Source organism: Gossypium hirsutum, chromosome D11, assembly GCF_007990345.1.
Source record: "Gossypium hirsutum isolate 1008001.06 chromosome D11, Gossypium_hirsutum_v2.1, whole genome shotgun sequence".
NCBI lineage: Eukaryota > Viridiplantae > Streptophyta > Magnoliopsida > Malvales > Malvaceae > Gossypium > Gossypium hirsutum.
The window spans coordinates 27,612,431-27,684,519 of NC_053447.1; the positions used below are offsets into that span (position 1 = coordinate 27,612,431).

Consider the following 72,089-nt stretch of genomic DNA (forward strand, 5'->3'; position numbering starts at 1 on the left):
TCTGTACTGAGCGAATCATCAAATTTGACAATGCCCATATTGATAAACCTTTCAACCAACTTTTTAAAGGCAGTGTAGTTTTCTATAGAATGCCCCGGGATTCCCGCATGGTAGTTGCATTGTGCGTTCGCATCATACCATTTGGGATACGGAGGTTGTAAGGGCTTTAAGTAGAAAGGGGAAACAACGTGTGCATCAAATAAATTCTTATACAGCTCTTGGTACGACATTGGGATTGACACAAACTGGAGCTTCTCAATGTTTTGCTTTGTGTCAGATTCTTGCCTTGGGGGAATCTGATGGCTAGTAGTAACCGTCCTTGGCTGGCCTGCGGTAATCAGCTTTGACTAACCCTTGTTATACCTACTCGCATCATTCACCTCATTTTTCTCTCCCTCGAGGCCTTTGAAGTATTGATTTGAGAGTTCCACTCTTGCCATTTCCGTTTGTACCGATTTTTAAATTATTTTAGGAACTCCACTCTCACCTGTTTTGTTTCCACTAGATCATTAAGGACAACAGAATTAGTTAGATTGCTCCTCAGGTTGGAACCTGAGCCTGTCAAAAAATTCACCGGTGTCGAGGTACTAGTCTGGTATTGGGGTCTGATGTTAATAGGCACCTTTTGTGGATACGCGCTTGGTTGTGCCGGGTGATTATTGGTGTAGAGCCTGGAAAATAAGCAGGGTCTTCATTATCATGCCCAAAGTGGACCGCTGAGTTTTTTCCTTTTTCTAACCCTCTATCCAATAACTAGGTTAACTGGCTCATCAGATCTCTTTTTAATCTAGCATATGATCCTTCATCTCTTGTTGAAATTTGGTCAATTGCTCTAGCATCTGTATTTGCATCTGCTCTAATCTCTCCAACATTTGGTCCATCTTTTTAGTTTCTATTCAGGCACCGTAAGGGTGCTGGTTTTCCAGATTAGCTGAAATAATTTTACTCAATTAAGGCCTTTTAATGGTCTTTAATGTATATGATGCCATGTAATGCAAATGCGTGAAATGAATGCAAAAAGACATTGACTCTGATTCAATTCCATTTAGAAAACTTTACTAGAAAACAAATTTCTTTACATAAAGCGGATGCATGTACGGCCTTGCCTTCACACTCCAAGAAATAATATCGATCTTCCCCTTTATCCGGATGTTTAAGATAAATCTCGCAAATTTCTAATGGATGCCACTACTAGCTCTTTCTTGCTTGATCCTGGTCGCGATCCATCATCTGCCCATCCTCGTAATGCTTATCAGCTTCTTTAAGGAAGTCGAAACGTCGACGACTCTCAAATAATTAGCTTGAATCCTCGGGCTGCAAAGTAAAGTCATGTACTCTTCCATAACCCTTCTCTTGTTATGTTTCTTGGAATATATTCTGGTGACTGTATTGTCTCCCACTTTATCAAGAAATTCATTTTCTTATGACAATCTCTCTATTTAGCAACTGAACGTGAATCAACACATTTTTCCTATTTGATGAAAAATGCAATGCAATCATAACCGAAACAAAATGGAACAGGTTAGTACAAAGCAAAAGTAAGCAAAAAAGAAACAAATAGAGCACCTATTCGGGTGACCACTAGCGGTTTGGAGTGGCTCTACCTAGGGTGGGCTCCTAAGGTCTTTTACATGTGGCTTGGTTCTAAAGCAAAGGTACCCGAACCAGCAGATTCCTCGATCCTCACCAATTATAGACTCATACGGATCGAGTTCGGTTTAGGGGAATACATTTCCCTATGGCTGCACGGAGATGAAAATCTCACGAAGACATAGGTACGGATGTATTCCGAAAGCGATCCACTATCCTGCACGGAGGTGAAAACCTCACGAAGGAATAGCTTCTCACTCCCACTTAAAAGGGTGTGACCAATGGTCATGCAATACAATGTGTAGAAAGATACCAAAATTTAAACCAACACAGCAATTATAAACCACAACGATGAAAATTGTAATAAAGACGAATAAAATGCAACGAAAGGATCGTATATTTAAATCAAGTTTTCAATTTTCAACAAAAAGACAAAACGTCATCAACTCGTGGCTCGACTCACTTATTTTGGTTCCCTAGTGGAGTCGCCAAGCTATTGACACCATTTTTTTGATAAAAAATGGGGTCGACTTGGATTTTGAAAACGAAAATTAAAATGGGAGTCGCCACCAATATTTTTTGATGAGTGTGATCGGGTCACCTTGAAAAGTGGTTGTTTTTAATAAACAATTTAATTTTATTAAAACAACGATTTTGGTTCACGAAATTCAGAAAAACGGGTTCGGGAGTCGATTACGTACGAGGAAGGATTAGCACCCTCGTAACGCCCAAAATTGGTACCTAGTTGATTAATTAATGCCTTAATGTCGAAGATTGAAAACTTTAAAGAGATTTAAAGTACGATCCTTAAAAAAACTTGAATGACATGGATTGAGATTTAAGAGGATATTTGGCTATTTGGTCAAACGAGAAGTCGAAACCCAGCACGTTAGGGCACGTTTTCTCGAATTTCCAAACGCAAAATATTGTCTTATTTTGAAATTTTAAAAAGATATTTGACTATTTGGTCGAATGAAAAAATCGAAACCCAGCACATTAGGGCACGTTTCCTCAAATTTCCAAATGCAAAATATTGTCTTTATTATTTTTTTTAGAAATCCTCATATCGAGAAAACAACATGTCATATCCAATACGTTAGGACACAACGTATCAAATTCCCGATATGAGAATACATGCTGAAAAGTTACTTACTTAAAAAGATATTTAACTATCTCAGGTTTAGAAAAGGGATCATGCCCAGTAAGTTAGGACACGATCTTTTCTTAATTCCCGAGATCGTTTAAAAATTTGAGGAAAAAAGGGATAATGCCCAGTAAGTTAGGACACGATCTCTTCTTAATTTCCGAGATCGTTTAAAACTTGAATTTGAAAAGATTCGTGTATTTAGATTTATTCTGAAAATCGAAACCCAGTAAGTTAGGGTACGACCTTCTCGAATCTAAACACGAGGTTTTGCTTATTCAAAAATCATGATTCATCGAATTAATCTAACTCGAAATGGTAGAAATGAAACTCGATGTTAATTTCCGTACAAAACAATATTGGATACGATGGTGTAAAAGAAATACGAGCAATAGAAACAAAAATGAGATAAATAAAAGGACAAAACAATAACATACAAGAATACAAGCATATAAGCAAATAAAATTAAAACATTCTTTTAAAATAATAATGTAAACGTAAATAAATAAATAAATAGAGAAAATGAATAAAATTATAGAAATATAAAAAGATATATATGAATATATATGTATATAAAAATTATAAAATATAAAAAATATATATATAAGTATGTATATATATTCGTGAGAAAAAAATATGTGTATAGATATATATATGTATACAAATTATAAAATATAAAAAAAATATGAGTATGTATGCATATATTAAATAAGTTATAAAAAAAATATGTATACGTGTATACACATATGTGAGGAAAATGTATGTATATATATAGGTATAAATATAAAAAAGAATTTACAATAAATGAAAACTGTATTAAAATGAAGTTAAAATAAAATTGAGAGCCCAAATTAAAAATAAAACGCGAAAGGGACTAGATTGAGAAAAAAATTGAAGATCCGAATTTAAAAATAAAAAACGAATTAGGGCCCCAATGTAACGCGTGTAAAAATGGAGGGACCAAAATGGGAAATATTCCCGCTCTCCAAAACACTGCGTTTCAATATGGACCAGATTGTAACTCAAAATAAATTACAGGGCGAATTTAAAAATAAAAAGAACTTGATTGCAAAATTATTTAAAAGCAGAAGGGCTGAAAGCGCAATTAGCCCTTTCGTTTTAAAAAACACGCGGATCCTGGAGTAGACGGGTCGGGTAATCGGGTTAAGCCAAAACGACGCAGTTTTGGTGCCTAAGAGGCCTGCCCAAAACGACGGCGTTTAGGGGGTCCTATAAAAGTCAAGTTTTTTTAATAAAAAATTCATTTTTCTTCTTTCTCTTCAAAAAAACCAAAAAAAAAACTCTCAAATTTCCTCTCCCCCCATCCGGCCACCGGCCTCAGGTTCGGCCATCGGCTACCGTGCCGGCCGCCGGTCGCCGGCGCCGGCGCCGCCGTGGGGGTCAAAAATTTTTTTTCCTTTTCTTGACGCAGCTCCTCAGCCCTCCGAACACCCCTCCGACGACGGCGAAAAGAGGTAAAAAACTTTTTTTTTGCTATTTGCTATTACGATATAAAATAAAAAAATAGAAATAGAAATGCAAAAATATCATATCGGAGAAAAAAAATCTTTTATTGTTCTTTTTTGAATCTTTGTTTTTTCTTCTTTTTTTTATAGATTTTTTTTCAAGAACCCCCTCATTTCCTTTACAATATTCGGCTTTATAGCCGAAAGCAAAGAGAAAGAAAAAAAATCCCAAATTGCTACTTTTGATTTTGTCTTGCTACTTTTGATTTTGTCTTTCTTTATTGTTTGCAGGTGAAGCAGGTGGCGATGGGACAGTGGCAGTGCGCGGCGGCCAGCAAGTGGACGACGAACCTAGGGTTAGGGTTACTTTTTTTTTGTTGTTTTCTAATTTGGGCCATTTGGGTAGTTGGGCTTTAGATTTTGGGCTTGAGATAGTTGGGTATGTGATTGGGGTATTGGACTAATGTTTTGGGTTTGGGCCCCGGGTAAATTTGGGCTGTACAAAAGGCAAAGAGAAGAAGTTAATATTTTCTCGCTTGTAATTTTAAAAAGTAATCAAACTCAATAATATTTAAAAAGTAATGTGGGATCACTCTCTAAAAAGGTTGGCCTAAGGCTCTAAGAAGTCAAAAGAAAACTCAACTCTAAAAGAAGTAAGTTGCACAGAGAAAGGAGAGACAACTCTTTTAGTCTCTATTGACACAAGTGAAAATGTGTTAGAATGCATAATATAATAAGAAAAGCTAAAAAAACAAAAGGAAACCTAAGGCTAGAATCATAGAAAATAAACTACCAGTAAAAAAAAACTCAAAATAATGGAAAACAACTTGAATTTTCGTTCAAGGTGTTCCTGATGTGCTAAAATCACGAAGATTAAACCGGAGTCTCTTTATATGATAAATAAAAAACTAATCTGGAAATTTTTGGCACAAAATTCACCCACGAAATATTTTTCAATTTTTTGTCTGATTTGGTGACACTTTATTTAACATAAGGAAACAACTCAAAATGCCCAATTTGATACCAAATGATGAGGAATGCAACGAAAGAATAACATATTCAAGTTTTTCGACTCGAGAAAGAAAGATTCGGATCTGACTTAGAAAGAAGAAACCAAACATATTTAGAAAAAAAAGAAAAACAAATAAAATAACAAAAATAAGAAATTTAAGAATAAAGAATAAATATTCAAAAAAATAACTAAATAAAGAAACAATAGAATAAAAATTGGAAGATGGATCAAATAAACTTATGGATATGATGGATAGATGGATAAGTGTCCAATTAAACCCTTTGAGATATAAACCCCAACAAATTCAATTAATGACTAATCAATTCTCCAAGAAACAATACTTGGCAAATTGAAGAATGAAGAATGAATTTCCTTTTAAGCGTTCATATATTTTCATTCTTTCTTGTGGTTTAAACTTGTATAGATTATTTATCACGAAATGAAATTATATTGTTTTTTTTTATAAAGTAGTGAATCTCAAACTCAAACACCCATACACGAACTCATTTAAACCATTAGTATACAAAAATTAAGTGATTCAAAGTGCATTGTGAAGATAAGATATGGATCTTTGAACATTATGAAAACATCTCAACCCAAAATGTCTGGATCTCATCCAAAAAGTCATCGCAAGTTGGTTGATTTTCCAAGCTTGGAAATTAGTAGCTTCGATGAATGAAATTTAATAAATTTACCTAATCCGTGCATGTATCACATTGTATTCAACTTATATAGTGATTGTTTTATAGTTATTCATATAGATCTTCTTATGTAAACAAGTCTCAAAATATGATATATATATATATATATCATATTTCGAGACTTGTTTGGGTTATTGGATTGAGAGATTGAGCCCTTAATATGTTCTAATGAGGAACTTTACTTTGTGATTGTATACTAATAGTAAAACCTTTTGTGTTGTGATTTTACTTGATGAATCTATAGTGTGAATTTAATGGTGAGAATTTCATCCTTCAAGGTACAAAGGTGAGGAAATTGTCAGGGATGAATAATACATTAGAATCAAATGTTGTAAGTGTTGAAGATAGTAAATATTTCTCACTAAGTTAGGCTTTATAGACGTAGAAAAATCAACTTGTATAAATAAACCTTGTGTAACCTGTTTGTTTTCAATTTCACAGTGTTTGAAGGAATGCCTGCTCCTTTAGTCACTTCTTCCAAACGCATAGCTTATTAATTGGGTTTTATTATTATATTAATTGGGTTATTGATAAAATTTTGACCAAATAACATAATTTTTTAGCGCAATTCATAAACTCAAAAATCATGTCCAATGAAAAATGACCCAACATAATAAAAAAATAAAATGTATTAAAAAAGGGTTAGTATTTGGTATAATATCAGTGATTTTTTTTTATTTCACAAGTAACCTTAAGAAATTGTTATGTGTTTTTTTTAAATATATATATTTTTATATTTTACTATGGGAAATATTTTGTTTGTTACCAATAGAGTTTTTAAAATCCACAACCAAAGTTAAGGAGGTTGACAAGTGTTGTATATAGATATAGTAAAATATTAGAAAAATGATTTTTTTTCAAAGAGACACAAGTCAAATTCTCAAAACAGCTTTTGAAAGAGACACAAGTCAAATAGCTTTTAAAAATATGGGTTTTTCATTTTTTCCATTGCACCTTTTTTTGGTAAAATTAAGAGTATATACAGATTTTAGGAAAAAATTTGGGATATAAGGTGGGCAAACATGTGTCCTGATAAAAGTGCTTTCTGACAAAAGTCTCCTACAAAAAGCGATTTTTTAAATATCTTAGCTTCTTTGTTCAAACGGTCAAGTATTATTTCTTTCATCTTCAAGTCCCAAGTTCAATTCATATCACAAGCAAATTTGTTTATTATTATTATTATTATTATTATTATTATTATTTCATGTTGTTTCAAAATTTTTGTTAAATTTTAATATTTAGTTATTTTTTAATTAATAAACTTACTATTTTTTTAAAAAAATATTTTATTTTTAATTTATCTTTTTAATTGATAATTTTTTATTTATATAAATAAAATAATAATATGTAATTATATAATAAAAAGATATTTAATATATTTCATTATGTTTAAAATATTTTTAATTAATAGCTCTTTTATTTATATAAAAATAATAATAAATATCTAATCATGTAATATGTTAAAAATATTTTATTTTTTTGAAGAGTATTAATTAATTTTATGCATTTATTTTTTCTTTTATATAATTTTTATACGTAAAGTATTCTTTTTCCACCTACATTGTGATATTAGTAAATTCTAATATTATAAAATCAAATAATTATTTCAAACACAAATATTATTTTTATATGTAAAATATTTTAAATAACTATTTCAAATATCATTATTTTTATATGTGAAGTATTTCAAATAATTATTTCAAATACACATACAAAATATATAATACTAAAATTTACCACACCAATGGTACGGAATGAAAAATAAATATTTCACATATAAGAATTATATTAACTAAAAATAATGATATTTGAAATAATTGATTGATTTTATAATACTAGAATTTACCATACCCATATTGTAGATGAAAAAATAATGACATTTGAAATATTTTACATTTAAAAATAATAATGATATTTGAAATAATTATTTGATTTTATAATATTAGAAATCCCTATACCCACCATGTGGGTAGAGAAAATAAATATTTGAAATATAAAAATTATATATAAAGAAAATATATCAAAAAATTAGTTGATTTTTTTTAAAAAATAAAATATATTTAACACAATGATAAATATCAAATATATATTCATTATATAATTACATATTTATTAATCTATTTATATAAATAAAAGAAGGGTAAACTATAAAAATAGTTACTTTTGTTTGTCTCAGATTACATTTTAGTCACTTATATTTGAAATGTTACGTTTTAGTCAGTTACGTTATTGTTTTGTTACGAAGCGGTCACTCTATTGTTAAGCTCCGTTACTTCCCTAATGGCGGTCCTACATGGCAGCCCATATGGGTTTTAAATGCCGACTTGGATGTCCTACGTGGCAATCCAAATTAAATTTATTTAATTAAAAATCTATTTTCATCCCAAAAATTGGACATTCAAGTTGGCATTTAAAACTCATTTGGATTGCCACATAGGACTGTCGTTAGGGAGGTAACGGAGTTTAACGATAGAGTGAACATAAATGTGATTAGGAAAGAAATCAAATTTGGGAGGTGATGATGAAACACTAACATTTAACCATGAGTTGATGCGTTAAAAAAAACACATTTTGTTAGGTCCACGATATACAACTATTTTTCTAAATACTCAAAATTTCGGCCTATGTCCTTTTGAATTTTTCTTGAAATTGGCTTGCTAATTTTGCCCACCTTTTTTTCAATTTTGCTAAGTTAAATGCGAATGTTTTTTAGGCATGTACAATACCAATTTTGCTAAGAAAATAATATCTTACTAAGCTATTCATAGTTTTAATCTTAATATAGGTTAATTCATTTGGTCAAACCATTCTATTTTCTATTAATTGTTTTAGTAGATTGATTTACTGGTTCATTAACATCAAACATTTCATTTATTTAGTTTAAAATTTTAGGTTACTTTCAACTATAAAAATTTTCATTTTAAACATCTAAAATAAAATGTTTGCAATTTAAGCACTCATATTATATAGTTCGGTCATTTTAGTCACTCCCATTAAAAGTACAAACAACAAGTTGGTGTGACAGCTAAAAATTAAAATAAAAATAAATTTAGCCCTAAACTTCTACATATTATATCGATTTAGTCAAATTTTTAAAAAATTAGCTCCAAAATTTACAAATATTCTCAACTTGAAAAACGGGTTATACGGGTTGTATTTTTATTTTTGGTGCCACCTACCAGTTACCCTCCTTCCTTTAAAAATTATTATTATTATTTTTTAATAACAAAAACCTTACACTGTCAGAAAAAGAATAGTGGTGCCGCCTATCTACCACCCTCCTCCAGCTTACCATTGCCCTAAATAATTTGGGAAAATCTATTTAGATATTTTTTTTATTTTTTTATATTAAATAGGTAAAAAAAGCCTGTATATGCAGCTTGGCTTCTTTCATTTTTAGGATATTGAATTTGTTTACCTTTAAATTTTGCAGCTGTTAGGCATTTTGTTTGTTTTTTGAAATCCGATGTCTCCGCCACTTTTTGGCGTGGAGGATGTAACTTTCCTGGGACGAAACGGTGGTGGGGGAGGGGAAGAGGAAATTTTAAAATTAAGATCAAATTGAGAGTATTTATAATTTTAAGGGTTAATTTTTTAAAATTATGATATAATATATAAAAATTGAAAGCTAAATTTATTATTATTTAATTACCATAGTAGGTTACCGTTTGTGATTTTAATAAGTGATCAAAATGATTGAATTATATAATATATGTGTTTAAATTATAAAGTTTTTATTTTAATGCCTAAAATGAAAAAAATAATCATTAAGTGACTACCTATATAATTTACCCAAAATTTTATGAAGGTTATATGCTGAAATTATCAAACTGATATTTGGGTGAATCCTTCTTTGCTATGCTTGTGATTTAAATTTTAGTATTTGAAAATATGATTGTTTTTTAAAATGTATTAAATTAAAGAGATGAAATTGGACTTTGTACATATCTTGACTCCGCTCCTAAACTTTGTTAAGTTATTTATCTGAATTATATTATTAATATTTGTTTTGATCGTTAATTATGATTTAGGAATGATAATGTTAATATTTGGGCAAATTACATATAAAAGTCTTATTTTTTAAAAATTTATCGAAATAAGCCCGGTATTTTATTATTTACCGGAATAGGTCATTTTCCCCGAAATCGCGTCCACGTCAGCGCGATTACTTACGTGGCAACAAATCGCGTCCACGTAAGCGCGATTTGCTGACGTGGAAGCAATAATTCATGAACAATTTATGTTTTTTAGCTTGGAAAACTTTGAAAGGCCATAACTTTTGGCTCGGTTGTCCGATTGAAAAGATTTTGTGTTTGATTTCAAATAACTTTTCGAGATCTATGCACTGACAAACGGCTGAAGGCGGTTTGCCGCAGTTTTGGTCGAAAAAGATCCTTTTTTGCCCCTAAATTTCAAATTTTTCAGTTTAAAATTGAATTTTGAAACATTCAAATCATTATTTTCCTTATTTATTTGAAGTAAACAGCGGATTTTTTTTTACAGAATTGTTGTATTATTTTTTCTGATTTGACACGTGTATGGAATAGGTCCGATAAATTGTTAGAACGTAAGATTAAGATAATAACAACATTTTTATAATGTGTCAATTAATTAGTTTAGTTTAGTTGGTTAAAATGCTTGCTCTTTTCCCTTAGTACCTTGGTTCAAATCTTGTTGGTAGTAATTTTGAATCTTTTTTGTACTTGTTGCATTTATTTTTTTAATCAATTAACTCTTCAATATTACATTAATATATATTATTAGTACAATAGTATAGACGGATTGACAATTTGAGCTACAATATTATGAATATTAACTACAATACATAATTTGAGCTACATATTATAGTAATACATTAATATGTATTATTAGGGGCAAAATACCAAAAAAGGGGCAAATTACACATAAAAGCCCTATTTTTTAAAATTTATCGAAATAGGCCCGATATTTTATTATTTACCGGAATGGGTCATTTTCCCCAAAATCGTGTCCACGTCAGCGCGATGTCAGGGGACGTGTCAGCAAATCGCGTGGACGTCAGCGCGTTTTGCTTATATGTCAGAAAATCGCGTCCTCGTAGGCGCGATTTGCTTACACGTCCCTAACATTGCACTGACGTGGACGCGATTTTGGGGAAAACGACCCATTCCGGTAAATAATAAAATACCGGGCCCATTTCGATAAATTTTAAAAAAATGGGGCTTTTTTGGTAATTTACCCTTAATATTTCTTAATTATAAATATTGGCGGATATGATCAAAACTGAAAACACACTACTAACTTGACGTGACTTTCTGCATATAGCTGGTGGGATTTTTAGGGTCTTACAAACCAACCAACAACAAAGATATATAAGAGGCCCTGCTCGCATGAAACCCAATTCTAATCCATGATTTTAGATGGGTCTATTACTTGCTCGACATTCAGTTTTAGAAAACAAGTTGGTCCATAATAACATTGAGTTCTTTTCGCATTATTCATCTTCACCTGCATCCAAAACAACTGCTTTTCTCTTTCGGATTTAGGATAATCAAATAGGGTATTATCTTTACATGTCACCCCCTTTTTTTGTCTGTCCTCATCTTCGCCTATATTTGGATGTCGGATAATCAACTAGGGTATTATCTTAAATTATATATATATTTGGAGGACCCGCATGTCAAATATAAATGTGTAACGTAGCCCCTTAAAATAAAAAAGAATTCGGATAACATAGATTGTCACGGCATGAATGGTGAGTTTCAAATACAGTGAAAACAACCATTTCTATCTTGATGGTGAGCTTTAAGCCTTGGTCATACATGCAGGCATTTAACGCAGATAAAGCTATAGGAGAGGTGGAGAATTAAAGCTGCCAGTGGAGCCTATGAAGCTATTTTTAAAGCACCCAGTTCAAGACTTGCCGGTGCAGTCTTAATTCCAAATTATTTTGCCCAAACCAACCTATTAATTATGTACTGGAACCCCTTCACATGGTTTGGGGGTTCACCATTGTTTTCTATGGCTGAAACTTGAAGGAATCAAAGTGAAAATGGAGACAAACGCTGGCTTGAGGTGACGGGTCCCAAATCAACATGTGCAGGGACGATGGGTGCTTCGCATAGACAAACACTGCTACAAATTTAGAGGTTTCTGAAATCAATGGATACCAACTCAGCAGGAAAGGAATCCCAGTTTTCGACGGTATTCCAAGACTATTGCTTTGATTGTGGGCCTACTATAACATATATCACATTATGTAAAGTACCCTCTGCAGAATTACCCCCCCCCCCCAATGATTTTAGTTTTACATCCCTTTAAACACTACTACAATAATGAAGTAACCTTTTCTTTGGACTTTTCCTTACTGTACCACAAAGAATAAAAAATGCCCATGAAGCACTTTGATGGGGTCTAATCTATAACCCTAGGAATTTTGCTTGAATGATGGAGATTGATATGTTATAATAGCAGCCCTACAACGCCCAAATAGTTTATCTTCTGTTTCTTTGTTCTTTTTTCCCCTCAGGTTTTGTCAAAACTCGCTTGAAAATGTTTACGAGCAGTACCAATGGACATACCCGACAATTTCCTGCAGCTAAAAAACAATACCCCTTCCCTTTTAATATGAACTCATGACCCCATGGATGTGAAATCTTGCAATGGATTGGGGATCACAGAGATTAAATTTTCCTTGCAATCAACCATCAACGTTTAGGAAAGGGCCCCTAAATTGCGTAACAGAGAAGAAGATTGAGATTATTGATGGGTACAAACAAGAGCCAGTTGTTTTCGTTGATTTTAAGGACCTCATTTATTGCACAAGAGAAATGCTGTTGAACCCCAAACATCTTTTCTCTTTGGGTGGATAATTTTGGTATCCATTTACAACCTCAGAACAATTAATAAGCACCTAATCTGCAATCACAACCGACTTTTCATATGGTGAAACAACACAAGTTGTCACTCACATGTGTACAGATGTGTTCCTCAAATTACCAAAGTGCTTAAGACTGGAACCGTTGTCCTGTCCATAATGTTCATATTATTACACCGTAAAGGAGCATGTGAAGGCAGAAAGTTCCAACATAAAATTTCATGATAACTACTTTTCGAGTGATAACATTAAAAACCCACGATTGGTCATAATTATGAATGCCATCCAACTTAGAAATCAAGACCTGGTTAACCAAAATCCCATGAATCCTGAAATTTATAAATGTCCAATGAAAATGGACAGGAAACTGAAGATGGGAACTTTAGTGGATGGGACTATTACCCACGTGGAAACTTTCGACCTTTAGCCGCCAAACAACATGAAAACATCTAATCTTTCCACCAAAAACCCACACCACACAGTATATTTTCTTCATCTATCTTCATCCTTTAATACCCAAAATACCACTTGCTTGAAATGTTGTACTCCTCACAGCTTTCCCCTCTAGTTTTGTTTGGAGGCCTAGTTTTGGGAATCCACCTACTCAAAGTTGGATAATACAGTTATTAAGGACATGATTTTGAGCTTATATTGCTTCTCATTCAAACATTTGAATAAATAAATAACAAAACAGTACAGCAAATTGCTTATTCTGTTGGCTCCACCACAATCTTGTAAATGATAAACACCCTGTTTAACAGGCTCTGGTTATCTATGATTTGATGGAGATGCAGGCATGATCTTAGTAAAACTCCTTCATTTGCTGCCATGGTGGATCTTGATCAGGAGGACACTGCACCCACCACTCTTAACATGTCTGCTAAAAAGAAGGAGCTTATGTCCACAGCCATGAAGAGAACCAGCGAGTGGTATCATTACTATATAAGCATGAAATTCATAAATTGCTTTTCAGATAGGAAAAAAATGGTAAGAGAACTGATGTATATAATTTGATTCTTCTTTGTTTTTTGTCAGGATTTTCTCTCAGGAGATACCCAGTGATGTCACGGTTCAAGTTGCTGGAGTTTCATTTTCACTTCACAAGGTAGAATCCAAGTACTTTAATTCTCATACAAACAGCCATAGCATGTATATCATAATCATTTCTACCTTTTTGTTTGCATGTCCTGCTTCAATTGCAGTTTCCATTAGTCTCTAAGTGTGGATACATAAGGAAAGTGGTATCAGAATCCAATGATGCTGATGTTTCAGTCATAGTAATTCCTGATGTTCCGGGCGGAGCGGAATCCTTCGAACTTGCGGCTAAATTCTGTTACGGGATAAATTTTGAGATAAACACCGAGAATATTGCGGCGCTACGTTGCGTGGCCGAGTACCTTGAGATGACCGAGGACTATGCGGTCGGAAGCCTTGTGGAAAGAACTGAAGCCTTCTTGAATGAAGTGGCACTTCAGAGCCTAGCAGGAGCAATTTCTGTGTTACATGCTTCCGAGAACCTACTCCCCATTGCAGAGGAAGTTAAACTGGTTGGCCGGTGCATCGATGCCATAGCATATTTAGCTTGCAAAGAGAGTGGCAATGATATTGCAATGTCTTCAACAATCTCTAACTCGAAAACGGTGGTTGATTGGTGGGCTGAGGATTTGGCTGTTCTTCGAATTGACATATTCCAACGGGTTCTGATTGCAATGATAGCGAGGGGATTTAAACCATATGCTCTTGGTCCTGTGCTTATGCTCTATGCTCAGAAAGCTCTTAGAGGTTTGGTGAGACCCCCATGCCTACATAATTCAGTTGTTTACCTGATATGCTTCAAAATGTAAAGTTGAAGCTGAAGCTCCTTCTTCGTGCAGGAAATATTTGGAAAGGGGAGGAAGAAAATCGAGCCACGACAAGAACACGAGAAGAGGGTCGTCTTGGAAACCATAGTGAGCCTTCTGCCAAAGGAGAAAAATGCAATGTCTGTAAGCTTCCTAACCGTGCTGCTTCGAGCAGCAATTTATCTCGAAACAACCATTGCTTGTCGACTCGATTTAGAAAAAAGGATGGCCTTGCAATTAGGACAGGCTGTTTTGGATGATCTCTTGATTCCTGCCTATTCTTTTACTGGGGATACATTGTTTGATGTGGACACAGTACAGCGGATCATGATGAATTACCTTGAATATGAAACTGATGGTTCTCATTTTGGCTACAAAGAAGAAGATGGCTATATTTCTCCCCCACTAAGTGACATGGAAAGGGTGGGAAAGCTAATGGAGAGCTACCTAGCCGAAATAGCATCTGATCGTAATCTCCCCGTCTCGAAATTCATCGGTCTCGCTGAACTCATTCCCGAACAATCGAGGATAACAGAGGATGGGATGTACAGAGCCATAGATATCTACCTCAAGGTACAGTCTTTTATGTAATTACCCTCATCTTAACATTCTGCTGCAACTTTTTACTCAATTCAATAATTATATATACTCTAATCCTATATGAGTACAGAAAACAACACCATTTGTTCATTATGAATTAAGTTTGAACACATTGCAATGCAAAGGTGATTTTGAAGCAATCTCATATAAAGTGAATCTGCTTTGTAACAGGACTGTTGGAACTATCATATAGAACCCTTTTAGCTTTCATTGATTTGAGAGAATAGTATCTTAGTCTTATCCACCTTTTCATAATAATTGACACTTGACAGGCTCACCCCACTATAACTGACTTGGAGAGGAAGAAAGTTTGCAGCCTAATGGATTGCCAGAAACTCTCTCGGGAGGCCTGCGCTCACGCTGCGCAAAATGACCGTCTTCCTGTCCAGACCGTGGTTCAAGTTCTTTACTACGAACAACAACGCCTTCGAGACGTCATGAACGGAAGCATGTCAAGTGGAACTTCCCCTTCCATATCTTCCAGAGTGAATTTATACCCTCCAACAGATATCCACCCAGTTTCGAATGAACTTTCGAGCTTGAAACGAGAGAACGAGGACTTGAAACTAGAGCTAGTAAAAATGAAAATGAGATTGAAAGAAATAGAAAGACCATCATCCGCTGTTCCGTCAGCAGCAAGCAGTCCTATGGGAATTATTGTGCCATCATCTGATAAGCCTCCTTTGCCAAGAAAATCATTCATGAATTCAGTTTCTAAGAAACTTGGACGCCTTTATCCTTTCGGAGTTCCGCCTTCCGGTGCCAAAGCTCGAACAAGACCTAGCAAAGATAGGAGGCACTCCATTTCTTGACACATTGTTTGGTTTGCCACTATCTGTACTTTTCCAAAGTGTTCCTATGTCTGGTGTTTTCCCTCTCTTTTTTTTTTTTGTTCTTTTTTCTTCTGGGGTGCTATCTATCATATTCATGTTTGATAAATACATTATTAAAAGCATGGTGGTATGAATCTCAGCATTTGGCTGTTTTTAGTTTCACCAAAACAGGATAATATATCCATTCAGAGTATATTTCAGGACAAATCCTAATGTTTTAATCATAAGGGAACAGCTAAAAGAGAAGACGTGGGGAAATGTGAAATTGTAATTGTAAATCTGAGTTCAGGTTTAAAATTAAGAGTACATCGTATCTGACAAGTCTGTTGGAAAAAAGATAAGAAAAGAAATACTGAATGCAGGGTGTGGGGTCTTTATTTGAATTATTGACAGCTTTAGGATAAATGAACTTGGGGAAAGAAATTGTATAGCTTATGGGGCAGGCTACCAAGTGGTACCACGTTTTGTCCGAGGCAAAACCATCAATGATGTTTAAAAGATGGGCTCCCTAAATATTCAAGTTTCATTGGTCTCAGACTTTTTCAACCAGCATTACACATGCTCTTCAAGGTAACCAAAATGGCTTCATTTGCAGGTTCTTTGTTTGACCCTTGATGGCATGTTGCCACTTGCCAGGGCAAACCATGTACGGAAACTCTGTTTCCAAGCATCATTCAACATATATTCAATTTGAGAAACTTTTGTACATGTGAATATTCCTGTTATAAGCCCTAAAAGGTGCTTTGCAAATACAATAGAGTTGAAACTATAACACCGGCTAATATAGCAAAGGTTGATCAAATTAAAGAGAATTAATAAAAAGGTGTGCTGTGTACTCAAAAGTCTTCCCCAAGTGGAACTCGGAAATGGACTGATTTGAAAGTGGAGCTCAACAAATTAGAGGGTTTTTTTGCAAGTCAAGGAAACAAGTGATCTTTACAAAATACTCCATTGCTAAAAAAGAAACTAAGAAGAAACTTCCACACAAACATCAATCACAGGAAATTAGTCGATAAGAAAAATCTAATCATATCGACTTGGATGATAGTTTCTTTTTCTTTTTTGTTTAAGTCATATTCATGCTTAGAACTTGGAAAAGCCAAGGTGGCTGTTTTAATCTCTCCTGTCTCAACTGTTCTTCAAGATCAGTGTTGTTTTTACTCCCATTTGGGTACCCAAATGTCATATCAGTGACCTTGAAAAGTCCCATCTGCTCCTTTCCAGTGAAATCTTCCCCTGTTGTGCTTGTCTTCTTCACATGACTGGATTCGGTGGAAGAAGAAGAGAAGCTCGGACCGGAATCCGAAGTTCGAGGAGTCCCATGTTTCTTCCTCGGCACGTACCTTGTGGGGCCTAAAGTAAGCTCAATCTCGCTCTCATCTATGGATTCTAATATTGTGTTACGACCATAGTCTGGTTCTGCAACAACATTGTTTGACAGATGATCACCCTCAGCCGCCGGATGTTCCAAGTCAAGTCTGGTTCTTGTATTTTGATGCATATTGATATTTCCATGGTGATAATTATTCTTCAAGCTAAAGTTTCCTTTAGGCCGGCTGCTTTCCATGCTTTTCATCAATGTCTTCTGGATTCGATATAGACGATGCAGTTCGTACACCTGAAAAACAGAACATTGCTTCAAGCTTAGAACAACAAATACAGTTTTTTTAAAAAAACAAAATATATATATACCTGTTCTTTGAAAGTTTCTTCATGTTTTAAGATAGCCATCCTCATATACTCCTTATCGTACGGCCTAAGAAGATTCCCCATTGGAGTTTAATGTTGCTTGAAGAATACCCCGAATATGTAGGATGAATAGATTTGGATTTGGATTTGGGAAATGAATAAAATGATCCCTTCTTTCCCAAGAAATTTGATAAGAAAGTAGATCACATAACAATTCTGATAATCAAATCACCTTTTTACTATTCCCACCTGTTAAAGTGAGCCCCCAAAAAAAAAGCTGAGAATAAGGTTGTTGATTGGTAATGGATTGTTTATTATTGAGAGGAGAGAAGGGGGATGAATGGCATGAATTAATGTTTTTCCAGCACTAAAAATGAAAGTATGATAAACATCAACCACTTTTAGTTCTAGTATAATTTGTCTTCTTCTTCACATGTTCTTTGGGCCACCATTGATAAATCTTCCATACAAAATATCTTCCATTATGCAGCCTTGTCTATAGGTACATTATATATCACATGTGGTTTCAATGCCCTTCTTGGTTTCTTCTTATGTCTATTACTTTTTCTTTCACACATATACTAACCTTTATATAACCGCATTTACAAAATAATAATAATCCACTATAAAACAATCCATCTAAATGGATTTTCGGTACCTAATTATTATGAGTATACGAAATTAATAGGAGTGCAACACAGTTAGATGAGTATGTATGTATGTATGTTTTAAAATATTCATTTCATAGATTTAGATGTATTAAACTACACTAGCATCCATGAAAGAGTTGATGTTTAAATGAAATTACATACATTTTGTATGTGTGTATATATGAATTTCGTTTAATTAAGAGGAAAAAAATCATTACTTTCATGGATCTTCTTAAAGTGATTGTTTAAGAAGGAAAAATATGAAAGCCGGTGATAACAAAGTTTAACAGTAGGATCATCATATTCACCATGTTAAAGAGCAACTCCAAAAAGAAAATAATAAAAACCAAATGGCATATATATCAAACACACAATTGAACATCCAAATTCCTTGCTTCCGAAAGTCAAACTCAACCTAATATTTTATGATTCTTATCTCTTTTATCCTCTTCTTGTTGCAATGAAATCATGCATCAGAAAAGAGAAAAAAAAAGGGGAGGGTTGTAGAGAATTGAAGTGCATATTCTGACCTGATACAAATTCTTGAAGAGGCTACCAAATTATGAAGAATCACAGCAGCTAAACCAGTTGAAGTTGAAGAAGATGAAGTAGAGAGAAATTGAGTTTTGCAAGGAGAAAGAGAAATCTCGAAACCTTAAGTTGAGCCAAATCTAGGTTTTGAGAGAGAAAGAGGATGAGCTTGCTCTCTCACAATATTCCCCATCAGTATATACTGCAAACAAGGTCCAAATAAACTATAATATTTTGATATAAAGAGAGAGAGAGAGAGGAATTTAAGAATCTGGGGTGCATTCTTGGGTTTCAGGCATGCCAAACAAATGAGAGTGTTAATAGCCAATGCAATTCAAGTTTTGTGGAAGATGCCTAAGACAGGTCCAGCAATGCACTTCATTTATAAATTATTTTTATTAACATGTAACAGGATTTGCACATATCTATTATCTATATTTCTATATTAGGGTTTTTGGGGACAATCATCATAAAATAGTTGAGCTGCGTTTGCTATGGTGTGTGATTCACATGCACCCAAGAATTCTATATCCCTTCTAACAGTTGTCTCCTCCATTTTATAATTTTTTAAGAAGAAGAAGAAGAAGAAGAAAAAAAGGTTAGTGGAAACTGATATGATGAGGGAGGTGTTCATGGCCCCTCCAACAATTACATCCCTGCCGTACGATAAGGGTGGTTACCCTTAACAAAACCATCATAAATTATTCATCACACCCATAGCCACAGGATCAAAAAGATCTTGTTTATTTAGTATCAGATACAGATATCACAATTAACAAAAATAGCATGCAACCCAGATGATGATGGATCATTTGGATCTGAGTTGTTGGATTCGATTTTCAACCCCACATTCAAACAATGATTATAGCCGTTAATTAGCCATGTGAGGAAGGTTGTTGCCAAAATCAATCAAACATATCCGACGGTCCACATAACTGGATGAAATATGGTACACATTAAATGTACTTATATATGTATAACCTTTTATTATTATTATTATCATTATTGCATATGCAGCAGGTTTCTGGATATATAGAAGTATTTTATAGATCTCTCTCTCTCTCTCGTCATTCTTTTATTTGGGAAATTGCTTAATAAATAATTTATGTATTTGATTATTTGTCACTGTTGTGCTATAGCTGTACATGGTACAGACTGGAAGATGATCCCTTGAGGGGACCATATAAATGAAAAGATTAAATGGATTTTGTTTCTAGGAATATTTATCAATATAATAAAAATGAAATCTTATCAACAGCAAAGGATTAATGTGTTTATATTAATCATAAATTTAAAAATATTCATTATAATCAACCTGGTTTAATATAAATAATTTGAACAGTCAACTAAATTTGAAATTTGTCAGAATTTAACAAAAGTAAAATCCCATTCTTATCTTGAAAAGGAATCATAATTGGTGAAATTGTGTTTATTTATAGGAAGAAAAAGGGTGAGAATGGGGAAGCACGCGTTGCTGGTAAGGAGAGGTGCAACCGTATGGGGTGGTGGGTCCATTGCTGAAAAGGCTGAAGCAAGGGGCCACCCCAGAGGCTTATGTTCTTCTGTTGTCATTTAGGTCCCACCACCCACCATTTAAATAAAGAAATTAATTACTCTTTATGATAGATAACAACAAAAGAATTGTCAAAAATTTCAGGCTTCAACAGTATTCAGAAGGTGCAGATTTTTTAGTCAGCAAAATAGGGGTACATTTACATTTACAAGATGCTATCTCTCTGTTACCCCCACCCATTTGTGTTTCACCTTCTCACAAAGCAATCATCATTGATCCAAAGAACATCAGCATTTTTGCAGAATAACATATTCTTCAACTTAATCTCTGCTTCTGAGGATTATCAAATGATGGAACCTAAATTTAATTAAAGATTTGAAATATAAATAACTTTTCTGCACTTAATTGGGTGGGCTTTGTGGACAAAATCTTGCACCAAAGTTATAACACATGTGTCTGTTTGCTTTGATTCGGACATTCTATTTGATTTGATCTGATGAGTGTGAAACAACATGACTGATCAGTTTCCCCAATCAACTCTATCTTGTCGGATGAATTTTATCTCCATTTAACATGATGTAAAAATAATTTATATTTTTAATATTTAAATTTAAAACTTTTAACTATTTTTTTGTGTACAAAAAATTAACTGTTGGATATATATATATTAAATATATAGAGTATTTTAAATTGGTATGGTCGGTTTGAAAATTTACATGCATGACAAGACAATTGGATTATTAAAATATTAATTATTTAAATAATTAAGGAAGTGTGTAAAATTACTTTGTATATATATATATATTCTAATTAAAACTATATCTATCTTTACAAAACAAAAGATTAAATTACTCTTTTTTTTTTAAAATCATTTAAAAGATGGTCACAAATATAGTAAGAACTTTTAAAATGAGAACCATGAGAATTATTTTGTTTTTAACCCTTAGATCAAAATAAATTAATCTAAGCCTTAAATTTAATATTTAATCTACATTAAAATAAAGAGCACAACAACCAACCTTTTCCTTTTTTTTTCTTTTGGAAAAAAATTAGAAGTAGCCTTACAATGGGATTGAAAGTAAGAAATTAATGTTATCAAGATTAAGCAATTTGGGTATTCGATATTTACTTTTTTTGATATTTAAGATGTTTTTTTCTTGGTTGATGAAAAACACTCAAAGAATTTCATAAAATACAAATGAATACCGAATACCCAAAATTTTAAAGTGAAATTCTCTATAATTTTTTTAGGAAAGAAAAACAAATACCAAACACCCAAATTGCTTAATATTGGCAACCCTAATCTCTTACTTCCTTTTCATTGTAAATTTGCTTTCAATTTTTTTTCTTCAAAAAAAATTAAATGTGAAAGTAAGAGATTATCGAAATCCTTTTGTTCTTAAAACTTATATTACATGGAGAAAAAAAAAGTAGGGATTGTGCTCTTTATTTTAGTGAGTAGATTAAATCTTAAATCTAAGACTTAAATTTATTCATTTTGATCTAAAAAATTGAAAACAATTTGATTATCATGATTCTCATTTTAAGAATTCCTACACCTTAAAAGATTTTATTCAATAATTAGTACTAATCTCGAATCTTGAATTCAATCTTTGAATGATTTTTTTCCTATTCTTCTTATAAAAATGGTTAAATGATGATCTAAATCTAAAAACTAAGTGTAATACTAAATTAACTTGTATTAAACTTAGCAATATTTTATTTATTAAAAATAAAGAAGATTACATTGGTAATCACTCAACTATAAATAATTTTTTAATTACTCAATTATGAAAAATTATATAATAGTTGCTCAATTATTTAACTTTCTTTTTTCTTTTTTGGTTACCAGCAATTATCTTCTAATTTAACTGTTGTAATTTGGCAGGTTTAAAATTTGACATAGTAGCAATTTTAACTCTCAATATTTACATAATGTGAAATTTGATCTTTTTTATAGTTTTGCTTTTCTTTATGACATTGAGGGTTAATTTTAAAAGAATAAAAAAAATAAAATTGTTATGTTGGATTTTTAGGTGTTTTTATTTTTTATATATATATTTTCAATCAAATTTAGCTCAAAGGTAAGGCCAAAAATTTTCTTTGGACGAGCCGAGATAAAATTATAAAATATTGGAGGAGTCAAGGTTGTGTTAAGATGCTTCCATTACATTATTAAATTTTTGAGAGTGCCAAAAAATGTAAAATTTTCATTTATTCAAAAACTAAAGGATATAATTTGAATGATTTATATAATGGGATGGGCTAAATGGATATTTTCCCATTTAATCAAGGGGCCCTTGCCTACTCCCTTGGCTTTGCCATTGATTTAGTTGATAAATTTATTTAGCTTTTTAGGTGAAAATGTCATAAAGAAAATTAAAATTCTAAAAAAGACCAAATTACACAATATGTAAATGTTGTGTATTAAATTTGTTAGGACTAAATTGACACAATATATAAATGTTAAGGGTTAAAATAGTTATATGCTCGTTTTAAAAGATGTCATGTCACCTTTCCGTTAATGATTTAATAGCTAATGACCAAAAATAAACAAAATCGAATAATTGTGTGATCATTTTGTAACTTTTTTATAATTGACTGACCAAAACAAAAATTTACCCATAATTAAGTGATTGAAAGTGTAATTTACGTGGGAAGAAAGAGTTATAAAACAAATAAATAATGATTTAATGTATAAGAAGACATGGAAACTGCATAAATTGTGATTTATTGGAACATGTTAAACATGAATTATTGGGTAGAAAAGATAAAAACTAAGTATTAATGAATGATTAGGCATTAATTAATATATTAAGATAGATAATGATGAATGATGGTGGAATCTAACCATTATTTTATGGTTGCATATCAGTCGGTGGAACAACACGCCATGTTCCTTTCTTTTCATTAACGCTTAATACTTTACGGATCTACTTCAATTATTGTCTTACACAAACAAATGAAGCACCTATTGTCTTTTGAGACCAACAATTAGGATTAACAACATTTATTTTCAAAATTTTATGCGATATCATTATATATATGTAATATTATATCAACTTTCTGTTTCTACATAATATTAATAAAAAAATTATGTCATTTTAAATAATGCATTTAACGAATATTGTTTAAAATTAAAATTTCAAATTTTGAAAAAAGATATGGACTTAAATATAAATTAAATCACAAGTTATACATAGTATGATACTAACAACGAAAATTAACTCAATACATTTAACTGCTATTATTTGGGTCAGTACTTTAATTTCAAATTTTGAAAATTAGAACGATAAACATTGATAAAATTAGAATACGAAGACTAAATCTGACATTTATTTTAAACGTAGAGCATAATAGTATATTATTGAAATAGTTATTTTAAAGAAATCAATGTAAGTAGTAATAATGATGATGAAAAAGAGAAGCTTTTGTTGTTTTCAGCCTCAACAACCAAAAATTTCAAACAAGTCTTAAAAATATTGCTGAATTCAAGAAAAAGAAATAAAACAAAATAAAATTATGTGTGCAAGAAAAATGGGATACTAAAAAGGGGCATGAAACATTGAAGAACCGAACCAATTAGGGAAACAACATGATGTGGATTAGACAACAGCTTAGGGTTAGGAGTCAGATCTCTCTCTTTTTAATTTTTGTATTTAGATAATGGGGGCTGGCTGATGTTATGATTTTGGATACATTGTCCGATCCAGCCACTACTTGCTGTCATGTTGAGCTTAGCCACACAAACTCATCGTGTCTCTTTGTGCCTTTATTTTAACATTTTGCCTTTTCTTCTTTCTCTATTTTTAGATTCGATTGTATGTAGGTCCCCATCCTTTTAAGCCTATGGAAAATTGATTTCTTAATCTTGTAAGTCAAGGAGAGAAAATTACAAGACACCTACAACAAGAAGAGTTCAACTATTCTTTGCTTTTATAAACAGGCATCAATGCTCAGCTCAGCTCATCAAATCAGAATCTGCATAAGTTTCAATCCATAAAATGATCTTCCCACTCACTGCAAGTGTTGGTTAAGTTTAGCTGTTTATTTAGCTCACTTTTAAGCATCGGAACTGTAACATTAATAGGCAAGATTCGGTTTGGTATTTCTCTCGATCCGATCCTGCATACAATGAGGGAAACATAACAAGTGCATGACAGGAGCAAGTACCATTGGACCACCTCGATTGAGATATCAGCCTTGGGGTTGGTCATCAAGACAATGTTCCACCTCCTTAACCGCTTTTTGTTCCTCCTACAAGAGCAAATGGCTTCTATAAAACCATCTTCTCTATTATTTGCGCTATATGCCCAAACAATATCCAACTAGAAATGCAGAAAACACGAAAGGTTCGAGTTCTGCACTGGCATGCCATAAAAAGGAGAGCAGACTGATCTCATAAAGGTACGAATGACGACTTTTGCAATGATATGATTCAAAAAGTCCACAGGTATAGGCGTAATGAGAAATAAACACAAAAAGTGAAAAACATCCATCTCATGTAAGGATATACAGAGCTTCGCACAACGAATTATTTTCAGCATTCAAATGCACTGCTCTCGATATAAGTTCATTTATGCTGGCAGGGCAATTAACTACCGCATAGATGCATTTATCAATGTAAAACAATGACAAACCACATCAGAGGGAAGGAAATAGTAGATAATGAAAGGTCATATAACAAATTCAACAAGATCAAGCTGAAAGCTAAAATATATGCTTTATTATTACGAAAATATGTCTTCACTTAACTACAGCAACTATAGGTAACAGGTGGAGATAATTGCTAACCTATTTCTAACAGGTAGATTTCTACAAAGTGTCAATATAATTGGATTTCTCCATGTTAAGCTGTCAAACCTCGAGGATAAATCAGAGCCATGACCTGTATACAACCTAATTGGCTTGATCCAAAACCCCCTTTCGCCTTCTTTATACTTATTTACTTCATCCGTTCTAAAAAATGGAATAATCAAGATCAATGTTAGAGCATACTTCGTAACTGAAATAACTCAAAAATTGCTCTAGCACCGGAACCTGGTTCAACTCAGAACCAATGGATAGTGAGTTCCGGCTCACTCTTCTGAAGCATGCAGGCACACCTTCTCAAGTTTTGTTGGCCAGTCCACCCCAAGGAGAGGGGAGTTTATTTCCATTGCAACTCGAAAGTCTAACATTGATGCAGAAATGGACCCATTCTGTTTTTGAGCATATCCCAAAGGCCGCATCCCGTTCAAAGAGACTGTGGACCAATTGTGACCTTGGTCAATAAGTTTCTGTCCGGACCTTGAACCAGCCAATTCCAAACAGGGTTTTATCAATCTCTTCATGGAAACATCAAGGCTACTGTTCAACAAATTGGCACAATCTACTGACATGTTTAATCCCTCCATCTCTAACTTCTTTTCCAACCTTTTTCTCAAAGAACCTGTGTCAGGTAGTTCACCTTTGCAATGACATGTCTCAGAAGCGGATGCTAATCTGTTCCATGGCACTTTTCGCATTCCTTTAGCATTCAAAGATATGCCAAGCGGAGCTCTAACAGGACTCCTACTGTGAATGCTTGGGCTTCCTGCAACTTGATCAACTTCCTCTCCTTCTTCGAAGGACATAGGTGGTCTGCTACCCAGAGAAAGCAACTCGGTAGCACTTTGCTGTTCTTGAACTCTCGGAACTGCATCTTCACAAACAGTACCACGGCTCTTCCCATGAGGCCCTAAAGGACTTGGATGGTTCTGATCACGGAGATTTGTAGTCCTTCCCTTACGAGGGGATTGAGGAAAGTCTTTGCACATTGACTTAAGATTACTTCTTTGATACCCATTCGCCGCTTTAACACTTAAAGCACCTTCCAATTTGTTCCCTGTTGATGGATGATTCTTCGAAAGAGAAGCATTTCTAATAATCGATCTGAGGAGATGATTATGAAGACGAACATTTTCTCTCCCAATTATACCAATGCAGAGCCTATCAAACTCGGGTTTCCCAATCTTAAGACTCAAAAATCTAGTGAGCAGATTAAAGTACTTCTCAGCTTTTATAGGCCCAATCTTCCTTTCAATCTGAGATTTCAGCGCTAAAGTATCTACTAGAGAAAAATGCCGTCGACCCGGCATTTCAGTTTCCAAGTTCATCACTATCATCCAAAATCTAAAATTTCAGCCAAAAAACAAAAAAATCAACTTCCAAATAAAAATCCTACTTAATTATCAATCAAAACCACCACCAAAACCCCCATGTCATCCTCTAAGATAGCAAGACGGGACCAAAAAATACTAAAATTCAAACAAAACAAACAAAACCCAGATGAAAAACTGCATTAAGAATAAGTAACTTCATTTAACTAATAAATCATTCAAAAACCACAAATCAAAGAGAAATCCAGAAAGATAAATCTACAAAATTTGAAACTACCAGTCTCAAACAAAGAAACAGTAAAGCAGTAATGGTAAGCAACGGAAAAAGAAAATGTAAAATAGAAACAAAGCAAAACCCACCTGAATTAAGGAACTATATAACTGAATTCAAAGAAGTTGAACTGAATTTGCAGCAAAAAAAGAAAAGCATTATTAATCAATCAGAAGCTTGTGAAAGTAGAGAGCAAAGAGATTAGGGCAAGAAGCTTTGAAAGCTTCTATTGGAGTGATCATGGTCAAAGAAACATGCGCGTTTTGAAAACGAGTGTAAACTATGCTAAGTGCTAAGCTGGTTAGCTTTGGGTCGAATGTTGGATTGTCCAATCAGCGTCTCAGTTTTTGAGTAATTTAGAATTAAGCCTTCCGAATTTAATGCAGTTTCCGAGAGGAAAAGTAAAATATCTATCAACAAAGGTCAAAGCTCCATCTATTTTCAATAAATCCAATTTTGACGAAAAATATTTTAACTAAAAGAAAAAAAAAAAGTGCAGTATCGAAGCAGCATGAACAACTAACTTTTTATTTTTATTTTAAATTATCTATTTATTAATCAATACAATATCTAATAAGAAACAAGTTATTAAATATAAGGAATTTAAGAAAATTTATTTGATGTAATTTTTAGACAGTTAAGTAAAAAAAAGTGTTATTTTTAATTTTATTTTGGAGTTAAAAAAATTATTTTCATTAATAATACTTTGACTTAATGGTAAGATTTAGGTTTTGGAAATTTGGAGTTTTATTATGGGTAGATTTTTACTTCAAATTTTATTATGTTTTAAATTTCATCACGTATAAATCATGTTTAAATTTATTCTAATCATGATCTAAATATATTTTAATCTAGAGATATTCATAAGTTGATTAACCTGTCCGATTCAATCGACTCAACTAATTTTTGGCCATGCTTAAGTTTAATTTTTTTAACCTCATGTTAACCCTACCCAACTTAATTCACTCTTCCAACATAATCATGAACATGAACAACAAGGGCATAAGTTTCATTGACACCTATCAATAAAGGCTTATAAACATTATTCTCTAAAAAGAATGTTCTATCAACATAATAATTTTTGTTGTGAAGTATTCGAAACCAAAGAATGTTCTTATATTGCACAATAATATAATAATTAAGATACTCGAAAATATATAAACAATTAATGTGAGTTATTAAACAATTAAAAATATGAAAAAAAGACATACAATAGACATTATAAACGATGAAAATAATGTCAATATAAGAACATTTTCAATTATACAATTATACAATTATGAAAATATATAAATAATTAAAAATATGAAAAAAAAATACAATTATGAAAATATCAAAACATTTTCAATTCATAATCATAATCATGTACAATAGATATTTAAAAGGCCCCCAATTACATGTGTCAAATACAGAGTTAAGATTTGAATCCAATTTTGATGGTTACACGACCTAAGATGATCCACACGACCTAGCGACACGGCTGTGTCCAAGGCCGCGTGAACACTGGAATTAATTTTTCAAATTTAATTGCAAGTCAGAGAGTTACACAGGCCATAAACACGGCCGTGTGCGAGACACAACCTGTCACACGGGCGTGTGTGAGATCTGTGCCCCGCATGGCCTCGCACATGGGCATGAAAGAAGCGAAAGAAAATCACACACGACTTGGCACACGAGCATGTCCGAGGCCGTGTGACCACTAGGCTTTGAGTTTTAAATCACACACGGCCTGAAGGAGTGGCACACGAGTGTGTGACACAGCTGTGTGGCCCAACATGAGCCTAAACATGATTGTGCCCATTTAAAACCCTAATTTTTCCTTTTCTTTTTGTTTTGTCTTCTTCTTCCCTCACTTCTTTCCCCTAGCCACCACTCTGCCTTTACCCACTTCGACCCCCCATTCTGGCCACAATCGTCCTTGCCCTTTTTTTCTCTCACTCCCATCCGCACCTCCCACCGTCGCCCAAGTTCTTCCCTTTCTCATCCTAACCGCTCCTTTCTCTTTCCCTCTCCCTCGCAATTCCCCCTTTCCCCATTTCCCCTAATTTTCTTTTTTCCCTTCCCCAGCCACTCCTAACTGAAACCCTCCTCTCTTATCCCTCTCATCGCATCCTTCCCTCTCATCGCATCCTTCCCTCTCCATTATCCGCCACTTGCCTTCCCCTTTCCCATCCCTCTCATCGCATCCTTCCCTACCAACTCAAAACTTTATCATCGCCGTCCCTAACCACCGCGCAAACACCCCGTCGTTGGCCCACCTTCGACCACAACAACGCACTACCCCGTCGACCACCACCAACGTTTGCCACCATCGCCTATCGATTCCCTACTATCTATTCTTTTTCCTTTTGTTATTATTATTATTATTATTTTATTTTCATTTTTATTTATTGTTATTATATTTATTTGTTTTACTATTCCTACATTTTTAGTGTTATTTTCATTATTATTTTCATTGTTCTTATTTTTAGTTTTAGTTTTAGTAGGATCTGTTTAATCAAAATTTTTAATTGTTATTTTTATTCTTGTTTTTTATTATTTATTTTCTTTAGTTTTTCCTGCTATTATGTTTAGTCTTATTTCTTTTATCATTAGTTTTAGCTTTAGTTTCTCCTGATTTATTTTCGTTCCATGCTTGTGTTATTCTTCGTGTGTTGGTATGCCTACTTAGGAAATTTAGTAATTAGTTTTTGCATGGTTAGGTATTAGTACATATTATTTTAGGAGTATATTTTCTATTTAGGTAGCTTGGATTTTGATGTTCGTCACGAGAGGATTGTTAGTAACGTATTTTAATTTGCATGTTGATTCGTCGCCTCTCTGTTTGTTTAATTGGTGATACTTAATTTATTACTTTTCTGATATTAGACTATTTTATTTTTTTCAGGCACACCATAATAAACACACGCGGAAAATCTAAGGTCGTAATCCCCGCTTCAAAAAAGTGGAAGACTCCGGGCGCGACCTCGTCTTTGGGGGCTTCCACCAATGCATGCCATCCATGTTTACGATTTTCACAAGGTCCTCAAGATGACCTTTATCAACATCTTCGACAGTGGCCACTGGGATTAGGCGGTTGTATTGATTGGGCGACTTTGGAGCAGGTTCAGTTAGCTGATAGAGTCCGCGTACTGATAGTTACAGCTCCATGAGACTGATTTTTCTCCATTGTTGAGCCCGCCTACTCGGAGCTTATCCTCGAGTTTTGTTTGACATTCGTCCTTCAGCACGTGATGTCGAGGCACGATGAGCCAGGCACTGTTACTTTTAGACTCGACGGCACGACGTGTCATTTGAGCGTCCATGACTTCGGCGCTACTCTAAGACACTATACTGAGGAGTTCATGAGTGCCAAGGGATTTCTTACTTTATACTGACACATCCATTCACCGTCTCTATGTTGGATAGAGCTTACAGCGAGTACGACGTTGTATGACCTAAGTTAGTCAAAGGTGACTTCCCTTCCTCCGGCCTTGCGTTATATCAATGCCATATTGGCCCACACATTGACCGATCGGAGAGAGAACACCAGAGTCATCGGTACATTTGACGCTTATTTTTTATAAAGCATGGTCACGGGGTGCACCTTTGATCTTGCCTACTTCATTGTCCTAGCTTGCCACCATCAAACAGAACACAGTAGGAAGGGTCCTATTTACTTAGGCCCTTATGTGACTCGCCTCGCACGACACTTCAATATCCTTGACACTCCAGAGTAGTCCTCTTCCTTTACACTAGTTGGATAGATATCCCGACAGGGGTTATCGAGTATGAGTCACATGAGAATGATTGAGCGACTGCATGGAGTGGATCCTCCTCGATACTGATTATCTCATTTCGACCCTTAAGATGAACATGAGGACTTCACTGATGATGTCCTTTTCTACCACGAGGATCTATCTCATCATCCACCTCCGAGTCACCCTTCTTTTACTTCTGTTGCTACCCTCGTGGACCTCTCCGAGCGGTTCACTCATTTTGAGCGGCACTATTTTGAGCGGTTCGACAGTATTGATGTGACTTTGCAGTAGATTTGTCAGCACCTCCACATATCTTCTTCAGCATCAGTGTCTCACGATCCCGATGCCTCTAATGATGAAGATCATTGATTTTATTTCTCTTTTTTTTTTCAATTTTATTTTTATCTTTATTTTATTTTTGTTTTTAGTTGTTTCATTTTTATTTCTTAGACTTCTTCAGTTTATTTTTCTTTCGAACTATGTTTTTATTTTTATGGTTGTTTCTAATTGAGTTTGTAACCTCTTAATCTTCTTCATTATTTGTGTTTATTTTCTTATTACCATGCACTACATTTAGATTTGCCTACAATTTCAGTTTTCACTATTTTGACGATTTCATCCATATTTAAGGAAATTTTAGTTTTCTCCCTCTCTTGTGATATTATGCTTATTCTGTGTTTATATCTGTTTGTACATTGAGGAAAATGTACATCTTAAATATGGGGAGGTTATTTATATAATTATTAGAAAATCCCTAAATTATTTCTTGTGTCTAAGTAATTTTCTCATACTTCCATTAGAATGAATTTTTGTCGATTGGAGATTTTTATTAAATTTTTTTAGATTGATTTGTAGATATTTGTGCATTGGTTAAGTTAAACTTTAAGACATGAGAGAGTCAAGTATGATAAGTTGTTTTTCAGAAATAAAAATTTTAGGTTGTTTCCTTAAATTGAGGCATCATCTTGAAGTTCTGAATTTGTAAGTTTGACATCAAAACCATGATTTTTTGTGAGCTTTTGAGCTTATAGAGCATATATTTTTCATGCTCATTCTATTATTGGTTATGACTATGTCAACTTGATTTGTTATTCTAGAACTTGCTTTGATTATGCATGTTGAGACCACACATTTGATTTGATATACTGAGATGATAAAGGCATTTAGGTTTAACCTACTTATCCTATAAAAAACCTATCTATTAAATTAACCCTTAGTGAACCCTATTGAGCCTAACACACCTTTTCTTGATTAACCCGTGAATGTTAACCCATAACCCATTTTTTTCATTGTGACTCTTTCTTGTTTAATTGACTCCCTTTTTGTCGAGATTTGATTTGGTTAGTTGCCTAACTATGCTCTTTTGTTTGAATTACTAAATTAATTCTTTTTGTTCTGGTAAAAGAAAAAACTCGAAAAAAAATATTGATTAAATTTTTGTTGATTGAGCTTGAACAATTAATTTCCTATTTTGTCGAGAAGCTTGTTCTTTTTCTTGAATAATTATTGATTGATGTGCTTGCTTTCAGTTCAGCATTTGTTTATTTTTTTTATACTTTGGTAATTTATCAACTCGATCTCGATTATAACCAAATTTTCTGGCCTTTTTCCACACCCTTTAACCTAAGCCCCATTACAACCTCTAAAACCTCTTGATTGGTGTGTCATATCATTTTATAGTGGTGGAAATTTGATTTTCAAGCAAGTTTATGGTAATGACATTTCTTGTTAGACCGTTGAGTGCATATTTATTGAACCTTAAACACTTTGAGTGCTTTGAGTGAATCTTTAGTGAAGATGTCAATTCTTATTGATTTTGAATTAAATGTAATTACTTAAATAAGGGGAGATACCTATGTTTTCGTGCTTAAAAATTTTCGACTTGGATTGTTTGAATCTGTAGTACCCTTTTAGTTGAATTGCCAATGCATGATTATGTGTGAATTATTTTGAGACATTATTGATGAGAATTACAAGTTGAGAAAGATTAACTTTAATATGAGTTGAGGATTTTGCTTGAGGACAAGCAAGCGTTTAAGTGTGGAGATATTTGATAAGTGATAAAAGTAACATATTTTAATCCTATTCTTGATGCATTTTTGGATGATTATTTATGCAAAATGGTGAATTTTATACTCCTAATCCCTTGAATTCATGTTTCTATACTTAGGAGAGCATTTGGGAGCAATAAACAAGCGAAAATTGGACAAAAAGAGCAAATTTTAGGAGCTACACATGCTGGACCATCCCACACGGGCTGAACACATGGCCGTGTGAGCCACACGGGTTGGACACACGACCATGTGCTAGATGTCACGGGGCTAGACCTTTTGTCTCGCAATCCGTGCGGCCTTAGGCGATTCGTTCGTCTAAACTCGCCTAAGTCAGCCTTAACTCAAGTGAGGATTCTTTTAGAACTCCTTCAAGGTACCAAATTGAAGAGCGGAAGCGATTTATGCCAAAAGAAGCTAACCAAAGAACAACAGAAAGCCACAGAAAAGAATGCACACAAGGTGTTTGAGTAAATGCTCTCAGAATTCTATTACTCTTAAGAATTCAGAATACAATAGAATGAGTACAAATGACGGGGAGGCTCTCTATTTATAGTTGAGGTCCACCAAAACCGACGGTCAAGATATATTTACATCGACGGACGAGATTAACCATATCCCTTTATTTTAGGGATTTACAAGATAAAGCCATATCAAATCTAATCTAATCTTTACAAGATATGATTCCCTCTATCTTCTAAGATTAGTTATCATATTAGCCTAAGTTGCCATCTCTTCATTATCGGGCGAACCAGACTTCAATCTGACAGGCTTGTCCAATAGCTCTTTGAATCGGGCCAGTTCTTATGGGCCAAATGATCCCCATCTGAGCAATAGACCTCCATTGGATGCATTTCGTGCGATGGTCACGGGCTTTGAACTTTGGCCCGTGACTTTCTCCCCCACTCATTCTCGCAACGCCCTTGTTGCGACTTCTGAATGGCACTGACATGATTCGTCTTTGAAATTTCTCGTTGCCTTGGCTTCTCCCTGACTTGCCTTGCGATCAGGTTGTCTCTTCTTTTGGAACTTTTTCCTCGGCTTCCGTCGCGTCTTCCCTTGAACCGTAGCACTCATTGGTACATCTTGTTGGCAAGAAGTCTCTGCTCCAACTTGCCTAAACTTTGACTTGTTCTCTCTTGAATCATCTTGATTCTTAGATCTTGGCTTCGTATTACCCACATCCCTTGGCCTCCTTGCTCATGAACTTTGAAAGGGCCCCTACGACCTTGCCAAGCCAACAAGTCAGAATTTAAAACACTATCAAAGTGTTCATAATGTACCTTACTCGCAGCATTTACTCGTCTCGACTGTTTTCGCATCGCTCATCATTTCTCTTGATAGCCGAAACTGAAGATACCTTTGGGCAATCCCTCTTCATGTGTGGTCCCTTACAAAAGTAGCATCGTAACTTTCCCCTCTTTTCTTTCGGGCTATTAGGTCTCCACTTCCTATTTCGTGGTTTCCTATCACCATCGCTACTACTACCGTTGCCACCATAGTTTTTTCCCTATTCATCCTCCTCATGGTACTCACCATTGCCCCTCCTGTTGGGTTAGGAAGATTCAAACCTGTCCTTTCTCGGAGCAAGTTCCACTACGGACTCCGCTACCATCATGGCATTGGTAAGTCCCCGAACTCCTCGATGTTGCAATTCTTGCTTCGCCCATGGTTTCAACCCATCTGTAAAGGAGAAAAATGCTTCTTTCTCGCTCAAATCAGAGATCTAGAGCATGAGTTCATTGAAATCCCGCACATACTCCCTAACCGTGCCTCGTTGCGTTAGCCATCGTAACTTTGCTCGAGCTTCATCCTCGACATACTCGGGGTAAAACTGTGCTTTAAATTCACTTTGGAACTCCTCCCAAGTCCCAATTTTAGTCCCACCACATCTCACATCAGTGGACCTACATCGCCACCATAACAAAGCAACATCAATGGAATACATAGCAACAGTATTTACCTTTGTTACATCATCCTCGATGTTCATCGCACGGAAGTATTGCTCCATGGCCCAAAGAAAGTTGTCCACTTCACTTGTGGACCTTGCCCCTTTAAATGCCTTCGGCTTGGGCACATCTATCGCTTGTGGCTTCGGCTTTGAAGCCAACATTCCATTCCCTACGGCAGCCTTGAAAATCTTGAGCTCCCCCTTAAGCTCATTGATCTCCTCCTTCAAAGCTGTCACAATAGCCTAGAGAGCATCGTCCTTTTCAGCCAGCTTATTATCCGAAGAACCGATAGTATCCCACACAAATTCCCTAAGCTGCTCTTGCAGTGTTTGCAACCCATCATTGTGTCTATCATAGACATCGTCGATCCTCTCATTGACGTCTCCCATGGACTCCTCGAGAGTGACGACTCGATCCTTCAAAGCTGACAATAAGTCCCTTGATCGATTCGCTTTTCTGGCCCTTCCTCGGGTCTCCATTGGCTCACTCTGACCAACAACTTCTTTCGACATCCCAACAGTGCCTTCGAACCCAAAGCTCTGACACCAACTGTCACGGGGCTAGACCTTTCGTCTCGCAATCCGTGCGACCTTACGATTTGTTCGTCTAAACTTGCCTAAGTCAACCTTAACTCAAGTGAAGATTCTTTTAGAACTCCTCCAAGGCACCAAATTGAAGAGCGGAAGCAATTTATGCTAAAAGAAGCTAACCAAAGAACAACAGAAAGCCACAGAAAAGAATGCACACAATGTGTTTGACTAAATGCTCTCAGAATTCTATTACTTTTAAGAATTTAGAATACAATGGAATGTGTACAAATGAGGGGGAGGCTCTCTATTTATAGTTGAGCTCCCCCAAAACCGACGGTCAAGATACATTTACATCGACGGACGAGATTAACCATATCCCTTTATTTTAGGGATTTACAAGATAAAGCCATATCAAATCTAATCTAATCTTTACAAGATATGATTCCCTTTATCTTCTAAGATTAGTTATCATATTAGCCTAAGTTGTCATCTCTTCATTATCGGGCGAACTAGGCTTCAATCTGACAAGCTTGTCCAATAGCTCTTTGAATCGGGCCAGTTCTTGTGGGCCAAATGATCCCCATCTGAGCAATAAACCTCCATTGGATGCATTTGGTGCGATGGTCACGGGCTTTAAACTTTAGCCCGTGACACTAGACACACAAAAAATGCAATTATTAGGCTTTCTAGGTATTCTAAAGTTTATAAATACCAAATAGAAGAAGAGAATAGGAAGCCATCAGAGAATATTGAAGAAAACAACTTGAAGAACACCATTGCAGCCATCTCTGAAACAGATTTCCATCAAGATTGAAGACCTCCTTTTAATTTCTTTTGAAGTTTTTATGAGTTTCTTTATTTATTAGGGTTGTTTTGACTTTGAGATGTTTCTATTCATGACTATAAACTAATTCCCTAGATACCTAGGGAAGATGAACCCTATGATGAATTTTATTATTTGATTTTTTTCGATAAATACTTGATTCTTGTTCTCAGTTATGTGTGCTTATCTCTTGTTTTAATATTTTCAGGATATTAATTCATGTTTAATGTGCTTAAATCAAAGGAGGAAAAGTCAATGTTTAAGAGTAGATCGAGCATAATTGAGTGGAGTTGCATGCAATCTTAGAAATAGGATGACATAAATCTACTGAATTAGAGTCAAATCTAAAATGGGAATCCATAGATCAAGTTAATGTAATAATAGGGGTTCTAATTAGAAAGAAATTTCAATTAATCAACCTAGAATCAGTTGCTCTTTCTCTCAAAAGAGATATTAGCATAATATAGGGATTTTTATGGATCAAGGTACCAAGTGAATAAATCGTTTAATTTAGATTCATAATAATAGATGAAGTCTTGGTGGATTCTTTCCTAGGTATTACCTCTCTCATTGGTTATCATTCGGTTATTTTCTTGATTTATTCTCTATTGAGTTCTTTAGTTAGATTAATTTAGTAAATTTAGTTTAAAACCAATCATTCCAACTTGTCGGGTAATTAATAGGAAAATGGTAATTACTAGTACTTTTAGTCCTTATAGATACGATATCTCAACTCACCATAGTTATACTGTTTATCGATAAGTGCACTTGCCATTGTCATATTTTTAGTAAGTTTCGTGACCATAAATAAGAAACATGGTAAGTCCATGAGTAACTTAGTGAGTGCTAAAATAAGTTACTTCAATTTTTAAGATTTGCCAAGATCTTACTTAGCTTAAACTTGTGAGATCATATTCCACAACTTGTATTTGAGCATGAACCACATGGTGGCGTAGTATAACATGTATGAGAATTTCCCTTTGTGAAAGATCATGAGGCATATAGTCTCGTCATACAGACTTGTTGCATAAGATCCTAATATAAGCCCACTGAATGGAGAGGGAGTCATTTTTGATTAACTTGGCGAACAATCCTGCGGACTTTTTAATGCGGATTCTAAGTGTAGAATTTTATATGCGGACTCATACATGCAAACTTAGAAGAAGATTTATGAATACAGTGACTTATACATACGAATTCATAGAAGATTTACGATACGATAGACTCAAACATGCATAGTCATATTAAAAGATTCAGGAATATAATAGTCTATTCATGCGAATTCATAAAAGAAACTTCAAAGATAAAGCAAATTTAAACATAAGGGTTCTTAGAAGAACTTTACAATTATAGCAGATTCATATAAGCGGATTTTATTGCAGACTATATTCGGTGAAACCTCACATGTAATTTTAACATAGAACTTAAAGAATAAATCCGATGAACTTTCATATCTTTCATAACTTTTATAAGCAATGGCCATGGACTTGCTTATACAAATAAGGCTTAAAGCCTTAGACTTCGTAGAGTCTCATACGTACATAGAACCCACATTGGGTTATCATATTCATTTGCGCATATATCTCTATACAATCCAACCGAACCTTCGTAAAGCCGAAAACCATGCATAAACATTCTCCGTACTATCCACTCGAACCTCCGCAAAGCCATATAACATGTGGCAAAGAGTGTTCAATATGACATTTCTTCATCTTTGATCCGCCAAAAAAACCCTTCTTACTCCGTATATCATTCATAAGCATGACAAACATATAAAAAACATTCAACTAACCATTTTATTGATAACATAACATATCATACCAAACATAACATTTAGCAGACCATTACAATGATAACTTCATCAATAAATATTTTCTTAGTAAAAGTTTATCAAACAGTGAACAAGAGAATATCATCAACAAAACATGAAGTCAACCATAACATGATAACACAATACTAATATATATATATATATAAAGCAGCCACAAAGGGTTTGAATTTAGAAGCTTACCAACAAAAATACCTAAGTTGATACAGCTTACACTTGCTTAGTCTTCCCTTTATCATTTGGACCTCCTCTTTCTTGGTTGGAAAAATATAACAATCATATAAAGATCAAAACAAATATATACATATATAAGAAATATTAATCCATATGCATGTAGAAGAGTTATAATGATATCTACGATTTAAACATCACAACTCAAAATAACTATGTTGAAATCCTTTAACTTTCCTTCTTCTTCTTTTTAAATCGAAATATGCGTAAGAGTTAGAAAGATTACCAGATTGCTATGTTCTCAAGCATTTATGCTAACACCATTGATTCTTCCTTTTAGGCAACTTGTTTTTTAGTTTTCCTATCTTACTAAATGAACTAGAGAAGAAGAAGATAGAAAAACTGGTGAAAAATGAATATCAATATAAAGAATCCTTTCTATATGTAGTCTTTCCATCACCGCTTTCCTTAATCCCAAGTCAGTCAGTATTATTAATATCCTTAATCATAATGTTTCCCACTAACAGAAGCTCTTACTTTTAATTTGACAGAACCAAATTTAGAATCTAACTATTTACCCAACGAGCCCGTAAGGTTCACATATTTATACTAAAACTCGCTTAAACAAAAAAAAAAATTCAAATTAAGTACTCAGAATTTCAATTTTACCAAACCTTTAATATTTCCAGGTGTGGCAATATCTTGAGACATACTTCTCTTATTTCAGACCTGTAGCTTCAATATTTCATGTCTTGAGACAAATGGGTCCTTGTCTTGAGACAATAACTTTCATGTCTAGAGACCATGTCTCGAGACATAACTCCCCTATTTTGGACCCTTACATTAGATGTTTGGTGTCTTAAGACCATGAGGTATGTGTCTCGAGACATACTTAATATGTCTCGAGACCATTACCTAGAAATATTTGGAATGATCATTTTTGTTCATAGTGTCACAAGACATGACCATAGTGTCTCGATACCAGCATAGCAAATTGTCCATAATGCAATATTTCAAGCATAGAAATTATGTCCAATGTCACCTAAGTTATACCGATACCATACCATTCCAATTAATACACATTTAACATGTGAAAAACATTCAAATTATTCACAAACATGACATCCAATGCATGATATTATCATATAGTTAAAAAGATAATAAGGTAAGCTAAAACATATATATATAACCATCAAAATTAGATAGATAAATTCAACTTTAGGGCACTCAAATGTGCAACAAGTGCCAAAACATATCAAAAGACCTAAAAATGACAGTTAGCCATGTGACTCAACCTAAGTACATGTACTTAACCATTTACAATAAAAAGAACACAAATTTGGTTTAAGTTGAGCTCCTAAGTCTTGGATGCTTCATGAGTTATTCTAACCATCAAAATACATGTTTGTCACCTATGTACGAAAACAAACACATTTGCACGTTGAGTATAGAGAACTCAGTGATGCTAACATAATTTGAATAATAAAGCAAAACATAATAAATAGTTAAACATGCTAGTAATTAATAATACTAAATCATACAATCGAGATTATAATAGAACCAATATCTCATGACATTATTTCCTTAAGCATTCATGTAAGTATCATAACATGATTCATGTTTCATATATAAGCATATCGATGCACCCTTAGGGCTTTGTATCTCAAGGGTTTTGTACTCAATCAATCATATATCAAATAACTTAACATCTTTCATAACATTACTCATATTTCAACTTCATTCTCATTTGATCCATAAAGTAAATTGGGGTTTGTCTCCTCATTTCCTTATAATAATTTCTATGTTGCACTATGTTCCATTGCTAGATTATTCAATTTAGTCATTATATTCAAGACTAATAAAAACTACATTCCTTTATAATTATTCACTTTCAGAGTACAATTATCAACACCATGGATCGAACAATCGATTGAAATTTCCATACGTGTGGCCTTTATTAATTGATTCTGAACTCACAGGAAGATACATGGATCATTATATCAATATACGCTCATGGATCCATAGGGCTCTAGAGCTAATGTTACGTTCTCATGAACATCCAGTGTTTTGGAGAACTAACTAATACATTGATATACATTCACGGATACCCAGTACTTTAGAGCTAGTAATACGTTTTCATAGTCACCCAATGTTCATGAGAACTTATTAATATACTCTCACGAGAACCTAGTGCGTAGGAGCTAATAACACATTTCTACAGACATCAATGCTCTAGGGAACTATTAATATGTTTTCATAGACACCCAATGTTCTAGAGAACTATCGGGTCATGTATAGATGGTATGCTCATGCTTTCAATCATACTAATATAATTTAGTTTTTAGTTTTCACCTTGTTATCCATATACCATTCCTCGTAGTATCATAAATATATTCATACATATTCAATTATCTAATTGATACTTACCATTTAAGTACAAATTTAACAAGCATATGACATAATCAAGGTTGATATTAACACCATTGCATCTACAAGCTATAATACTTATCATTTTATGAAATAAAGATAATTTATGCTAACACAAATCAAATTCATTTCTTGTTGCTTGTTCTCTTCTTTTCTTTGTATCTCGACATTTTGAGCTTGTTCTTAACCTCATTTAGTAATTTGAGTATAGAAACAATATTTGTTTCTCATATTTAAATTATAAGGCATAAAAAATTAAACATATCATACATATTTTTCAATTAGGTCCCTTATAACTCTAATATTTGAAAGCTTCGTATCTTTCGATTTTCTTGATTTAGTTTCAATTAAACTTCTTAAACATACTACAAGGATCTCCAACTATCAATATTCATCAGTTTTATTCAAAGTTCTTAACTTCTCTATCTAACCTACCATGAATTCAACCAAGAAAACTTAACCGAAACATTATCAATTCTTGAATTTAAAACTTAGGCTAAATTCATCAACTAGTTTTCATTAAAAATCTAACAAAAATTTTAAGAAAAATGGCTTAATAACCTTGTTGGCTAATCGTCGATTATTGTAACAGTCCGTTTTCCAGTGGTGTTGGAAACAGTGGTTTTAGGACCTCAAATCTGACAAGTGAGTCCGTAAATATTATTATTTAATATTTACAAGTCAAATATGGTAATATATATAATTTTGATCTGATTAATTTTAACTTATTGAACAAGTCAAGTGGTTTTAAAAAATGAGGTATCGGGACCTTATTTCTATAAACTGAGCTCGTAAATATAGGTGTATTAAAATTTGGTTAGGTAATTTTGATGTTTATATAGTTAATTAAGTAAAAATGACTAAATTGTAAAAAGTACAAAAGTTAATGAATATTAGTTTAATTGAGTCAAAGGGATGGAAAATCATTATGGTAGGGATTTATATGGCAATTAAGCCATTTTTAAATTAGTGGACGATATGTATATGTATGTTTTAAATTAAAAATATGTTAGTTAATGGCATTTATGTAAATTAGTTAAATCACAAATAAAGCAAAAACAAAAGAAAAACTATCATCTTTATTCTTTTTCATTAGGAGAAACTGAATACACCATAGAAGCACTTCCAAGATTTTGATCATCATAGTTACTCTTGCATGATCAAGAACCAGTAGAAAATTGTAGAGAAGAGAAAAATTACTAATTAGTCCCTGTTTTTGTTATTTATGCAATTTGGTCCTGGTAAGTTCATATGGTAAGTTCAGGTCTGCTATAACCAGTTAAAATTCCCCCATTGGAAGTGGGAACGTGTGACTATGGACTTCATTAGTGGGTTGCCTTTGACACCCTCTAAGAAGGACTCTATTTGGGTTATTGTGGATCGATTGACCAAGTCTGCGTAGTTTCTCCTTATCAAGACAAACTATTCACTTCAGAAGCTGGCTAAGTTGTATGTCTCTGAGATTATAAGATTGCACGGACTTTCAATTTTGATCATCTCTAAAAAAGACCTGCGCTTTACCTTTCGATTCTGGAAGAAGCTTCACGAGGCCTTAAGTACCCGATTGGATTTCAGTACTGTGTATCATCCTTAAATCGATAGACAGTCTGAGTGAGTCATTCAGATTTTGGAAGATATGTTGCAGAGTTGTGTAATCGACTTCCGTGGTAGTTGGAAAGACTATCTGCCACTAGCTGAGTTTGCTTATAATAACAATTTTCAGTTTAGCATTCAGATGGCACCTTACGAAGCTTTGTATGGTTGTAAATTTTGTACCTTTTTGTGTTGGATTGAGTTAGGTGAACGTCGAGTTTTGGGTCCCGAGCTAGTTTCTGAGATTGAGAATACTATTAGATTGATTCGAGAATGTCTGAAGGTAGCTTTCGATCGATAAAAATCGTATGCAGACTTAAAAAGGCATGATATTGAGTACTCTGTGTGTGACTAGGTATTTCTGAAAGTTTTTCTATGGAAAAAGGTTCTTCGATTTGGGTGTAAAGGTAAATTAAGTCTGAGGTTGATTGGACCTTACCATATTCTAAAACGCATCAGACATGTCACCTATCAGCTAGAGCTATCTCTTGAGTTGGATCAAATTTATGCTATATTCCATGTCTCTATCTTGAGATGGTATCGGTCTGACCCGTATCATATTGTTCTTGTCAAGGATATTGAGGTATGACCGGATCTAACTTTCAAGGAAGAGCTTGTTTAGATTCTAGATTGTGATGTTAAGGTATTGAGGAGGAAAACCGTTCCTCTAGTTAAGGTTTTGTGGCGAAATCATGGCACTGTGAAAGCCACTTATGAATTCGAGGATTCAATTCGTCAGCAATATCCTCATCTATTTCAATCAGGTAAATTTTGGGGATGAAATTTCTTTTAGTGGGAAAGAGTTGTAACGTCCCAAAAACTTAAGTGTTGTTAGCTAAATCCTGTTATAATTAAGTTTTGTATTTGTGACTAAGTGCCCTGTTTGCGTGCCAGAGGTCAGGGGTTCAAATCCCACTTTTGGAAATTTTATTATTTTGTTTGATTGGACCCTTATTCCTGATCCTCTGACTTAAGTATAATTCAATGTATTTTGTGTTAAGAATGAGCCTGTTGGTTTAATGATTAAGCTTTTGTATTCTCTCTAATCACGTGTTCAAATCTTTGCGAAAGTAATACAAAAACATTTTTACACTATTTCATGAAGTCAATTTATTTTTCTTTTTTTAATTGATTTAATTTGTTCAAAATTCCCTTATTCTTTAACATTTTAACTTTCTTTTACTTTTTCGTTACTTTCCTATCTTCTTCTTCTCTAAACATTCGTCCTTTTTTCTTTTCTTCTTTCTTTCTGTGATAAATTACCGTTGGATTGTTACGAAATTGGGTTGGTTCTTGTTAGATTAAAAGGTATTGGAGTAAGTTTTTTCGTCATTTTCTGTTATTTTTTACTGACTTTGTCTTTTCTTGTCAAGGTTAAAACGTTGTCGTCTCGTTCGAAACTTTCTGTTAAGGAATCAATTGTTTTCCTTTTTGGGAGAAAACTTCCAAAGTGAAGTTCCTTCATCAAATTCAGACCGTGTTTCGCTATTATGTGCGAGGGTAAGTGCTAAATTTTTGAGTTGGACTTTCATGTTGAAGTTATTTGACGTAATTTTGATTTGGATATGGTTAGCGGTTTGTTTGTGAATAAAATTATTTGATTGGGAAATCGAATGTCATTTTTAAGCTTCAGGATTAATGTGGTTGCTTCTACGACAAAATTGTATCAGGTGTGTAACGAAAACCTTGATTTCTACGTTTTACAAAAGCCAAAAAACATGACTATTGACACCACACGGTCGTGTGGTAGGCTGTGTGGGTCACACGGCTGTGTGACAGGCCGTGTAACTCATTGTTTTGAAATTTGAGTCACACGGGCTAGGGACACGGGCATCTGTCCGGGCTATGTAACTCACTGTCTTGGAATTATAGTCACACGGGCCAGGGACACGGGCGTGTGTCCAAGCTGTGTGAGATATTGTGTTTTGAGTCATATAGGTGTGTGTTTGGTCGTGTGTTAAATCGTGTAACTCATTACTTTGAGCCATATGACCGTGTGTCAGGTAGTGTGTGGCAACGAGGTGAGCCATACGGGCGTATGGGTCAAATTATGAGATTTTTTGTTAAGGTTGTAAACGTCATTTCAGTCGAACATAGGCCTACCATAGATTCTGTATGGTTCGATTTGGGATATAAAACCCTAATTGATAATCCGTTTCTGTACAAACTATTATATACTTCATCGATATGTAGACTGGTGAGTAAGTGTATTCTGTATTAAATAAGTATAATCTGAATCTGTAACATCGTATGCTTATATCTGTATCTGAAAATTTGCATCTGCATTGGGGTGGGATTGAATAAGAAGAAAGTGTGGGTAGTTTAATAATCTGCCAAGATTGGTGGCTAAGCCACATATATGTATATATTTCTGGTGACTTATCGCATTTTGTTCTGCCAGCTAATCTGCAACATTTTGAATGTGACATACAATCATTATATGGTGTGTATGGATGAAAGAGTACTTGATACACTTTTTGGTGTGTAGGGTTGAACGGAGATGGTATGTAGCGGTTATGGGTAGGAAATTTACATCTGTATTTGTTGTAATCTGTATCTAAAACTTATATATTTTGTTTTGCTTCTGAGAACTGTTTGAATTATGAGAAATTGAGGATCTGCTCCATAATTTATGCTTAATAAAAACTATAAGTTACACACGGTGTTTATCAACTCATTTGATTGAATTTCAGATAACCCATCGACTTAGGCGGCTCGATGTGATGGGAGCTCGATCACCTTTGTTTAGTTATTTTACTATTTTAATTAAACTTATACTATAGTGTGTTTTATCTTGGATTTTTGATTATAAGTTTGTATTTCTACGTTGGTTCAACTACTTAAATGATTTGTGAAAGTTAAATTTTGAATAGTTAAAAGTTGGACTTTCTGATATGATTTGATGTAGCTTTCCAAACTTAGCCTTAACGTCTAGACCGGGTATGGGGTGTTACAACTAGTGAATTATGATTTTTTTGAATACATAGATATAGTTAATGAAGTAATCATAAAGATGATTCAAGGTGAGAAAGGTAATTGAATAACAATATATTATGCTGTTTTGTATATTGAGCCCGAATGAACATAGGATAGGATACAATTAGCATGCCAATAGGGTATATTGTAACAGCCCGATTTTGAGGCCTAGTCGGAATAGTGGTTTTTGGACCACAAATCCGACGAGGAAACATGTAATGGCCTGAATTTTTAGAGGTGTCGGAACGATAATTTGAGATCACTAAATTTGACAAATGAGTAGAAAATATTATTAATTTAGTGACTATTAGTTAAATGCGAAGTTAGGAAAATTTTTGAAATAGTGAATAGTGCACTAGAAATAAATATTAAAATAATTAGAATAAAAAACGAGGTATCGAGACCGCAGAGATTTTAAACCGAGCCATAACTATTTTTATAAATATTTATGGAGTGTTAAAAAGTTAGTATTAAAGTTTCGTTAAGAAATTTTAAAATTCCGATAATTAATTGAACAAAAAGGACTAAATTGTAATAAATGCAAAATTATGAGAAATGATTAAATAGCTTAAATGATAAAAGGAAGAGGGCTTAAAAGGAAAATAGACCCAAGGTCTATTTGGGCTGGACGGTAAAGGTACAAAATTAGCAAGAAAATAAGGAGAATTAAGGGCAAAATTGGAATATTACAAAATTTACTTAATAAAGCTAGGATTGAAGTGGAATTATTTAGATTTCTCTTTATTTTTCTGCATTATCATCAGCTAAAACACCATAGAAGGGTTTCCTTAAGCTGGTTCTTCATATTTTTACTGCAAGTAAGTTCAATTCTTGATTATTTCTTGAAATTTTTGTGTTTTTGTGACTTTTACAACTAGGCCCACTAGTTGTATTCATTAGTTTTTGATTCTATGAAAGAAGTTGAAAGTTTCTATGAATACACGCTGGAAGTATATGATGATTTAGCATGGAATTAGAGCTTTAAATTGTTCATATGCTGATTTTATTGAAAGAATTGAATAGAAAGTGAATGTTTGGGACCTAATAGTAAAAGAGTTTGAAGTTAGGGTTATATGTGGAAAGTCTAAATTTCAATAGTTGTGAAATAACTTATAATGTCTAGGTAAAGTACTAATTGAGAAAAATTAGCTTAATTGACGGGTTAATTAATTAAGGACTGAATTGTATGAACTGTGAAATTTGGGGCAAAATAGAAATCAACATTTTACAGTAAAATAGTTTTGGACAGCAGCAGTGGTTTAACTTTGAAAAATTACCAAAAATTGTGGGAATTGGATTAGAAGGTGAATAAAATATGAAATTATAGCTTATTGAGTCTAGTTTCTCATAGAAGAAACGGTGTAAGTAATGGAATTGTAAATTATGAGATATAATAAATTTTGTGAGACAATGTCAGAATGATTTTGGGTTCCCCTGTTCTAACTTTGGAAAATCATAAAAAAATTAAGAAAAATATTTATGAGTTATAATTTATATTCTTAGAATCTTTAATGAGTCTATTTTCAAAGGAAACAAACAGAAACATCATTCGAATTTTTTACAATTAGATAATTCATTTTTAGTGAAGAGTGGTCGGAACTGTTAGACAGCGAAACAGGGGAAACTTTAAAGAATAAACTGTACTATTTGGCTGAACCAAAAATTCTAAAAATTTTATGGTAAGAAGATATGTGAGTCTAGTTTCAGGTAAAATTAGGAGCTCTGTAGCTCCAGATAAAAATAATTTAGTGACTCTGACTCGGATAAACAGCTTTGAATATACATGTGAGTGAATAGTGAAATTATAGTTAATGTTGTTTAAGTGTGTTATACACATTAAGGATGTGGAATGGAGAGGAGGAGGAGGAAAATTGGGAAATATATGAATGATTTGTGTATAATTGGTCATATGCTTAATTATAATTGATAAACGATGAAATAGAAGTGATGCTTATATTTGTGCATTATTGGTCATGGTTTAAGCTCATGTGTGAAAATAAAGTTTCATAGTATGTGTGTATGGTATATTCAGTATATGATTTGGCATGAAATAATGTCATGAATGGTTTATGAATTAACACATGTTGGTAAGCATGATACATGAATAAATGTTGTGCTCATCCATGCTTATAAAGTTTATGCTATATGTGTATTTGGCTAACATATTTGGTGTACATGCTTAGGCTTTGGCCAAATAGTGGCTAGATTATGCCACGTTAAATTTATAAGTTATGCGTTGAAATGGTAAGTGCCTAATTGAAAATAAGCCTGTGATCATGAAAAGGGTGGTAAGGTTTAAATTATGTAATCTCTAGTGAAATGGTTTATCATGTGGTTAGTTCAAAAAAAGAGTTATGTTTAAATACACTAGCTTGCGATTATGGTTGAACGATATGTTTATATCTTGTGTGATGTGCATAGGAAACGAGTGTGGAAAGATAATGAAATAGTAAGTTCATATGGCTGAAATTTAATGATTAAATTTTAATTTCATAAATTATATAGTATATGATGATATATATTTGTTGATGGATTGAGAATAAAATAAAAATACGAAAATCAAATAAATGATCAAATTGAGCGGAACGCTGGATTTGAGTATTTCTGATCAGTGTCAAGTGACAAGTGATAAGTAGTAGCTTTAGCTACACTTATCTGATCAGTGACAAGTGACAAGTGATAAGTGGTAGCTTTAGCTACACTTATCTGATCAGTGACAAGTAACAAGTGATAAGTGGTAGCTTTAGCTACACTTATCTGATCAGGGACAAGTGACAAGTGATAAATGTGATCCGTGTAAGACCATGGCAGTGCTATGGCTTCAGAAAGTGATAAGTGATCATATGCAAGACCATAGTTATACTATGGCAAAGTGGAAGTGAAGTACTCAATTTTCCATAACCGTTCCCTAATTTGATTAAGGATGGTAAGTGACAAATGGGCCCAAAAGAATTAAAGTAAATGGATAAGTGGTAGTGTATTTATACCAGTATGATGTTGTTCTTTAAGCTAAAGTGATATTTTCATTGCAAAATTGAGAATTTCATAAATGTGTTAGTGAATGGTATAATCGATAAACGTTGAGTTAAATGGTAAATACGTATTAGTGTTAAACTTAATGACATTGAATTGTATGTGAATTAAATGGAAATTGCTAGTGATATGATTTAAATTGTGAGCATGAGAAATTTCAAATTGAATGAAATGGAAATGAAGCATTGAATTGCATGAGTATGTATCGGGTCTCGTAGGCCTTATTTATTAAGATTATAATATTTTGAGGATATATTGTGAAGAGTTATAAAAGCATGTTAATAATTTTGAAAGTTTTAATTTAGATGAAATCTTATAACTCGGTTAAATACGTTTACAAATATATGTGTTCTGGTAATGCCTCGTACCCTATTCCAGTGTTGGATACGGGTAAGGGGTGTTACATTATTGTGTGTTGTATGTAACACCCTATACCCGGCCCGATTGCCGAGCCTGAATATCAGATTGTCACACCACTGTCGCACATCATAAGCATTACAAATGGTCTCATTATTAAGTAGACATCTTCCAATTTAGCTATTCAATAATTACAAGTCACACATATTTCAGTAATCATTAAAACATGCTCAAAATTCATCAAACGAACTTAAAATGAGAATTAAACATGCTTTTAGATCATCAAACAAAAATTCAGAATTATTCACGTAGGTATCGATACTGAATCAAATGTATGAATATTTACCTTAAGTGGTATCGATACCAATTGGAAAATCAGTACCAAAACAACATTCTATTTCTCGTCTAAAAATCAAATCCTAGAAAATACCAGTACATTTATTAAAGTATCGATTATTTTACCCCGAGTATCGATACTCATGATAAGGTATCTATACCAACTTACAATATTGACTTCTTGCACAACGAAATATCATAGAGGTGTCATTTTTAAAACCTGAATATTGATACCTTTCTCTAAACCGCAAAAATACAACATTTTAAAGCAATTAACTCAACCTAACTTAAATCTAATCAACATGCAACTTTCACCTCTTCAAACAATCATCAAAACGACTATAATAACAGTTTAAAACATCAAATTATGTTTGAGCAAGAATCGACATATCAAGGTCTAAGTCCTTAAATCCTAAGAGCAAATAAGTTACGAAAATACTCAAGACATCAAGACAAAATTAGCTAAAACATCATGGCAATATCATGCAACATTTCTACCACATTGCCTTATTCCTACAATTCAAAATAATAATTATAAAACACCTACAAAATAAAGCTAACGTCTTACTTAGATCACTCTCTTAGAACCACATTGCTCACACCGGAACACAACTAATCTACAATGGTTTAAAAAAGAGTGGGTGAGCTTGACAAGCTCAGTGAATGTCGGGGTAACCACAATGTATACACAATATCAAAGGTTAAACAAGAGCACACTACAACAAATTCAAAACCATATTCTAATCGAGTCAAAATTACGTGTTCATGCTTCATTAATTCATTTTACAATAATTCATCAAGACTAAACAACGTATACATGCTTCAATAACCCACAAATTTAGCTTATATATTCACATGCATTCATAAGTTAAGTGAGAACGACTCAAACCACAATTACATACGCAATTTACTATGAGAACATACTAACATTTTTATGAAACTTAAATAAACTCATTTAGCATATTATGTTTGTGCATCCATCTCACATCATATTATCACAACAAATAAGATCAAATTTAAATGATAATTTGGCACTTGAGGCTATGAAACATAAAAGTAGGCTTTATCACCACACATCGAATACATAGATCTCCAATACTCCAAATGACTTGTAAAGTCAAACATATCCCAAAAAGTGTAGCGTAAAGCTAACACTCTCCAACACACCGAACATGTCCCGTTGAATGGGAGCTTAGCTCACATTCCCTTATCTCTCCAACATGTCTTAGGGCCTTAATGCCCAAATCACATAAAACATATAGGTGGGTACTCACAATCCTATGACATGCCAACTATATCTAACGGTCTCAAAGTTCATAAGGCCAAAATATCTGTTATTAAACACACATATTTCTTACCAATTTTTCGCTCACTATCACTGTATATTTGCATCATTAGCACAATATCATCACTATCATATAACATGTAAAACATGTCTACATTTACACTTGCATAACCATCATCATGAACACATAACACATATCAAAGCATCAGATCTCAATTCCCAATTAACACATTGAATCGTGTCTACAAATAGTGATTCCAAACACTCACTGATCACATTTTTGCCTAATTACCGAAAGCTTAAACTAGCTTTTCCTTGCCTTTCGCCTTACTTGTAGAAGGCTCCAACGGTTCCAATGCTTCACACATACCAACCACACAACATATACCATCAATTAGCAACCAAAGACTCACTTTACCAACCAAAAACGCAAGCCTAAGCTATATTCTCTTGTAATCGAAACCTTCGACAAAGCAAACTTGAATTTCAGTTATCTCGGCCTATACTTAATATTTTTGACTAAAACTAATTCTATTCATCTATTTATTCACCTACGACTGATTCTCAACATTTAAACTACTCAAAACTACCCAATTCATAGTATCGAAATTTTCGACATGTTTATGGCAATTTTAACAAAAATTCATTAAAACGTTGGAAATATTCAATGAAACTTTAAAGTAAGTTTAGGAACATTCTAATCATGTCAAAACTAATTCAAAAACACTTTGAAACTATATTTTTACCCAAAATCTTGAAATCCACCATTAACAACCCAATTTTCGGCTTTTATTTAAATCATGCGATTTAACGACTAAAAACTCAATTTAAAGGATCAAATAACATAAAAAACTAATCAAGAATCAAATCGTTACCTTAGTTGACAAAAACTAAATGTTTGATCAAAACCCTAAAAACCCAAAAATTCAACAATGGAGAAATCTATGATGTTCTTGGATGTTTTTCTTGAAATATTATAGAGATTTATGGCTTGTGGAATGATAAAAATCTAAAGAAATAAGTTTGGGAATCAAAATTGAATGAGAGGAGATTTAGAATGCAAAGAAGGGCAAACCAAAACATCTTTTTTCTTTTGTTCACGAATGCCTTCTTTGAAGCTTGTGAGCTCTCTTGATGTTACAAAACAATTATTTTTACACTTATTTACATATTCCTTTGAATACCAAAATCAACTTCTTTGGCGTAATCATTGTAGTACTTTATGCCTTTTGCTCAGAACCGAATTCCATCCCCTAGTCTCATTGTTCATCAACTGGAATTGCTTGTATATTCATAAACCTACCAGTAAAAAATAACACTATATTTTAAAAATGAGAAATATCATTATTCTATGTTAGATATTTAAATAGGTAAAAATGCATACAAAATTTGATACAATTGCTTTCATAGAAAAATATTGCAGGAGAATATTTTGGCGTTGAATTGTTGAGAGTGACATAGAGAACTGAGATTGTGGAGAAGGATGTTATGGTGCTTTTAATATGTTAATAATTTACGATTAAGTAAGAGATTTAATTGGATTGGAGGTGGCAACAATAAACAATCATACGAAACACAATAACAAATAATTTTCTTTTTTTATTGAAATTAAAATATGGGTAAACTACCAAAATAGTCACTTTTGTTTGCCTTAGGTTACATTTTAGTCACTTATGTTTGAAATATTACGTTTTAATCACTTACGTTATCGTGTTGTAACATTTTAATCACTGAGTCGTTAACTGCCAACAATGGTGTAACGGTAAGTTGATGTGGCATGTTAAATAATCATTTCAAACAAAAATTTTAAGTTAAATTCTACAATTGGTCCCTATATTTTTTCATTTTAAACAATTTTAAAATTTTCTTTTAAGTTCTTTTAACTTTTTTTTCCATTCTCTTCTGCTTCTCCCTCTATTTTCCTCCCTTCTTCATTTCTTTTAACATAGTTTTTCTATGTTTTCCATTTGTAACTAGTCCAAAAGCTCACCTCACTCGAAAAAATTAAATTGTTCAAAAAAATAAAACATAGCAAAACTACGTTGAAAGAAATGGAGAAAGGAGGAAAACAAAGGGAGAAGCATAAGAGAATGGAAAAGAAAGAAAGTTAAAAAAACATAAAAGAAAAAAATTAAATTGCTCCAAACGAAAAAATATGGGGACCGATTGTATAAATTAACCTAAAATTTTTGTTTGAAATGATGATTTAATGTGCCACAGTTAACAGAAATTAACGGCTCAGTGACTAAAATGTTACATCATGATAACATAAGTGACTAAAACGTAACATTTCAAACATAAGTGACTAAAATATAACCTGAACCAAATAAAAGTGACTATTTTAATAGTTTACCTTTAAAATATCCACCATAACACTTACTGTTTCTCTCGTCACCAATATTCTTCCAAAAAAAGTCCCAATCTGCTACTCATTGGGCCTCTATCACTATAATTCTAAAAACAGTGGAGACCCAACACCTTTATCTCTCTTCTAAAATAATGAGACCCAACCGAAGCATTTGCTATTGCATGTTACCTATTCCCAATTCAAACTAAAATACCCAAAATTGTGCTATTTCATACATCAACCTTCGCCTCCAATCCTCATGCCACATCATCACCCATATACGAAGATATATTATATCACTTTTTTTTACAATTAAATTATTTTTGATTCAATAATACTACAACTTATAGTTCAAGATATATTAAATTATGGGTTTTTTTTTAATTTTTTACTTAAATTATATAATTAATTTGTGACATTAATTCAATCAAGAATTTAATATTTTCTTATTCCGATATATATATTTTAAGTGCAAAATATACATTTATCAAAATAATTTTATAATAACCCTCACCAACCAATCTTAAGCCTTGTTTTTCATTGCTCACAAAGTTTCAAAAGCAATTTTTAACCTCAAAAATAACCAACTGCAAATTACTTTTGGGATCAAAAAAAATATTAACTGTTTTTCTTTCCAAACACAAAATTTGGGTTTCATGCTTTTGTGTTTTTAAGTATATTTATTAAAATATCCTTATTTATATAGATTATGTAAAGGGTATTTAATAATTTACATCAATTTAAATAAAATTTATCATTATATTTATTTCTTAAATATTTTATGTACCATTTATTTTATAAATAATTTATATTAATTATTTAAAATATATATAAAATTCACATTATATATATAATTATATTAAATTATTTAAATATAATTTAAATAAATTTATTATTTTATTTTCTAACATCATGTCTAAAATAGACATTTTAACTTTCTATTGCAAATTTTAACAGCAAAGCAAAATACTTGAACTTAACAAACCATACTTTTCAACATCACTTCTCATTTTTTTTAATTGGGGGAAAGGAATGAAGTTGCTTGGGATCTAATCCGAGCTTTCATGCCTACAACATAACGTTCTTACCATTAGATCAAGAGGTTATTTTAAAAGAACTTTTCAACCATAAAAGCAGCCATTGGGTGATAACACTCTAGAATAACGTATTTTTATGTATTAATTATATATTTATTCTAAGTATGATCCTGCTAATTTGAGCTATTTATGATCTTTTATCTCATAGGGACTAAATTTGAGGCAAAAGCACAATTAAGGGCCAAAAGCGTGAATTTAGAGATAAAATGGGCCAATATGCGACACAATGAAATGTTGGTGCCAAAAGTGCAAGCATGGAGGACATAAGGGTTGAAATGCAAAAATAAGAGATTTTATTCTATCAGACTCTATTTTAATTATATTAGGATAATTAATATTAAGATAATTATTAAGGATTATTTAATTTTAGGATTTAATTTTATTTATCTTTATTTATCTTCAATTAAATGTATTTATCTTTTAGGAATTTAAGTAGGATTAGACTATCTCCCCTGGCACTATAAATAGGGGGTGAAGTGACTCAAAAGAGATACATCTTTTTCTGTAAACACTCTCTCCCCAAAAGTCTAGGCTTTTGTTCTTCTCACATTTCCTTTCAATAAAATCTCCATTTTTAGTTTATTTATTTTCTTTTCTACCACAACCATGAGCCACTAAACTCATCTAGTCGAAGGTTGTCGATATTCCCCAAAAAAGGTTTTTGAGGCTTAGAGTCTGTATTTAGCCTCCTCGCCGAGTATTCATCATTTTTCCGCACTACGGGGCTGACGCTTTCGTCCATGTCCCTTAAGAAGTAAGCTTTTCAACTTATGCAAAGGCGCCCGCTTTGTATGTTTTGGGAAGGTTGCACAGTCGGTTCGTTAGCTTACTGCGTCAGAGGTTGGCGAGCCCAAGAGACAAAATGGCGTGGGATTTGCATTGAGAAGCGTTGATATAGCATAAGACGATCCTACAGAAGCGATTGTTGGCTAGAGTCAAGTTCCACTAAATCGTAAGTCTAAATCCTTGGAGCTGGTGGTCGTAGGCGTCATCTTCCACTATAACTGGCTTATTCGGTTTGGGAAGGATCATCTAAAAGCCGAGGATTAACCCAAGGTGGAACGAAACAACTGGAGGCTAGAACCTCCAATAAGAATTTCTTTTCTCTCAACTCTATTTTTAATTTCTTAAATTTTCGATTCAATAATCTTAATTCTGTTTTTATTTTATTTTTCATTTTTAGACCCAAACGAACACAGGTTTTCTTGGGCAAGATTCTGCCTGAGATTTCACGGAATAAGATATTGTGTAAATCCAGTCCCTAAGGATTTGACCCTACTTCTCTTTTACTATTCTTTTTTATTATTCATTAGGGATAGGATATTTTTGGTGCTTTCAACGATCGCATCAAATTTTGGCACCATTGTCGGGGACTGGAAACGTACTAATCTTGTTTTTTGTTTCTTATGACTAGATCTACTCCAGGTACTCTTGTGTTCGATTCAGAAATTGAGAAGAATGCTAGAGCTAATCGCAAGGAGACAAAGTTACAGAAAAAGCAGTCAGTAGTGGTTGGAACTCAAAGTAACCCACCGCTAGAAATCGAAGTCGACGACGAAGTTGAGTCTAGGGTTAACGAAAACCCTACTCGAACAGTTGAAAGTGAAAAAGTAGAATTTGACTCACCAGAAGAAGTGCTTAACGCTAGGGTTAACGAAAACCCGAATCTAACACACCGACCAATGGCTCAAACGATTTGGCTACTAACCGAAGCTCCGACAGAACAACTGCCATTATGCATCGCGTATCCTACTGTGGATACCGATTTTGAGTTGAAGTCAGGTTTAATCCAGTTACTACCAACTTTTCATGGGTTACAAAATGAAAATCCCCACAAGCATCTGAAAGAGTTTCATATGGTTTGTCTTATCATGAAGCCTCAGGGGGTAACTGAGGATCAGATTAAATTACGTGCTTTCCATTTCTCCCTAGTAGATTCCGCTGATGAATGGTTATTTTATTTACCCCCTAGATCTATTACAACTTGGGCTGATTTATCTCGTTTGTTTCTGAACAGATTTTTTCCAGTGTCTTGAGCAGCCGAGCTAAGAAAAGAGATCGTTGGAATATGGCAAAAAGAAGCTGAGTCCCTTTACGATTATTGGGAGCGGTTTAAGAAGTTGTGTGCAAGCTGGCCATAACATGGTATGACGGAGCAATCTCTCCTCCAATACTTTTACGAAGGTTTGAATCCCATGGAGATGAATATGGTAGACGCTGCTAGTGGAGAAGCATTGGTCAACATGATTCCCCAGCAAGCGAGAGACTTGATCTCCACGATGGCTGTAAATTCTCAGCAGTTCTGAGTCAATACTGAACCCTCTAGAAGGGTTCACCAGCTAAGTAATTCAACCTTAGAGGATAAAGTTGATAGACTTACTAATATGATGAACTCTCTTATTACAAAAAAAACGAAGACAGCCCGATTATGCGAAATATGTGCTACACCTGATCATGCAACTAATGCATGTCCCAGTATGTATGATGATACCATGGCCCATCTGGATACTATGGGAAATTTTCCTAGGCCACCACAAAGGTGATACGACCCCTACGCTAATACCTACAACCCAGGATAGAAGGACCATCCTAACTTAAGTTATGGGGCCAATCCATGAAATAACCAGCCATACCAAAATCGATTTTCGCAACAGCCACAAGGTTCAGGTAATTTTCTAGAAACCATGGTCAATAAGTTAGCAGTTAATGCTCTTGATTTTCAACAGCAAACTCTTAATTTCCAAAAAGAGACAAAGGATTTCCAACAGAAAATTGAGGTGTCCATCAGAGAGTTGACCACATCGATTAAGAAATTGATCTCTCAAGGGAAGCTGCCGTCACAAATAGAACCAAACTCTAGACAAAATGCAAATGTAGTGACGTTGTGAAGCGGAAAAGTACTGGAACTGATTCCTGACAAGAATCTTGGCCAAGAAATCACCCAGAAAAAACCTGAAAAAAAAGAACAGGTCCGACCGAAGCCTCCATTGCCTAAAATTCAACCTCCATTTCTAGAACGATTCAACCAGTGTCGAAGAGGTAAAGAGGACAAGGAAATTCTCGAAACATTTAGGAATGTCGAGATCAACATTCCGCTATTGGACACCATCAAGCAAATACCTCGGTATGCTAAATTTCTTAAAGAGTTTTGCACCAACAAGAAAAAAATTGACAGGTAATGAAAATGTGAATGTTGGTGAGAATGTATCCGCAGTGTTACAGCGGAAAATGCCAGCAAAATGCAAGGATAGGGGCATGTTTGCAATACCATGCAAAATAGGCCATCTGGGAATTAAAAAAGCTATATGTGATCTAGGGGCTTCTATAAATGTAATGCCATATTCTATTTATGAATCACTTAATGCGAGTTTTTTTTACAAAAACATGTGTTATCATTCAATTGGTGGACAGGTCTATTGTGCATCCAGAAAGAGTCATTGAGGATGTTCTGGTAAAAGTTAACGAGCTTATTTTCTCTGCAGATTTTTATGTGATCAAAATGGAGGAGGATAGCACTCCTGGATCTTCAGATCTCCTACTGGGTCGACCGTTCCTTAGTACGGCTAATACTAAAATAGAAGTTTGAAGTGGAACTCTCACGATGGAGTTTGATGGAGAGATCGTAAAGTTGAATGTCTACAACGTCATTAGCCATCCAAGCAAAATCTTGAGCGTAAATCGCATTGACATAATTGACTCTTTAGTGGAAGAGAATTTTGAGTCAATTTATGGAGATAATTATGAACTTAATAAATTTGAATTTGTTAATGAGTTATTACCTCCAAACACTAAACTGTTACCTTCTGTTATACAGGCGCCAGAGTTGGAGTTAGAACCCGCAGGAAAGGCAAGGAAATTAGACATCCAAGAGTTAGAAGAAATTCGCAATGATGCCTACGAGAATGCTCACATTTATAAAGACAAGAAAAAGTTGTTTCACGATAAGAGAATAGCTCAGAAGCTTTTTTCGGTAGGACAAAAAAGTTTTACTTTATAACTCCGTGTTAAAGTTATTTCCAGGTAAACTTCAATCACGATGGCAATGACCTTTTATTGTTATTGCAGTCTTCACATATGGAGCGATTGAAATAGAGAGTGAATAATCTAGAAAGCAGTTTGTAGTCAATGGCTAGCGGTTGAAGCCGTTTTATGAGAATTTTCAAGCCCGCACGATTAAGAAAATTCATTTGGAACCACCATAGAACCAATAACGGCGTCGAGCTAACGACGTTAACCAAGCGCTTGTTGGGAGGCAACCCAATTTTTATTTTTTTCTTTACTTTATTTATTACTTTATTTTATTTTATTATTTATTTGGATATTAATAAATTTCTCTTCTTTTGCTTAGATAAAACAGAGCGAAAATGTGAAGAAAACCGTTGAGCAACGCTTAGAACACATTGAGGCCCGTCTTGAATCCTTTGCCCAGCAACTGACCAAGCTCATTGCCATCATATGCGATCGACAGTAACAACACAGAGAGTTTTTCTAAACTTTTCTACCTATTTATTTCTTTTCATCCATATTGAGGACAATGTGCTTTCAATAGGGGTAGATACTCTTCGTTATTACTGTCATTTTCTGCTGTGATTTTGGTTGTTGTTGCTGTTGCTGTGATTATTTTTGGCTGGTATTACTGCTTGAGGCTCCATTTTGTCCATATTTATCTGCCTCTTTTCATGCTCAAGAGTTTTACCAAAAATTGCCTACTACTTGACATACAAGCATGATTCTTATTTTCTGAGAAAATTACAAAATTTCCATAATTGATGTCATCTCCACTGTTTTATTTTTATTAGGCTAAAAATAATTGTGATTCATAGAGTTAACTTTATCTTACTTTTCGTAAAATTGATCAAGTTTAATACAAAGTGGCACTTAATATGTTTGCATGCTAAAATATGTTCATGACTATTATGGTAATTACTGAAACTTATTTTTGACACTTGATTATTATTTTTCTCTAAAGTCCTCATAAAAAAGTTATTATTAAAATGTCGTTTAATGTTTCCGTAGTTATGAGTGTAGCTTAAAAACGTGACTGACTGAGTAACCGGGGTAGGGTGCTTGGGTTGTCATCCTATTTCGCGTCAAAAGTTTGTGTGACGTGTTAGGTAAAACTCCGTTAACTGGAATTAATTTTTAAGAACATGTTAGGCTGAGTAACCGGGGTGGGGTGCTTGGCTGTCATCTCTCTTCCCGTCAAAAGGTTCGATGTGTTCTTAAGAAAAAATTATAATAAACTAGGAGTCTGCTAGGCTGAGTAACCGGGGTGGGGTGCTTGGCTATCATCTCTCTTCGCGTCAAAAGGTTCAGTATATTCCTAAAGTATAAAAAAATATAAATAATAAATAAATCAAAATCAAAATAAAAAATATATAATTTAAGGACTAAAGGATGAAACAAATAGGGTGTCTTGGTAGGTTTCGTAATTTACCTAATTTTCATTAAATAATTCAAGTTGATTCTAATTTTTATGTGTATTAATTGGAAAACTTTTTCTGTTTTACTTAAAGCAAGCTTAGGGTCTCTTTAACTTTCATATGCATTTTGACTGATTTTTATAAAATTTTGGAGTGCTATTTCTTTTATGGTAGAATCTAACTTTCACAGTAGATAGGAACCATACTTGAGGGCAAGCATGGGCTAAGTAGGGGGAATTTGATAACACTCTAGAATAACGTATTTTTATGTATTAATTATGTAATTATTCTGAGTATGATCCTGCTAATTTGAGCTATTTATGATCTTTTATCTCATAGGGACTAAATTTGAGGCAAAAGCAAAATTAAGGGCCAAAAGTGTGAATTTAGAGATAAAATGAGCCAATACGCAACACAAGGAAAAGTTGGTGCCAAAAGTGCAAGCATAGAGGACACAAGGGTTGAAATGCAAAAATAAGATATTTTATTCTATCAGACTATTTTAATTATATTAGGATAATTAATATTAAGATAATTATTAAGGATTATTTAATTTTAGGATTTAATTTTATTTATCTTTATTCATCTTCAATTAAATGTATTTACCTTTTGGGAATTTAAGTAGGATTAGACTATCTCCCCTGGCACTATAAATAGGGGGTGAAGTGACTCAAAAGAGAGGCATTTTTTTCTATAAACACTCTCTCTCAAAAAGTCTAGGCTTTTGTTCTTCTCATATTTCCTTTCAATAAGATCTCCATTTTTATTTTATTTATTTTCTTTTCCACCACAACCATGAGCCACTAAACCCATCTAGCCGAAGGTTGTCGATATTCCCCAAAAAGGGTTCTTGAGGCTTAGAGTCTTACTTAGCCTCCTCGCCGAGATTCATCATTTTTCCACACTACGGGGCTGACGCTTCCATCCATGTCCCTTAAGAAGTAAACTTTTCAATGTATGCAAAGGCGGCCGCTTTGTATGTTTTGGGAAGGTTGCATAGTCGGTTCGTTAGCTTACTGCGTCAGAGGTTGGTGAGCCCAAGAGACAAAATGGCGTGTGATTCGCCATTGAGAAGCGTTGATCTAACATAAAACGATCCCACAGAAGCGATTGTTGGCTAGAGTCAGGTTCCACTAAATCGTAAGTCTAAATCCTTGGAGCTGGTGGTCGTAGGCGTTCTCTTCCACTATAACTGGCTTATTCGGTTCAGGAAGGATCATCTAAAAGCCAAGGATTGAACCCAAGGCGGAACGCGACAACTGGAGGCTGGAACCTCCCATAAGAATTTCCTTTCTCTCAACTCTATTTTTAATTTCTCGAATTTTCGATTCAATATTCTTAATTCTGTTTTTATTTTATTTTTCGTTTTCAGATCCAAACATTTAATTCTGTTATTTTCTTTTTTTTTTCAGGAACGTAGGTTTTCTTGGGCAAGATTCTGCCTGGGATTTTACGGAATAAGATATTGTGCAAATCCAGTCCCTAAGGATTTGACCCTACTTCCCTTTTACTATTCTTTTTCATTATTTATTAGGGATAAGATATTTTTGGTGCTTTCAACGACTGCATCATCGGGTTAATGTCCAATATAAGCACGTACCAAATATGTTAACTTTTATATTAGGCCTGATTAAGAAAAATTAAAAATTGACTTGAATCGAGATATTTGGATGGTTTATAGAATGCAAATCGAAAAACTATGGTTACTAGAATCGAGCTGAGTTCTATTTTTAATTAATTCATAATTAGTTTAAATTTTTATAATATACAAATAAATATTTTATATTTAAAATAGTGAAAATAACTTAAATTTTGTATATAATTTTTTCCAGAACATACTAAATAAGAGTTTTCAATTTTTTTATTTACTCGACTTTTTTCTAGAAATATATATGAAAAAAACTTTGAAATTATATCATAAATATGTTTAAAAGAAATAAAACAAAATTTATTTATTAAAATAAATCTAAAAACCCAAAATTCAAAATTACTATAAAAAAACTAAAAACCAAATCACTATTAAAAAAAATCTAAAATAAAAAATTAACAAACCCAACCCAACCTATCATATCATATAAAATATCAAACTCTAGTATAAGAAAAAAAAACGGAGTAATTATCATCACAAATATTAGCAGCTTTGAAAACGAAAACACATACAGAGATATTAGCTCCCACACACATGACATTCTTATAGGAGTATGACTACAAGCTAGTAGTCAAAGGCTAGCAAAACTAGAATAAAATTAGGTAGTAATTAAGACAAGAAAAATTCAATTATAATTTGTTGGAAAAAGAAAGCAATAAAAAGGTTCAAGCAGGCAGCCAAGCAGTGGCAAATACAACATTATGTCCTTTCCAAGTAAGTACAAGATCATCTTCTTCTTTCTTTAATCCCCATCCAGCTGCATGTTCATCAAGCATTGTTTTCACTTCCGAGATGGCCTCTTCACCGAAGCTAACCCCACGAAAACCCGCGTTTCTCATCCGCTGCACCCACCGGCTCTTTGGTTCTAGCCTCTCCACCCTTTGCAGCCCTTCATGAGCTATCACGTTCTCTATCTTCCAACATATGTCTGCCTCGTACCACTGTCTTTGCTTGCTCCCTTGTGGCAGAAACGTGTCCACCGTATCGTATGGTATCCATAGGTAATTGAAAGCAGCCCTTAGTCTACAAACCAAATTATTTGATGTAAAATCCGCATCCTCGTCTACTAGGACAACCACTGTTGGGTCCAGTCCCCGAAGCGCCTTCAGGAACATGGTTCGAAGAGATTGAGTGGACGATGGTTCGAACGAGTAAGGGTTTGAATTTACATTTGAAAGAGGAGACAATGTTTCTTCTGGTAAGTAGTGAAGCATCATGTGACAGTTTATGACTAGAGCCTCACCGCTTTCTGCATATACTAAATGTTGAACTCGAAGCTGGTCGATCAAAGAGGAGAATCCATCAGCGTAAGTTGAAGGAATCGCTCTGAATTCCAATACTACGTTGCGGGACCTAGCGAAGTTAATCAATTTGGAGCCTAGCTCTTCGTAGGAAAGGTCGAGCATTGGTGGAACATCTTCAGTTGCACCACCAGCAACCGTGAGTTTCACAAGTGGGGGTCCTTCCAGCCTACTAGCTATGGCATCAATTAATGTAGGGATTTGCATGCAATGCGTCAAGCTTAAATCAACTATGTGAATGACCGAATACCCTTCCACAGCTTCTAGTATCGCTGCATTTGCTGCGGTGAAACCGAAGCGATGCCACGGGGTTAAGTCCACGAAGCTAGCCAACTCGATGACGGAGAAAGTGTGGATATCTATAGAGAGGTTGCAGTGAGCGTTGGCCATTGCTGCAAGCATTTTGCAAGTGCCGCTTTTGGCTGCTCGGACAATGAGAGCTCGAAGGAAAGCACATGTTAAGCGCTGGTTGGAATCACCATCTGGTGGTGCAATGTTGTTGAGAACCCAAAGAATTTGCTGCGCTAGAGTAGCATCGTTGCTCTCAATAGCGTTTGCACAGTGCACTAGAAGTTGTTCCATGCAATTGGCATCACCAAAGCTGCCTAAGCCCTTTGAGGTAGGGAACCCAGGCCACGGACGAGCCCGATGGATTTGGTTTTTGTTCATTGTGGGGATTGAAAATGGAGGGATTTGGTGCAAGGGTGGGATTTCAGAGAATTGCATCATGGAGAGAGCAAGAGTGAGAGAGAGAGAGAGAGAATACAAAAAATTAAGAGAAGAGCAAATATGTATCAGACATCAGAAGCGAGCAGAAAGATAGAAAAAGACCAGACTAACAGTGGGTACCTTGTCATTGGGAAACGATCCACACAGCAAGGATGAAAAAGTGAATAGAAAACCCACCAATTTTATAGTACAGTTTGGGAGAATTCTGCAAATGAATCACTGAAAATTGACGGTTCAGCTTTTGTGAGAATCTTATTTTCTTCTAATAGAGGAAAACCTAAAGGGACCGCTCAAAGAGGAGTATACAAATAACTCCCATCCCCAAAAGGAACAACTTGGTTAAAGTCAAATCCGGCAAAAGAGACCATTCTTTCAACAAAGGATATCAGCCTTTTCCAGTTGCTAAACATAGGGGCTGCAATACTCCATACAGAGATTTACTGATTCAAAACCAACCTTTTTTCATGGCTACAAAAAGGGTCTAATTCTAACCCCCCTCAATATAATCAAAAGAAAGAAGAGAGATGGACGACAGAGAAAAAAAGAAAAAAGAGAGAGACTGTGTGAGAGGTAATTATAAAGAAAAGGAAGAGGGAAAGGGAAAGGGAAAGGGTGTGCTGGTGCTACTTCTGTTGGATTTTGGTAGCATGTGAGGATAGCCGGCCATGGGATTGTCTGTATGTGGGAGTTGGGATTTTGTCATGTAATGTGGAGTGGGGATTATAAGCCATTTAATCTTTGGCTCACTCTCTCATGCCCCGTATGACATTTAACTTTCTCATATCATGATGAAATCATTTTTATGCAGGTCTTCATGTTCTCTTTTTTTTTTTTTTGCCTCACATATATTTCTCTCAGATGTTTTCAACTGTTACCTAAAATCCGTTGATATTGTTTCATTTCTCCATCCAGGGGAAAATCCTACCCGTATAGTAAATTTTCTAACTTTGATAACCCTAGCACAACCCCTAGCATCTGGGTGGGATTCAATTGTAAGACAGGACAAAGTATGTATATACGTATATTACTCTGATTAGTGATTGAAGGATTCTATTGATATTTTGAATGTTTTTGTTGTGTGGGAGAATGTGGTAGGGTAGCAGTAAGGCGCCCCTCAAAAGACTCATGGCAGTCAAAATCATTGCATGTTCCTGATGAGACAAATTCAATAAAGGAATGGTCACTGTCTAACCCTAATGGCAATTGCTCCTCTGTTTCTCCTTTCTCTTGCTCATTTGCAGTGACAATCCAAGTTGTAGCTTGAAAAACTATGTAAATATGCACATAATGCCAAAAAAATTAGCAGAAAACAAATAAACTATGTAAATATACACATAATAAAACTCGGTTCTGTCAAACTAACAACTCAACTAGGCAAACTGATTAAACTAATAAGAACCATTACAACAGCAATGTAGAAAAGAAATTACAGTATCCCATGGATACACCATATATGCATGTATGTATGTACGTACAAGTTATGCAAGCGTAAGCACTAGTTTTTATTAAGTTTTTAGCAGGCCCACATATTTGAATACTGTCTAGGGTAATGCAAAAATATGCTTCCTAACATTCTCCAACCCCATTACTCTCTCTCTCTAACTGCACTCACAAACTTTGGAATAAAAATTTGTAAGAGATCTTATCCAGGACCAGTTTTGGATATCCACAAGAATTCTCGAATTTTGTAAATATTTTTAAGAGGATTTAACTTATTATTATATGTTTATCATCTTCATATGCATGCAATGCATATATGAAAATTGACCCTTCTGCAACTCACACGTGATAGACTTCCTTTTGTTCCCTTATTGAAGGATTGGTTTTGGTTGCAGCATTCCTCAACCCCACCCTAAATAGACTACTCGACCATGCCACCGTAGAAAAATGGCCGTCTCCCATTAGCAAATTGACTGCCCTCTTTCACTAATCGCATGCCTTTATGTTCTTCAACCCTTTTTTGGACCCTCACCTGCATTTATTACATGTTTGAAACCTAGGAAACTTGCCTATTGTTAACCATGAAAAACATCCAACATTAGTGACCTAGACTAGTCTGCATTAATTACATGTTTGAATTCTAGGAAACTTGCCTCTTCTTAACCATAAAATAATAAAAATTGTTTTCTTAAATAGTATTTAAATATTGAAATTATAGTTGATTGAGTCTTAGCTCAGTTGATATCGATATCGTTACCAATGCAAGAGAGCGTGGGTTCGAATACGCTAAAGCACAATATTCTCTTATTTTAAGGGTTGAAGAGATATATAGGTAATTTTAGACATTGTATCAAAAAAAATTTAAAATTATAAAGTAACTTTAAAATATTTTTAATTTTAGAATCAATATTTTTCTTAATCAACAAGTGGTTAGAAGAAGGGGTAGTGAACTTCTTTCCCAAGCATTTGAACCAAGTTTGAGTCTTGAACTTGACATTACTGAAAGGGCTTTACCCGAATACTATCCTTGGCCCAAATAGGATTAAGCTTAGACCGTAAATGAAATAATAAGTTAATATTTAAAATATTTAAATACTATCTAAATAAGTTTTTTCTTATGAAATACTTACTTAAAAAAAATATTTTTTTGGTATAAATCACATGTGTCATCATTTGTATTTGTTTTACCATTTGTCCTGTAAGAGCTACGGGTAATATTTAGGTAAAGCTCTCCCACCAATGTAACTCCAAGATTTGAACTTGGTTAAAATGCTTGGGAAAAAAATGCACTTCCACTTTTTCCAACTACTTGTTCGTACTTTTAAAAATGCTTTAAACTCCATTTAAAAGTTAAAAAAAAAATTAAAATAAATCTTGTTGAGTAAATAATTTATCATCTACAAAAAATAATTTAACAAAAATTTAAAGTAAACTATCCAGTTGGTCATCCAACTTTTAGGACGCTTTCATTTTGTTTACCAAAAAAAAAATCCTTGTAATTTATGACCCTACTTTTAGGGTGTTTTCATTTTAGTCACCCAAGAGTTAAATCCTTAATGACAACTGACTATACACGCCAAATCATGTCCACAACATGTTTACACTTTCATTTTGGTTACCCAACTTCTAAGTTGCTTTATTTTTTGTCACCAAAATAATTTTTTTTTAAGTCGTGATCTGAGTAAAAAAAATTAAAGATTAAAGTGGAAAACACTAAAAACTCAAATAATGCATTAAAAATTGTCATATTATATTTGTTTATCATATTTCTAGGAATTCTAAATTTCTATTTTTTTTAATATTAAAATTTGAAATTTTAAAACATCAAAAACAATTAAATAAATTGTTGAATTTTTTTATCCCTTGATAATTTCAACTGATTTATTACTATAATATTGGAATTAATTAAATTAATTTCATATCACTATAAAATTTAAAGTTTTATTTTATGTTTCCAAATTGTCATTAATGAAATCAGCTTAAATAACTTAAATTTAATAATTGTCTATGAAACTTAAATTTATTTTGGTTATATAATCTTGAATTTTTCATGCTAAGCTAAAAGAAAATAAAAATCCTTGCAATAAATTAAATTAATTTCTTGTTCTTCGTTTGGGTAAAAAACTGATGAACATAATTCTGAGTTTTTTTTTTTGGCATGGAAGATAAATTAATTACAAGTATTTTTCTTTAATTTTAGCTTAGCATGAGATTCAAGATAATATAATCAAAAGAAATTTGGGTTTCATAGACAATTATTAAAGATGAATTATTTGATTTGATTTTAATTTGGAAACATTTTTAAATTTTAGAAGGAGATTAAATTAATTACTTTCAATATTATAGTAACAAATCAATTGACACTATCAAGGGATAAAAAATTTTCAACAATTTATTTAATTGATTTTAGATGTTTTGAAATTTAAAATTTTAATATTGAAAAAAATAGTAGAACTTTTGACAAGGGGTAAACAAGTACAATATGAAAATTTTTAATGCATTATTTTCGTTACTACCATATTTTCACTTTAATCCTTAATTTTTTTTACCCCAATTAATACTTAAAAACTTTTTTTGGGTGACCAAAATGAAAGTGACCTAGAAGTTGGGTGGCCAAAATGAAAGTGTAAATATGATATGACGTGTACACTTAACCTCAATTAGAAATTTAACGCTTGGGTGACTAAAATGAAAGTGTCCTAAAAGTTGGGTGACAAATTTGCAAGAATTTCTTTTTGGATGACCAAAATAAAGATGCCCTAAAAATTGGATGATCAACTAGGTAATTTACCTAAAATTCTAAGTATGTTTTGTAAGTATTTTTTAACCCAATCTTTAATAAAAATTGAAATATGTTACTTTGAAAGTTTTTAAACATTCTTTTATACTACTATATAATGTATTTCAAATAATAACAATAATAATCTAAACAATTAAATTCCATTTTTTATATATAATTTTAATTTTGGAACTAATTAATTTAATAACAAGTTTCTTTAAATATTAAATTTTATTAATAAATATCAATGTCTAATCCAATAACCATTCTACTCAACTTCAATTTATCATCTACCTAAATATTATAATACAAATTTAGATATGCTTTTGTAATAATTTTTTTAAAACGTATTTGTTGTTAAATTTGTAGATGGTAAAATATGAAAATGTAAGAATGAAATTGAACTTATTTGCAATAATTAAATTTAGGTATAAAGCAATATCTCTAGCAATAGGAATGGAATGTTAGAGGAATCAACTAATATGATTTATTTCCTATAAGGTGATGCTACACAGGAGCAATTCATCATGTGATGTATATAATATGAAAGTTTAATTGGCAAACGTGAAAGAGTGCAGTGGATGAAACCCAATTAGGTATTAATGTGAAAATCAAAGAAAGCTGACAAGCTTTTAAAATTGATCCCATTTGTAAAAATAGTTATAAAGTTATGGAAATGCATGCAGTTAAAGAAAGAGTATAAGAAGAATCTAAGGGAAGCATATAAGGAGAATCACATAAGTTAAGGAATTGAGGTTTAAATATATAAATCTGATGAAGATTCTTAACACTTCGAGTTACAAGAACTAAAAGACATGAGTTAAAGAAAATAATTTGAGGGCATGTTTTTTCTTCTCTCGGGCATCCCATGCCTTGTATATATTTAATCTCTTTGTTCTTGTATTCGTTAAGACAACATATAAAACAAATTAGCAAGCATGAAAGTAAGGAATGAGACCATGTGCTTAAGATACCCAAATCCATAAAACACTCTCTTCTTTTTCTAATAATAAGCACACCTGTCAAAGTAATACATCATCTTGACTTGTAATAAGGTTGGGTTTCATCCATTTCCTTATTTGCAAGTTCAATGTAATTAGCTAAACAAAGTTTCAATTTAGTGTCGTCATTACAAAATAGTTGCAATATTATCCAAATCCCATTTCAAGATAAGTTTCTTCTTAAATTATAAAATAATAATAATACAAACAACATAATAATAATAATATATGAGAATAAAGAGGGATATTTTCTATTGCCTTTCCATTCTTATTACAGGTAGTATACTCTCTTTATATATATAGGGAGATTAGACTTATTTTCTAATACATAAATAGGAAAGGGATTACAAGGAGATGAAAGGTGAAAGGTTTATTATAATGAGCACCCACTTAATAGTATTCATAACACTCCCCTTTGGATCTTCATTATATAAAATATATGCCTCATTAAAAACCTTACTAGGAAAAACCATGTGGGACAAAAACCTACTGAAGGAAAAAAGAGTACATAATCTTTTAATACACAGTATGTCACAATCTTAAAAGAAAAATGTAGTACGAATTTACTCCCCCTCATTTAAGCATCACTTAAGATCTTTAAAACGACGCAATCTAATGTTGAAAATTAACTTTTCAAATGTAGCGGTAGGGAGTGCATTGGTAAAAAGATCTGCCAAGTTCTCACTTTAACGAATCTGTTGAACATTTATGTCTCCATTCTTTTATAAATCATATTGTATCATTCACTATTACCAACACAATGAGTGCATTGGACACATAAAATGGTACTCCAGGACCATCGTTTTATAACATTATTGTTTGACCACTTGTATTCCTTTTTAATATCTCCAATCTATATGAAAAATTAGCTTGATTAATTTTGATTATATAAATACTATTGGATACTCAATAGTAATGCTTTATAATATCATTGTGTAACAATTTGTCCTTATTGAACACTCGATCTTTACATCGAGATAAATTCTCATTTTAAGATATACTTTTATTATAAAGTTTATCTACCGAATAATTATTTTTCTTAAAAATTCTTTAGGAACTCCAATGATATTTGATACATTAATATCACCAATGATGATAATAACCTATATGTATAGATCCATTAATTAATAAAAACTCCTAAACAAAATCATATTCATATTTAATGATTTTCTCATGAAACTCGAGTTTTATACTTCAGGCATCAAAATTATCAAATAATTTATATCAGCTGAATACAAATTCACTAGACCTAAATAAATAATTTTATTTAGTGCCAGACTATTGCATCCACATCAAATTAATCATTTTTCTTAACCAAAGCCAAGTGTCTTGTGAAAGTTTGTGTTACAAGCCAATTCTATATATTATAACTTGTATTTTTTTCGTTATTATGCTAACATGTACTCCACTTGTCTTCACACCTTCTAGGTGTTTGGACTTCATGTCTGAGATACATTTCATAAGTTATAATAGAAACATTTATTTATTTTGATGACTTGTTCTCATCTTAATGCTTTCAAGTATATTTTTATTCAAAACCCTCACTTTTCCGTAATATTTCCTTTTGTCAGCTCCATCATATTTGGTTATGACATAATTAATTGAGATATCTCATTATATTCATAACTTCAGGCATTTGAACCTCTTTTAGGGTTTTATCAAAAGTTATGTCTTTGGTCTCTTCATGAGTACCTGCCTTCTTTAGTATATGACCATCTTCATTTGTTTCAAGAATTTTTCATTTTATGGAATCAACTAGTTTGTCATGTTTCTAACATGCCTAAGACTTATTTTTATTACATTATCTTTCCTGGATTATCTTTCCTGGACATATAATTATTTGGAGCATTTTAGTTGGTATATGTATAAACTAATATATACAATCTCTAAATGTCATCACTAAGCATGTCTGGCAAATAATTCATCCTTCAAACTTTGTGCATAAAATGTTAGTGAGGATCACAAAAAATGATGACATAATTATTTAACCAACTTGTCTCCCCCTTAATACTAATAAAATTTGCAACATGACAATACCTTTTCAAAATTATAAATATATCTTCTTTCAACTTTTAACATCTAATGGAAATTTTCCCAACTTCATGCTTGATGATTCATATTTGTGCATTATGGTGGAATATAAAATATATATTTCACATCCAAATATTCTTAGAGAAAATCTATTGGCTTATAAATGAAAGTCAATTCTCACGAGACAAATATTTCTTACATGTTGGCTTGATGCAAATAAAATTGCATGCTTATTGTAAAACTATTCTTATATTAATGGTTAAGCAATTAAATGGAGGCATAGTTTTGCTAACCATTAAATATAGTATATATAAGCATAGACAACTTAATATTATCCCAGCTAAAATTACGAAAATAAAGCTTGGGATATAATGCACCAGCATTGTTAGCATAAATTGCATACTATAGAGATTGTGCATAATCAAATTATTTCAAGAAATAATATCGCAAACTTCAGGCTGCACACATGTAATACATGAGCTCATATATTATTTGTTTATCATTTAAAAATGCAATTGACCTCTAACTTTAGCTGGTGTTAGTTCAATATGTTGTCCAAATAACTAGTATTGTTGACAATTATTAAAATGTAACTTCTAATTCTTCAATAAAATCATATAAATTTTCATCAAATTATTTTTCATCATCATTGACTCGGGAAGGTCTAACTAGTCATACCAACACTATGAACTTCTTTTCACTATCTCATATGTCAATCATATACGTGTAATGTATTCCTTTGGAGAATATTTATAATTCAAAAACACGAGTATCTCATGTCATTTCTATCCATGATTTTAATGTAAAACACATAAAGATTTCCTTCAACATGTATCTTCTTGATTTAAAAAATTATATTATATGTTTTACAAAATTTTGCATCATAGGAAGGTAAAATATTAACTCTTAAAGAGCTTTTTATGGTTTGATGTAATATTATCTCTTCAGGAGCACAAAATCATTTTATTATATAACCTTAATGAATACTTAATTTATTTTAAATAATAAACACTTTTGCACTTCTTTTCAACATAAATGATAAAAACTTCTGGTGTATTCAAAAACTTTATTTATTCATATAAAAATAAAATAAATAAGTATAAATAAAACATATATTAAACATAACAAATAATAAATTCATGTTACTAATAAATCACTATGGTTATAGATAATTTTTTTATATATACCATAACACAACAAAATGCAAAATATTATAAGGTCAGATTAAAGTAGCTTTACAACTATAAAGGTTCAAACATAAACATTTTCTAACCTCCACCTCTTATGACATAATTTCACTTTAAATTTTATAATAATCATGAGACTATCCACACAGGGTGAATATCCCAAAGTTTATGACAAGTAAGTACTTTTACACCCATTCTGCATCCTTTGTAATGAAGAAAAATATATCATCCCCAAGCAAATATCAAGTAGCTATTGATTCTAATGATTTTTAAACCAAGCAATTAAATTTAATGCTTGGATTCCAACAAAATTTTGACACAAACTAAGAACATATAAATCATCATTGTATGCATGGTCAGCTTTAGCATCATAGTAAATATTTTTATTTTTTATCGAAAAATTATCCTCCATTTCATCATTTTGGGATAATAAAATTTATCTCAATATTGTGTCCCTTTTTTTTAATGGATGCTTTGATAAAATTTTACTAGATGCTTAAAAATACGACATGCATGTGACCAATGCATTTTCATACCATATTGGTAGCATGAATTTTCAATAACCTTCGAATATTTTAACCATCATTTTCTTGTTTTTCGTTATTATTCTTTTTCTAGTTGTTAGAAGTATCACCATTATAACCACCATGATAACAATTATTAGTACGTCTCTAACCACATCCTCAATTACAACAACAATCACGATCTCTATATTTTGATTTTTCATAATTGTTATGTATCATCACATTCACTTCAGGGAATGAAGCCTTTTTCACTATAAGCAATGAGATCATTTTAAAATGCATTTTAAAGCCTTTTCACAATATTGTTGTTGTAAGAGCACATAAGATATTTCAATCACAACAAGCTTTAGAGAGTATTATCGTTTTAATCTTTCAAGAGGATCTTTTACCATTAGATATTCCACTTTTAATCCTTCATGTAGATGATGTTGGACAAAAACAATAGTTTTTGCTTTGTTTATATAAAAAAGTCAAATTCGTTTATACTTACAAATCATGTGTGGCTCTATTAGAAATAATCTAATAGGTTACTTAGTACATTTGGTAAAGGTCACCAAATAATATATAGTTTAAAATGACTACTATTTTTTAATCATATCAATGACATATGTTATGAAAGTGTAAAAACTGAACGTCGATAATG

At 33.1% G+C, this 72,089-nt stretch overlaps 4 protein-coding genes across 6 annotated transcripts; 1 reads left to right on the forward strand and 3 right to left on the reverse strand.

Annotated features, from left to right (window-relative positions):
* Positions 1–13,143: 13,143 nt before the first annotated feature.
* LOC107913269 (BTB/POZ domain-containing protein SR1IP1) lies at positions 13,144–16,199 on the forward strand. Its single transcript, XM_016841801.2, has 5 exons — positions 13,144–13,698; positions 13,805–13,874; positions 13,972–14,556; positions 14,644–15,183; positions 15,483–16,199. Exons 1-5 carry the CDS (start codon positions 13,598–13,600, stop codon positions 16,020–16,022), a joined length of 1,836 nt encoding a protein of 611 aa, XP_016697290.1. The 5' UTR covers positions 13,144–13,597; the 3' UTR covers positions 16,023–16,199.
* Positions 16,200–16,932: 733 nt separating this feature from the next.
* Positions 16,933–19,520, reverse strand: LOC107913270 (uncharacterized). Of its 2 annotated transcripts, XM_016841802.2 has the most exons (3): positions 18,913–19,517; positions 17,736–17,981; positions 16,933–17,661 (listed from the first exon to the last, which is right to left on the reverse strand). In XM_016841802.2, the coding sequence occupies exons 2-3, from the start codon at positions 17,814–17,816 to the stop codon at positions 17,110–17,112; spliced, it is 633 nt and encodes a 210-aa protein (XP_016697291.2). In that variant the 5' UTR covers positions 17,817–17,981; positions 18,913–19,517; the 3' UTR covers positions 16,933–17,109. The 2 variants fall into 2 exon arrangements, with proteins under 2 accessions (XP_016697291.2, XP_016697292.2); XM_016841803.2 differs by having other exon boundaries at positions 17,736–19,520.
* Positions 19,521–25,130: 5,610 nt separating this feature from the next.
* LOC107913271 (uncharacterized) lies at positions 25,131–27,270 on the reverse strand. The gene is made up of 2 exons (XM_016841804.2): positions 26,927–27,270; positions 25,131–26,579 (listed from the first exon to the last, which is right to left on the reverse strand). Exon 2 carries the CDS (start codon positions 26,570–26,572, stop codon positions 25,505–25,507), a length of 1,068 nt encoding a protein of 355 aa, XP_016697293.2. The 5' UTR covers positions 26,573–26,579; positions 26,927–27,270; the 3' UTR covers positions 25,131–25,504.
* Positions 27,271–61,063: 33,793 nt separating this feature from the next.
* On the reverse strand, positions 61,064–63,889 carry LOC107913272 (scarecrow-like protein 32). Of its 2 annotated transcripts, XM_016841806.2 has the most exons (2): positions 62,605–63,888; positions 61,064–62,367 (listed from the first exon to the last, which is right to left on the reverse strand). In XM_016841806.2, exon 2 carries the CDS (start codon positions 62,335–62,337, stop codon positions 61,120–61,122), a length of 1,218 nt encoding a protein of 405 aa, XP_016697295.1. In that variant the 5' UTR covers positions 62,338–62,367; positions 62,605–63,888; the 3' UTR covers positions 61,064–61,119. The 2 variants fall into 2 exon arrangements, with proteins under 2 accessions (XP_016697295.1, XP_016697294.1); XM_016841805.2 differs by having other exon boundaries at positions 61,064–63,889.
* Between the last annotated feature and the right edge of the window lie 8,200 nt (positions 63,890–72,089).

Coding starts and splice junctions, on each gene's coding strand:
- LOC107913269 (XM_016841801.2), top strand. CDS start 13,598: ATGGTGGATCTTGATCAGGAGGACACTGCACCCACCACTCTTAACATG. Junction 13,699..13,804: donor ATGAAGAGAACCAGCGAGTG/GTATCATTACTA, acceptor GTTTTTTGTCAG/GATTTTCTCTCAGGAGATAC. Junction 14,557..14,643: donor AGAAAGCTCTTAGAGGTTTG/GTGAGACCCCCA, acceptor TTCTTCGTGCAG/GAAATATTTGGAAAGGGGAG.
- LOC107913270 (XM_016841803.2), bottom strand. CDS start 17,816: ATGGGGAATCTTCTTAGGCCGTACGATAAGGAGTATATGAGGATGGCT. Junction 17,662..17,735: donor AAGAAACTTTCAAAGAACAG/GTATATATATAT, acceptor TCTGTTTTTCAG/GTGTACGAACTGCATCGTCT.
- LOC107913271 (XM_016841804.2), bottom strand. CDS start 26,572: ATGATAGTGATGAACTTGGAAACTGAAATGCCGGGTCGACGGCATTTT.
- LOC107913272 (XM_016841805.2), bottom strand. CDS start 62,484: ATGATGCAATTCTCTGAAATCCCACCCTTGCACCAAATCCCTCCATTT.